This window comes from Gossypium arboreum, chromosome 8, assembly GCF_025698485.1.
Source record: "Gossypium arboreum isolate Shixiya-1 chromosome 8, ASM2569848v2, whole genome shotgun sequence".
In the NCBI taxonomy this organism is placed as follows: domain Eukaryota; kingdom Viridiplantae; phylum Streptophyta; class Magnoliopsida; order Malvales; family Malvaceae; genus Gossypium; species Gossypium arboreum.
Window position 1 is genome coordinate 128,668,997 of NC_069077.1, and position 72,089 is coordinate 128,741,085.

Sequence of the window (72,089 nt, forward strand, 5' to 3'; positions counted from 1 at the left end):
CCACCATGAATTCCTCAACCACTAGGCTTAAGACCCATCCCCCTCGACGAATCAAGAATTTTTTTCCTACTTAATGTTTTGGTTAGTGGATCAGTTAGGTTCCTTTTCGACCACACGTATTCCATAGAAAGTATTTCATTTTTATTAAATGTCTCACAGATTCATATCTTATACGAATATGCCTCTTTTTACTATTGTAAGCTTGGCTTCTAGCAATGCATATTGCGGCTTGTAAGTCATATAATAGAGATATGGGAGGTGTCAATTTTTCCCATAAAAGAATATCTATAATTAGATTCCTAAGCCATTCTGCCTCTTGCATAGCTAAGTCAAGGGCTACAAACTCTGACTCCATCATGGAGCGAGTAATACAAGTTTGTTTACCATGCTTCCAAGAAATAGCTACTTCTCTTAAAGTAAAAACATACCCACTTGTAGAGCTCACTTCATCATTATAGGCTACCCATTTTTCATCAAAATAGCCCTCTAGGGATGCAGGGTATCCGATAAAATCCAACTCCCAAGTTATTATACGTTTAAGGTACATAAGCAATCGCTTTCGAGCATTCAAATGTTTATTTCTAGGATTATGAGCATATTTACTTAGTTTACTGGTTGCATAAGCAATATCATACTTGGTGTAGCTAATTAAAAACATAAAACTCCCAATAATTTTTGTAACACCCCAAACCTGGCCTAGACATTATGGCCGAATCTGGAAGTGTCACAAGGTACGGGTTTTGAAAGCGGAGTTGTCTCATCAGAACATTCACATTTTTAATCGAAACACCATTTAATTAGTTAATTTGCCAAAAACATATTACAGCGGAAGCCTTAAAATAGTTATATTTTGAAAATGCAGTCGTGTTTTAGAAAAATCTTTTTTTGCATATCAATTGTCATTTTAAAATTAAAGCATTTTCCTGAAGCATGAAATTATCAAACATATAAAACCAAAACCAACAGTTATAAACATAAAGTCCAGAGAGTCCCAGAATGACAAACTCTCAAATGTAAACAAAAATCATAAATAAACCATAAATAATTAAGTTTAAATGGTTTACGGACGTGTAGTCACCATTGAGTCTCTACCGCACCGATTTGCCTAAGTCTATGGATTACCTGACAAAACACACATCAGATGTGAGTTTACGAAAATTCAGTGTGTAACCCATCAGAATTAAGCATGCAAACATACAAAATTATATACCCAGTCAGAAACAGATACCATTTCAGATTCAGGTTCAAATCCAGATTCAAATTCAAATTATAGAAGCAAATATGCATAAATCCTACCCTATCCTCTACGCACCATCTCTGACCATTCCGTCACACCATGTAGGGTTAAAAACACCCACCCATCCCTACAGACCATATTTTCCATTAAGACACATATCAGAAAATATGCAGCCAAGCTGGCAGAATATAGGCGATTAACGCCGAACAGAATACTTCCTCCTCATATACATATCCTACCCCAATTACAGATGCAGAAATCAGATACAGATATAACAGATTTAACATGCTCAATATGCATAAATACAGATATCAAATATACGTATAGCAATTCAGTCAGGCATACATTCAGTATCCTACTTAGATCAGTCTATCAAAACATCATAGCATACAAATTAGGGTTTAATTAACCCTTATCGACCCTACAGTAGGCCTATAGTCAGTCGGAGTGACCAGTTTAACCCTAGGGAAAATTTCAAAATTATGGGCCCACATGCTCTTGTGGCCTACCCGTATAGGCCCACACGCCCAAATTGGCCTTAGCCGTGTGGCACACATGCCCAAATTGGCCTTGGCCATGTGGTCCACACAGCCTGGCCCAAAATTCACACGCCCGTGTGGCCCAGACGCCCAACTTGACCTAGCCCGTGTGGCTCACACAGCCTTGAATCGGACAGCACACTACCGTATCCTGTGAACGGTCAAGCCTTCGTTGATCACACGGCTATGTCTTGCACACGGCCATCCACACGATCGGCCATACGCCCGTGTGGCATCAACAGTGCAGTTTTTCAGCTTTTGCCAACACCTTGTTTCTGTATTTTGGTTACACACCTGGTATCGTTTTGACGTGAAAACACCCCTGAACCACTCAGCACCTAAGATTGACCAACAAAACACTCAGCACCTAAGATTGACTGACAAAATACTGAATTAACACCTTAAATTGATATTAAACTGAACTTCATTGAAACAAACAAAGGAAATTTTTGAGTATTCAACGCTTACCCGACTCCTCGAACGCCTCTAACTACGATTCCACGAGAGGTAAGTCCCATTCTTCACGATTCGCTGCTGTCAAAAACCCAATTTTAAAACCAACGAACAGATTCGAGAATACAAAACACGGATTTAAAGAACAACTCCCTACTCGAGAAAAACATATTAACCCTTACTTACCAACGTACAACCACCTTGATTCGAACACCAAAAATAAGAGATAATTCTGCTCAAAAATGAGAGAAAAAAAAAAACAAGAAGAAAACCACAGAGAGAGGTAGAAAGAAACATCAATTTTTTTTTGGAAACAAAAAATATTGGGAAAACAAATTTTACCCAAATCTCACTACATCCACAATCATAACCACATACTACTAGGAATTCTAATATAATCGAAACTCTATCACAAAGCCAAGCAAAAATAATTCCTACGCCCGTGCAGGGATTCGAACATAGGACCTTTAACATACCAGCTCCCTTACCACTCGAACCAGTAGGCTCATTCTGATATGAATTAACATACAATTTAATATAAGCCTACTGAAAAAAGATAGGGCTTAGATCCAAAAATAACAAAATTTAACAGAAGTAGGATTTGAACCCAAGACCTCTCTAACACACCCAGAACACTTAATCACTGAAGCAGATACACACTTGTGTCAAATATTCACAGAAGAAAAAATTAATTATTTAAGGCGTTACAATTTTAGCATAATCTAATTAAGAAACACTATTTCCTTTATTTTTTAACAGTTGTATGCTAGAATCATAAAGAGTTCTCACAAGGATTACATCAAAGCTATTAAACTTTTTACACTTTCTCTATATAGTTGGATTGGTTTAAAGTAAATCTCTTTTATGACTTAGTAACCTTAACATCTAAGAGTACATCTACCTGTTCCAAATCAGTCATTTCAAATTTGGTAGATAAGAAATTTTTTATTTTATTAATGGCTTCTATATTGGAACTGAAAATTAACATGTCATCTATATACATATTTATGATGGCACAATCAGAGCCAAACATCTTAAAATACATAGATGCATCTGCACCATTAACAATAAAACCAAAATTGAGAATAGTCTTGTGAAATTTCTTATACCATTATTTTGGAGCTTGTTTGAAACCATCAAAGATTTTTTAGTCTGCAAATTTTATCTTCCATACCAGTGCCATAAACCATAGAGGTTTTTCACATAGATCTGAAAGTTGTCTCCTTATCCAAATTCCAATTCAAGAAAGTTGTCTTCACATACATCTGATGTACTAGTAAATTGTGAATGGACGCTAAGGCAAACAAAACACTAATGGTTGAGATCTTAGTCATAGGAGAATATGTATCAAAACAATCTATTCCAACTTTTTGAGTGAATCCTTTAACAACTAATCTTGTCTTATACTTTTAAATTGACTCATCTGGTCTAAGTTTCTTTCTAGAGACCCATTTGTTACTAATAGGTGTAAAACCTTTAGCTCATTATTAATAACATCTATTCAAAAGCTCACATCTATTGATTTTATGGTTTCATTATAGGTTTTTCGATCTTCATCTATAAAAAAATACATGAGCAATAGAATCACTTATTAAGTCTAAATCACTCATCTCAATTATAAAAGAAGTAAGAAAATTAGGTTCAAAACTAGTGGCAGCCATTTGTCTTTTACTTCTCCTAGGTTCTATTGGAAAAATGAGTTTGGAAAACGCAACTGAAAATAAATTCAGAGAAAAACCAGGGTTTTAAAATTTTTTCCAAAACAAGATCTTGGTTGTGATATCTAAAATAATAAACATCTAACCAAAATTGTACCTTTTTGATTCGTCTAGGATGAGCGCCTCGACCAAGTAGTCTTCTCTGCTATCCTCAAGCTTACGTCTGCCGAGTGTAGGCTCACTTCGAATAAAAAAAATTCACAAAAAATTACTAGTGAGTAATTTTCAAAAAAAAAATTTTGGAATAATCTCTTCAGAGAATTTTCTCTCTACAACTTTCTCTTGAATTCAAGTGTATGTAAATAATGACCAAAGACTCTCTTTATGTAAGGAGAGTTTAGAGAGTTCAACTATAATTGAATTTAAACATTTTAATATTAAATTAATATAATATTTATTAAGATAAATAATAGATTAAATTTAATATTAAGTCTTATTAAAACAATAGAATGTTTATCTACAAGATAAACATTAAATTAAATTTCATATTAAGATGATCACTTTAATATTAAATTAATAAAATACTATTAAGATAAGTATTAAATTAAATTAAATATTAAAACTATTAAAATAATATTATTCTAGGAATAACTGATCTGAAATCAAATTCTCTGGTAGAGTCCCAGTAGGAATGTAACCCTTCCCCTGCTCAACCACCGATGACCAACTGCCGTCGACCACCGGGATGCCGCCACTAACAGCATCGTGTCCAATGATGCAGGTGCGACACCCTTATGACACCCCAAGCCGGTTCAGCTGCTGCCAGTTTGGTCTGGGTCAATAACGACCCGACCAGTCTGATGTAACCACCGGTTGGACCATTAGCCTGGTTTCACATATTAAGCTCGATTCAATCAGTTTTTGGGTCTTGGTACCGATTTTGGGCTCCCGAGCCCAACTTACAATCTCGGGTCCAATTTTCAAGTTTAATTATCCATTTGGCCAATTGCCTGACTTGAAAATTAATTTCCAAAGATATCATATTAATTTTAATTAATTTGATTAATTTAATTTTACTTGATCAAAATTAATTTTGCTGAAAATCACTTAGATTTTCCAAATTAATTTTTCAAGAAAATTCTTTAATCAAATTCTTTAGTTGAACAATTCTTATGACTACCTAATTTAACTCCACATCGAATAAATCGACTCAATTAAATTATTGCCAAAGTCATAGAATTTTCTTTTGATTCAAATACAATTTGATTAAAATTTTGTTGAGTTAGCGGAGGGACCAATCAGACATATACAATTAGGCTCTAGTGATTATAATTATGTCCAGAAGCATCATTTCGATAATTCACAATTACTTAATCATGGGTCAATCCACAAGAAGTACCATAATTGAAAACTCCTTATTGTATACTCTTTACGAAAGCAATTCATCCAACTGATTTGTCTAATGACCTCGTCATGTGTGTGTTACCCTCATATAATATCCTTGATTCCTTTGAGTTAAATCCGTTCACTCAATACAATCTTATTTTATCTCATTGTTAGCATTGTGTCTTCTTAATGATTAATATGACCAATGTTAATAAATGACTGTGATAAATTGCTTGTTCGAGAAAGACCAACTCGTGGCCACGGCATAAGCAATCTACTAGGGATGTGATGACACAAAACCCCTATGTCGCGACATTGCTGCAATTTTCTGCAGGGTCAACCTGATCCAATTGTGCAACCCACCATTTTAACCCTTCATTTACCCTATTTTTAACACTTAAAACCTTTGTTTTAAACCTAAAAACACATCAACCTCATACACTAAACCCTTTTAAACCATTAACTTTTTTTATAAACCTCAAAACCCCATTTCCATCTTTAACCTTAAAACACACCAACATTTCATTATAATTTTTAAAGATTTATTTGGATTCTTCATGAAGTCTTTGGAGGAGTAACGAAAGTATTTGGCAAGAAGTTGAGGTTAAGTAATCCCTTTTTCATATTACTGTTATATTATTCACAATTTTGTTAGAAATTATATTATAAAATGCCTTCTAGAAAGAACAAGAGAACTATGGTTCAAGAAACATCGAGGGTTCTAGAATCATCTCAATTTCATAATGTTCATATGGAAAAATATTTTCTTAAGTTGCAAGGAGTCCATTAATCTAGGAAAGAGGGTTCAAACCCTCCATGGTCCATTGTAAAGAAATTTGGAATTTGGTTTGTTACCATTAATGGGAGCAGTTCTATGTTACTCCCAAGAATAATGCAATCATACCTGTGGTTCAAGAATTTTATGCCTCCTTTAAGGATCAAGTGATTAAACGAGGCCATAATACAGTGATAACCGATGTTGAAGTAAGGGGGGAAGACATTCCAATCTCCCTTAATGAATTTGTGAATTTTATAACATCTCATTTTATGAAAAAGATTTTATTGATAGTATTAATTTAGACAAATTACAAAATATTAACTTAGAAGATGTTATAAAATATTTAACACAAGGTAGGGGTAGTGAGAACTAGAGGCTAGACACATAGCTTCCAACAAATTTCAATCAGCCCATTATGTTTCCTGTTCCTAAGATGTGGATGCAATTCATTGGCGCTAGAATTGCACCTACTTTGAATTTTTCTAACATTAACTCCTTTTGAGCTATTTTGTTATATGATATTCTAAAGCATAAATAGATCTGTGTAGGGTGTTGGACCTTTCAAGAGATGAAACAGTGTGAACAGAGCCAAAAAGCTAGACTATTCCTCCCCCATTTTATAACAACACTATGTCGTCAGCCAGAAGTGCCAATGAGTGAAAACAAACAGTTTGTGAAGCCAACAAGAAGCATCATTAGAAACACACTATATACCTAGTACGTTGAGCTTCAGCGAAAGCAAATTACAGAATGGAATCAAAGGAGAAAGGAAAAAATAGACGTGTTGGTATCACTCAAACAGAAAGATCAATCAAGGGGTAGGAAGGGAGCCCACTGAAACATATAAGCAAAACTGGAAGAAATGATAAGATGGATATAGGAAACAGGCCTGGTACTCCAAGAATTTGAAAAAACGAATGGGTTATGCACTCCAAGTTATCTCCCGGACATGTTTAGGCCGACTCCGACTCATTAGGATGAGGGGGCTAATCTTGAAGAGAAAGGTGTTGCTCAGTAGCACCTTAGAATAGAGAATGAATATGAGGCAGCATTTCAGCAATTTTCTACACCAAAAGGGCCTATCTTACGAACCCCAACTCGCCATGCGCCTTCAATAGGCAGGAGCTCTTACCAAACACATGGCAAAGGAAAGGGAAAAGCTTCAATAGAAATGAGGCGGGCACCACAGTTGGATGATAAGGAGGAGGATGGAACATTTTTATTTTTGTTTCTAAAAGATTTGTATTAATTTTTGGATAATTTTGATTCAGACAATGTAGAAGTAGGATTCATAGTAAATTTTTAGTTATGTTTTGTTTAGGTTTTCTATGTAGGAACCCAATATGAAGGAGACACAAACAATTCGAGCTTAACATGATCAAAGGAGGAAGCACTCACCATTATCCGTTGAAGCGACCACAATCAATTGAGTAACATATTTCCTTATATTTATGGGCTACACATTAAGGACAATGTGTCAACTAAAGTGTGGGGGGTAACATAGAAAACTTGTTTATTTGTTTCTACAATTTTTTTTTTTATTTCTCTTGTCTTTTGTGTGCTTGAACTTGTAGAAATACAAGTGATTGGTTAAGAGCATGTACATAAGTTTCTTAAATTTACAAATAAATTTGGCATGATGGTAGGTGATTTTAAATTTTTTATTATTAGACTACTAAGTTCTATATGTTACATTGTAAATAGGTATTAAGCAATCAATTGTACCAAATGATATAGAAAATACAAGGGATTGAGCATACTAGTATGAATGATAAATGGTTGTATTTGAGTTTGTTTTGTTGATTAAATTTGTGCAGATTGAGATATTCAGGGATGACTTAAGGCATTGTTTGAAACACATTCAGAGCCAAAAAGCTGACCTATTTGTATTACACCTTTAGTATCAATTTTTGAGCCTATTGACACTTCTTAAAGAACCTTATTACAAACCCCAAGCCTAAAAATGTTAATTTGTATTTGCCCTTTTTCTTTGGTCCTGCGCTACATGACTATAGATGTTTAGCCATACATATTGAGGGTTAAGTAGATACATCACTACAAAGTTTGTAAAAATAGAGTGAAATAGGAAAGATTGGTGTGATATATGAACTATCCTAATGTCTGAAACCAAAAGAAAAATCTAAAAGAAAATTAGTACGAGTAGAAAAAGTATTAAACCAACAAAAAAACATTCATGAGTGAGATGCATTGGAAAACAGAAGAGTGACAAAGTTACAAAAAAAAGAAAAACTCGTTCATTAATGCACAAAAACTCGTAAGGCTAGTACTATGTCATGCTATGACTTCCTATATTTGGAGAGAAAATGAAGGTGAGAGAAGGAGAAATAAGGCGATGAACGGGTAAAGGTCACTAAGGGGGAAGAATAGGGATCAATATGATGTGCCAACCTATTTTTATGTTTGTAACCCTCTTGATGCTGACTATTTTAAATTTCATACATGTCCTAAGCCTCAGAACGTTACAAGCCGAAAAATCCTATGTGACCTAAATATCCTTATACATGAATGGACATTATACTAAACATACGCATAAACTACTATTTTTATTTTGCTCAGATAATTAAAGTACTTGTATAATTTATTGATAGATTCCTACAGGTGTGACCCTTAATACTTGTATATTTTATAATATACTGAACTTAGATGTTTGTGATCAAAAGTGGTAAGTCAATTACACATCATGTTAAGGTTGTTAGTAAGCATGAATTGCCTAAGTCATATGATTCAAAGTCAATAATTGTATGATATCTTCTAATGGGTAGTCATTTTTTTTTTTGTTTATGTTTATGTTGCTTGAGGACAAGCAATGACTTAAGTGTGGAGGAGTTTGATCTATGGTAATTCGGTGTAGCGGATTAAACTAGTTTTTACACTTAAAGAGCTTTAATACAAGCATTTTCATTATGTTCTAGTTAAGTTTTCTTAGTTTTATTTATATTCAATAAAATGTGCAAATTACATATTTTATTGACCTTAGAGGCCGAATAAGGCCTAAAGGTAAGCTAACGCACTTTGTGAGTGTGCAAGAGACATTTAGAAGGTATATTAAACTAATACTGGTCGCTAGTCATAGCAAGGGATAAATGATGTCGCAACATAGGGAGCAGAATGGAGAAACCTCAAGACTGCCTTCAATGTTGCGACACAACCTTAAGGTGTCACGACATACACCTGAAGATTTCTCAAGAGGAGTATATTGACTGCTTTGTCTCGACATAGATCCTGGTGTGTCACGATATCGACTCTATGACGAAAACTAAACACGAAGCAGGGGTGCTTTTGGTCTGTACAATCAAACTTAAAGCTCGGGAACGTCAGCTAACCTAGGGTTAAGGACGACGACCACCTAAAGGCTATAAATAGGCTCATTTGTTACTTGTTATGGACACCATTCCGTTAGCCTAAATTCTCTTTGTAAAATTTAGTTTAGTTTTCTTTCATTATTAGGTTTTAGATTTCTTTCAGTTACTCTTGTTGATTTTAAGAGATCTGAATTGTGGAAGCATTCAAACTTTGTGGATTCACAATTAATCTTAATACAACTAGGCTCTTTCATTTATCTTATTTGTCAATTTAATTAGCATGCTTTCTCTTTATATCGATTTCATATTCTTTATGAAAGCCATGAGGAACTAATCCCTTTATGGGGGATTAGTGAGTGGAGGTATGATCTATTAACTGTTTTATAGGGTTACTCAGGGGATCAACTATTTGAGAAAGGAAGAATGTAAAACAAACCCTAGGTCTGACAACTCTAGGAAGTCATCAATGTGAGAATTAACCTAAAATTGGTATTGCCCATTCGTGAACACCTTCAGCTCAAGCCAGTCTGGACTATGAGGTTGGAAGATAAGTAGTTCTTGTTGACTTGTTATGTTAGTGAAAGATCGAAAGATCTTGGTAAGGTAGCGACTAATTGATTAACGAGGAACCCGAAATGACAATTGATGGGGATTACCAAAGCGAGCTAATCATGCATAATCGATATTTTATTTATTCTACTCTTCTGCCTGAATTTTATTTCTTTTATGTTATTTTATTATTATAAAAACCTTAAGAAACTCCTTTTATGCTCTCATACTATAATTTATTTAAAGTACTAATTAGATCTTTTAGTGTTTAGGTTAGAATTGATATAGCACTCGCTTCTCTTGGATACAATCCTCGGAGTACTCACCTACTTCGTTATAAAACTATATTACAACTCAACCCATATACTTGCAGATACTGTATTGCCTTTCTATATTTTATTGCGTATTCACGATTTGGACATTAGTACATCCAAAGGCGGTCACCTGCTTAAAACCCAAACTTACAAAATATCTCTAATGCAATTTAAGAAAAATTCTAAAGTTTTAAAAAGAATGAGAAAGAGTAGAAATAGCTTTGTTTTTTAGTTGTGTATTAAATGAACAAAAAATGCCTCCTATTTATAACTAGAGGTGTTCATGGGCCGGGCTCAACTAAAAACTCATGCCCATTTATTGGGCCCGAACCGAGTCGGGCCTAAAATTTTGCCCAAGCCCGACTCGAATAAAAATACTAAAATCAGGTCCCGCCGCTACTACCAGATTAATTTTTATATTATTTTTAAATATATATAATACATCAAAATACTAAAAATATCAAAATAAATATTTCCCAACAAATTGAAAATAAATTTTAAAAAATATGTAGACTTAAATAACACTAAGATGCAACTTAACAAGTAAATGCCTCTAAAATGATAAAAAAATTAACAAATGCCTTTAAAATAATATCAAAATTAATAAGAAAATAAGTTTTATACAATATCCAAGCAATAACAACAAAATAGTAGTAACATAATAGTAAAATGGTAGCAAAATAGAGAGAAAACAACAAGAAAATAACATTCAAAAATAAAAAAAAAATGCAGTTTTTTTTGTCCTTTAGTGAATTCTGGCCGGGCCGAACCTGGGCTAAAAATACATTATCCAAGGCTCGGCCTATTTTTTAAACGGGTCTTATTTTTTTGTCCTAGCTCATTTTTCAGGTCTATATTTTTGCCCAAACCCTCCCATATTTTGGGCAAGCTTTTGGGTCGGATTGGGTAGCCCGACCCATGAACACCTCTATTTATAACGTAATTTAACGAGGGTAAAATGGTAATATTTTTATGTAACGGTCAGAAAAATATTTATTATTTTTATAAGTGTAAAAAATGGTTTGTAACTATTGGAAATAATAGTTTGTAATTGGTGAAATAAATTTACATTAGTAACCAAATTTTACAAGCAAAAGAGCATAGCTCGTACAAGTAAGTAAAGTGAGATAGTTCTAGGGATAGCAATGAGGCGAAACGGATTCTTGCTAGTCGTGACCTCGACTCTACAATTCATGTTCATAAATAAAAGAAGTTTGTGCACAATGCTGCGTTTCTAACTTCATGCATCTCGATGGAGTAGTTTATTTGCGTTTAGTCGTCATCCGTATTGTAGCTTTGTGAAGCTAAGGTGCCTGGATTTAATTTATAGTTTCTTCCCAGTCAACAGAACAGGTTGATTGCTGGTTTATGGTTCAGTCAAAGAACATGATTCCAAGCCGTTATATGATATGATGGATCAAAAACTATTTTTTTAGGTTTATTGTTTATTCCATGCCCATATGGCCATGTCATTTACAACATCCAACTCTTTCAAGTCTATAAAGTCATGTTGAACATGTTGTATAAACTAAACTTGATTTAAGAAGAAAAAAGATGTGAAATTTTTATATAATAAATGTACAATAGGCTATTTTCATTTTCTCAGTTCTAAGGGCTAGTTTGGCAATATTTTTGAAAAGTGTTTTTTAAAAGTGCTGTGAAAAAGTACTTTTGATAAGTGTTTTTAAAAAGTTTGGTTTAAAACTTGAGTATTTAGCATTGTTGTTAAAAAGTATTTTTGAGAAATAAAATGTCAATTTTAAACATGTTATTATAAAGTAACAAATATATATTTAAATAATATTTAAATTAGTTAATATTATTATATTTTAGTAAGAATATAAAAAATTATTATAATTTCTTGTTAATATTTTAATATATAAAATATAAATTTTAAATATTTTAAGCAATAAATATTAATTATTTATAAAATTTAATTAGAATATATAAACTATATTTTAAATATTAAAATATAACTATTAAATATTTGTAATTAGTATTTTAAAAATATTTTTTATTTTTAATTAATGATTTTAACACATTTGTAATTAAGTACCAAGAAAAAAAAAGAGAAAGTAATATGTTATTGGAGGGTGAAAAGTAATTAAGCATTAAAAGTCTTTTGGAGAGGAAAAATTAAAATTTTAGCTCCTTTTCGAAGATTTTCAAAAGCACTTCTAAAAATCTAAAAATTTCAGCCAAAAATAACTTGTTCTGTACAGCTTTTCTTTCAGAAGTACTTTTAGAGCTAGAAGTGCTTTTGAAAAGCAACGCAGAACTAACCCTAAGAACCTTGCTTCAAATACCCTCTCCTGTGGAACTTGGGAGCTTTAGCTGATTTTACTCATAAAACAGGAATAGAATATTTAATTTGGTATATATCTTTTTTATGGACATAGCTGAATTTGACCTGAAGTCTACTATAATGATTAAAAAATTAAAGGGGAAATTTATTAAAAAAATGAATGGCAAATTGAGGTGTTCTTGTTTAAATTGGCTTTGGCTTTTGACTTTTTACTCCTGCAGTACCATCATCTATCTGCATTCAACTCCAAAGTTTGAAATACTTGTGTTTTCTCAAACTCAAATCTTAGTCTGAACAACATGGCCAAAACACCCATCAAATACTATCTGGCAATATCTCTGTCTCTTTTCTTTGGTTGTTTATTTCGGTGCTACCGCTCAACTCAGTCTTATCCCGAAAGAATGAGTGGGATAAGTCATAAGCAGGTTGGAATGTTTTCTTGAACAGGTTGATGCATTCAGCGACTCAGCCTTCAAGGGAAACCCAGCAGCGGTTTGTTTGTTGGAGGAAGAAAGAGATGAGAAATGGATGCAAGCAGTGGCTGCTGAGTTTAATATCTCCCAGACTTGTTACTTGACTCGGATCCCCAATTCCACCTCTCCAAACACCAGGTTTCGTCTTAGATGGTTTACCCCTGTTACCGAGGTCACTTCTCTTATTTCCAACACCCCTCACTAATAGATTGAATGTTTGATATGCTCAATTATTCTTGATTGAACCTTAAAACTCGACTCAAATGTGAAAGTAATATAGCAATTGCGACCTCGATATTAATAGTCTACCTCTTTGGCAGGTTAAGCTATGTGGTCATGCAACCTTAGCATCTGCTCATACTCTCTTTACAACTGGCTTGGTAAATTCAAACATTATCGAATTTGATACATTATCTGGAATCCTAACTGCTACAAGAGTTCCAGATGTTAGTCCAACCAATATCTCCGAGGTTCAGAACGGTGGAGTGAGCGACTGCTTTCTGATCGAATTGAATTTTCCTTCCGTTCCAGCTACTGACTTCAATTCTGCTGAGGCTTCACTTGTATCGAAAGCCTTGAACGATGCTCCATTTATTGATGTTAAGAGAACGACTCCCGCAGATGATATCTTCGTAATTCCTCGATAACGCTAGTAATCATTTTCTTTCTTGATTTTCTCTTTTCGCATGCTTGATCAGGATCATTAACATTTCTGGTATAAGTATCAGCCTTGTCTGGTTATTAGTTAAAACACTACGTGCTTCTGGGTACATCGATATTCATTTTTGCGAGAGATTAAACTTACCTTTGAAATAGAAGTACGATTAAAAATGCGGATTTTATTTGCATAAGCAAAGCCTGAGTGCTTCTATTGCTTTCAATTATGATTAGCAAGCTATATGCATATATGGTGTTACTGGTTCTCCAAGTGACTGAAAACGGGATAGTGTGCTTTTGTTGACACATTTGGTACAGTTTGTTAATGATAGTGTAGTGATAGGGGATTTCTTTTTTCTGCGTACTTTGATACTTGCAGGTTGTGCTCCCATCTGGAAAATCTGTTATCGAAATGGAGCCACGGTTCGATGACATACTGAAATGTCCTGGACGAGGCTTAATTGTTTCAGGAGCTGCCCCTCCAGATTCTGAATTTGATTTTATTAGTCGGTTCTTCTGTCCTAAGTATGGTATTAAAGAGGTGAGCCACAGTATCCAACATTTCTTATTTCATCTAAGCAGACAGTTTTTATGTCCCTGGAATGAACATTTGACATTAACTATCAAGTTTGTCTGTTGTCTGGAAAAAGTAGTGAAGATGATTACTTGCAAAAATAAGTAAAAACTGAGATACATGCATATATGTGCTCAATGCATATAGCTTTGCCTGGAACATGATTCTCTTTGGCTCGACACTGTTGGATCATTATATAGACATGCTAATCTCTCTTTCTAATGTCTTATCAGGATCCGGTTTGCGGAAGTGCACACTGTGCCTTGGCACCCTATTGGAGCCAAAAGCTGGGAAAGTTAGATTTTGTTGCGCATGCGGTATTCTTTCCTTACTTTTCCCTTGAACCATCCAACGAAACCGTTGTTGTTATGACATTGATTGTGTTGGTTGCTTTCCGCAGGCATCACCTAGAGGAGGAATAGTGAAGATCCATTTCGATGAGCAAAACCAGAGAGTGCTTCTGCGAGGAAAAGCTGTCATGGTGATGGAAGGCTCTATTTTGGTGTAGATGTGGAGTTCCAATTTCCCTACCCTGGTCCTGGATGGATTGCAAGTTCTAATGATAGTTACTGCCTCCAACATTTCCCTGCAACTTTAATTATTATGGACTAATGAAGTTCTGGTTTAATGAGAGTGTTTGAGATAATCTTATTTAATTCATGAATTGGTTAAGCCCCAATGCTTTAAAAGTAATCATAAAGCATAATAATACCTAGCAATAAGCATAATAATAATAATCAAGTATTTATATTTAAGCTAATTTCTAATTTAATTAAAATTAAAATTATAAGGCATTGTTTTTTATTAAATTTCTTACCTGTGCAATTTGGTGTCTTTGTTTGGGCTGGTTTAATCGAGGTCTTAATTAACAATAGGCCGCTGTTTTCATTTTCTCTAAAAACCCACTCCAATAACATTTGGGAGCTCTAGTAGATTTTACTTATAAAACAGGTGTGGTTTATTTTTTCATGGATAGGACCGTAATGATTGAAAATTTGAAAGGGGACATTGGTTAAAAAATGAAATTGAGGTGGTCTTGTTTAAATTGGCATTTGTTTTTGAGTTTTTACTTTTTCAGTACCATCTCTATCTGCATTCAACTCCAAAGTTGAAAAAACTCCTGTTTTCTCAAACTCAAATCTTAGCCTGAACATGGCCAAAACGCCCATCAAATACTATGTGGTAATATCTCTGTTTCTTTATCTTAGCTTGTTTATTTATGTGCTACTGCTCAACTCAGTCTTATCCTGAAAGAATGAGTGGGGTTAAGTCTGACTCTTGAACAGTTTCACGCATTCACCGACTCAGCCTTCAAGGGAAACCCAGCTGCGGTTTGTTTGTTGGAGGAATAAAGAGATGAAAAATGGCTGCAAGCACGGCTGCTGAGTTAAGTTCTCCGAGACTTGTTACTTGACTCGGATCCCCAACTCCACCTCTCCAAACCCCAAGTTTTGTCTTAGATGGTTTACCCCTGTTACTGAGGTCACTTCTTTTATTTCCAACACCCTTTACTAATAGTTTGAATGTTTGATATGCTATACGCCATGGGTCAATAGCTCAATTATTCTTGATTGAACCTTAACAATTGCGACTTGGATATTAATAGTCTTCCCTCTTTGGCAGGTTAAGCTATGTGGTCATGTAACCTTAGCATCTGCTCATACTCTTTTTACAACTGCTTTGGTAAATTCAAACATTATTGAATTTGATACACTATCTTGAATCCTAACGGCTGAAAGATTACCAGATATTAGTCCAACCAATGTCTCCGAGATTCAGAACGGAGGAGTGAACGGCTGCTTTCTGATCGAACTGAATTTTCCTACTGTTCCCGTCACCAACTTCAATTCTGCTGAGGCTTCACTTATATCAAAAGCCTGGAATGGTGCTCCTCTTATTGATGTTAAGAGAACGACTACCGATGATGATATCTTCGTTATTCCTCAAGAACACTAGTAGTCTTTTTATTTCATGATTTTCATTTTTTGTCTGTTTGATCAGGATCATTAGCATCCGTCCTGCGCTTGCCTGGTTATTAGTATCGGTATTAGTTTGGATTATTTTCGAGAAAAGTAATATTGAAAAATACTTTTCAAAAATATTTGTAAAAATTTTGTTTAACATTTAAGTTTTTAGTATTATTGTTAAAAAATATTTTTAAAAATAAAATATTCATTTTAGACATATATTAAGAAGTAATAAATATGTATTTAGATAATGTTCAAATTAGTTAATATATGATATTTTAGTAAAAATATAAAAAATAATTTATTATAACTTGTTATTAATATTTTAATATATGAAATATAAATTTTAAATATTTTAAGCAATTAATATTAATTATTTATAAAATTTATTTAGAATATATAAACTATATTTTAAATATTTAAATATAACCATTAAATATATGTAGATATTAACACAACATAATTTAAATATATAACCCATATTAGATATTAACGTAACATAGAAAATATAATATTTGGATTAAAGTTTCAAAAGGGTAATATTTATATACCAAATATAAATATAAAAATATTTACATTAGCATTTGTAATTTAGAGTGAATTTATTAAACAAAAAACTATAATATCTCTTATTAATTCCATTTCAAAACCACTTGAATTGTTTGGCTCGCCATTATCATCATCATCATTATCACTTTTTCCATCATGCACATCTTTGAAGAAGAAAGACAAGTCATCTTCCAATTTGCACTAGTTACAATGAACATAAATATAATAATTGTTACATAATATAACACAATTAATAAAAATAAAGATATTCTCACTAAAGAAGTGCATATTAAACATGGCAACATGCAATAATTTAACGGAATAAACTCAGGGTAGCATTATCTGAAATCAAATTAAACAAGTTACAATTTTCTTCTTCTTACTTGAACTTCAAAGAATATCTTATGTAAGAAAGTGCAACACGATATAGATATATGAATGTAACCATCCATTTTATTAAAAGTTCATATTAGTTATTAGCAAAGGATGTCACATGTAGGCCAAAGAAAGGTGTTTATGAGATTTTCTTATTGAGCCTAGTGAAACTTGAGGATATTGAGTTGTATAGTTTTAAAATTTGAAAGAACATTCTATCATCACAATGTCCAGTATATTAGATATAAAGTTTATCCACAGCAATAATTTACCAAATAACAATCCTATAAATAATCACATACATAAAGAGAACATCAAAGCTAACAAAACAGAAAGTTAACTTGAAAAATAAAGATCAATAGAAAAAGAACTGTTTTTCTAGTACATATACGGAGATATATAAAGTACAAAGTTAATTGAGAAAAAAGGATTTCAACTTTAGATTTCCTTTGAAGGAAAGGTGTTTCTGCCAATTAAGTTATGATTCATCCACAACATACAAACATGAGATTTGAGGATATGCTAATTAAGTTGAAAAAAGAACAATTTTTTTATGAACTAGTGTGAAGCTTTCAAGACTGATCTTCCAAGTTCCAGCATCTAAATTTAGCTAAAACAAGCTTGAAAATTTTAAACATACCCACAAATTAGAATAGTAGGAAAAGAAAAGAAAAAGCAGTTGAAATCAAATGAACCTGTTAAGCATTGGCCTGCAATGCAACATATGGCCAGCAAGTCAGCAAGCAGACCAGCTGTGGAGCAGAACCGAATGCAGCAACTAGCTTAGGACTAATTTTGTTCTTTTTGTTCCAATGTAACCAACTTTAGTTTGTTTGTAATTTGTAATCTAAGTTAGTAGGATTTTTGATGTAATGGATGTAATGACTGATACATCAGCTTGCTTTGGTTTAAAATTTAACTTGTATTAGTTGATTATTAGTGGGAGTAGGTGAATCATTAGGTAATGGTCATTTGACTTGTTAACTTTGTATTTATTTTTTCATTATCAATCAATAAAGATTGCTGCTGATTTTGATCCATGTTTTGTGCTTGTGCTCAAGTTCTTTTCATTTTTGCTCTCGGTTTCATTTAGTTCTTAAGCAAATAACTTGTTGCTGCTGACTTTGTTCTAACAGAACCAAGCAAAATCAGATATTCTTCCTAACCAAATACACCTGAAAATATATCAATGTTTCCATTAGCATGAAATCCCAAGCTATAAATATTTCCCAACATCCCCTTTTACCATGAAAAAAAGAAAAAGAAAAAGTTCATGTCTTGGAATAGCTTAACGCCATTTCAAGCCAACAACCTTAATCGAGCTTTAATCACAGCTATTAATGAAACAAAAAAAAGAAAGAAAGAAGAAAACCAAAAAGACAACCACGGAATTGAACTTTCAAAGAACACAAAGAAAAGTTCATTCTTTTCCAAGAGAAAAAAAGGGACATACTTGGAACCAGAACGATGATTTTCAATCTGGATTTTCCTTGAAAGAGAGAGATCGTGAAAGTTTTTGAACCTTGAAGCCAAACAAATTTGGCAGCCAAAAACCAATCAGGAGCAAGAAAAGAATTGGTCCCAAGGATAATAGCTACCTTTTTTCTTTTCAATCTTTAAAAACGTAGTATGGTAATTGATGAAGGCTTCGTTGTTAAAAACCCTGTCAAGTTTTGTTATCTTTTATTTCTTAATAAATTCTTTCTGCTCACATAAATAATGTTGTAGGGAATTCCCATTTTTCACTGTTTCTCTTTGATTAGGGGTTAATTGTTCCGTGTGTTTGCCATTATTAGGACTCTTTTAAGTCTTAAGAAAATCAAACTCAGCAAAAGAATCAAACTCAGCAACCAAATAGAAAACTTGAGAAAATCAAAGGTGAAACGAGAAAGTTAACCTGAAATGGAGAGCAACCAAACTCAGCAGTAATTAGAAAGAGTTTAACCTTAAATGGGGAAAAACGAGAAAGTTAAATAGGGAGTTAAAATGCAAAGATGAGATTAGGGGAGTAGAAGAAAGAGAGGGAGAGAGCAGCAAAAACCTTGGAGAAAATGGAAGAAAAAAAGAAAATGAAAGAGAAGGGATAACCGGAGAAGGGAAAGTACCGTGTGTTGGAGCGGTGAAAAAATAATCAAGCTTTTGGGAGAAGTTCCATTTCATCAAAAGTGTTTTTAAAAAGTCAACAATTTCAACCAAAACTTGCTTGTTTAGCATTCATTTTGCTCTAAAAATGTTTTGCATATCAAAAGTACTTTTAAAAAGTATTGTGATAGTACTAGAAAGAATTAGAAGAGTTGAATCGGTTAATCGACCCGAAAGAATATTAACTAAATTAATTAATTTTTTAAAATTTTTAACCGTTAACCGAATTGAAATTTTTTCAAAAAATTAACCGAACCGAAATTTTTTCGGTTAATTCGGTCTGTTAACCGAATTAACCACAAATTATATTTTTTTTAATTTTTGGTTAAAATAAGTATAAAATTAACCGAATTAATCGAATTAATCGAATTACCCGAATTATCCAAATTAACCTAATTATTTGTATAAAATTATATTTTTTATTTTTATTTTTAGTTTTAGTTTTAGATTTTTATTTTTATTTATTAAATTATTTATAATTTTTATGATTGGGTTGGTTAATTGGGTTAGGTTGGATACTTGAGTTAATATATATTAGATTGAGTATTTGGGTTTATGTTGGATTGGGTTTGAGTGAACAGTGGGTTATTTATATATTATAATTTTATTTATTAATTTTTTCGGTTAAACCAAAAAAATTCGATTAACCGATCGGTTTCGAACAAAATTAACCATTAACCGAAAACTCAAAAAATTATTAACCGACCCCCGACCAAATTAATTCGGTTAACCGACCGATTAACCGAATTTGGTCAATCAACCAAATTTTTTCGGTTTTACCCGAATTTTGCACACCCCTAGAAAGAACATATGTTTTCTCCTTACTTAATGGTTAATTTGTTCCTATCTAGTTATCCTTAGCACATATTTTAGCATTTTCAGTTTAGTAAATTGCATTTTATAACTCAGTGGATCCTAGCCTATTTTATCCTTAACTTTGTCATATTTTGGTACTAATGTCGCTGCATGAGTAATTCCATATTGCGTCCAGAATTGTCGCCGCATCTAACAGCTGTTCGAATAATAACAAAAATGTGTGAGCTGTCCAGTCTGGTATAACCAACCTGTACGTATAAGGACAACATGATTTTAAGGAAAGGACACCTGTGTTGTTTGGAAGGGCATAAATATTAACATGAAAAGAAAAAAAGAGGAGAGCTTTCTCTTGACCATCATCTTCATTAACCTATCTTGGGGGGAACCTTGTGGCTATGGTGGTTTAAGTCTCCCCAGGGTGAGCTAATGTGAAAATGATGCAAACCAGTTCCTGACAAGGAGTCCTGAGTGTAACATCCCAAAATAGGGCCTAAATGGAATAGCGGTTGCAAAACCACGAATCCAAGATAGAAAAGTCTATTCTGATTAATTTTTATAATTTACCGAGTGATTAGATGCATGTGTTAGAGTATCGAAGGAAAATTTTATAGATAACATGCTTAATTTACCTACTAGTGCTTAATTGCAAAAGTTGATAAATATGAGTTTTAGATGCTAAAGGATTAAATTGAAGAATATAATTAAAGTAAAGGTCCTTAAATGGAATTAGACCATTAGGTTTTCATGGAAAAAAATGGACATACATAGATAAAAATAACTAAAGTTTTAATGAAGGGTATTTTAATCCTTTGGTAATTAAAAGATTAAAAAAGGGAAAAAGATGGCAAAATGTGCCCATCTTCTTCATTAGGCCGAAATTTCAAGGGTTCTTCATAGCTAGGGTTTTTTCAAGCTTCCAAGCTTCATAGTAAGTGATTCCAAGCCCCGTTTTTAATGTTCTTTACGTTTTTGAAGTCCCGGTAACTTGATTTAGCTTATTCTAGCAATAATTTAACCTAGGGTTCATATTTGGAAAAATTCCCATAGGTGAAATGTGTTTATTTTGATGTTTTATGGTAGAATGTAAAGTTTGAAATTATGTTAAACGACTTGAGCTAAGCGATTTTAAGCGAAAACGAGTAAAACAACATAATCGGTAAAAATACCTAATGGTCATAAGTACATGTTAGAGTGGGAATTTGATGTTGCATAGGTAAACAAATGATCAGCATGTCATAAAACGATAAAGTTTCATTTCTGAGCCTTGAGGCAAAAGTGTAAATATGCAAAAGTTTAAGGGCAAAATCGTAATTTTTCCAAAGTTAGAGTTAAGGACTGTTTTGATAAATGTGAAAATTAAATAAGTTAAATTTGCTATTATAGATCAAGAAGAACAAAATCCGGGGTTAGACTGAGGAAAGAAAAAGGTTGAAGACTAAATCAAAATATTTGATCGTATTTTGTATCGAGGTAAGTTTGCAGTAAATAAATGCAATGTTTTATTATTTATAATTAATGATGTTATTTTTTAGCATCTATATATTTATTTTGTAAATTTATTTCTTGATGATTCAAGTAAGAATTGACGGAGAAATGATACTTAAAAGTCCCGGTTGAACCTTAAGAATGTGTAGGATACAAATGTCATGACATTAGGGTATGGCAATGCCTCGAGCCCAGTCCCGGCCTCGGACTCGGGTAAGGGGTGTTACAGGTAATGTTGCAAAACTTGTCTGAAGATGCCACTCAATTAGGTGTTCCTAGAATTAGGGGTGTTCAAACAGTCGGTTCAGTTAATAACCGAATCGAATTAGTGATAATTGAATTAACCAAACTATATAATCCTTTAACCGTTAATCGAATTAAATTTTTTCAAAAAATAAAATTAACCGAACCAAAATATTTTGGTTACTTCAATTGGTTAAACGAATTAACCAAAATTTATATGTTTTTGTCTTTTCGTTAAAACAAGTATAAAACATATAAAAAAATACTTTGATAATGTTCATTTTTCTTGAAAGTTAACCGAATTAACCGAAATTTTAAGTCTTGAAACACTATATAATTATTAAGTTCCGTTAATTCGGTTAAATACTCAATTTAAAACCAAATTAATATTGATAATTGAAATTCCAAAAAAACCATTAACTGACATTCGACCGAATTAAGTACGGTCACTGACTGATTAACCGAATTAGATCGATTCAATCGATTAATTCATTTTTAATCGAAGTTTGAACATCCCTACCTAGAATAGTTGTTCTCTTCTTTACTAAAAAAACATAATAACAAAATATTAATTTTTTTTTTTTGCTTTAACCTACAACCTACTATCGTATGCCACATAACATTTGTTTCTTTTGTCTATTATATTGGGCTTATAAATATAATATATTTCATTATATATTATTATTTTTAGTTATTCAATTAATTTGGTTAATTAATTATGTTAATTTAATTAACTGATAATTAACATTTAAAAATATGTTTAATTGATTCTAGGCTGGATTATAATCCAATTCAAACTGATCTATTAATTCAGTTTTAATCCAACTATGCACAAACTTATCTTAAAAGCTTGAACTTCTCTTAATTCTTTAGGGAAACTTTGAAAGTTGATCCCTCAACCCCCGTCTTTTTCATAATAAATTCTTATTCCTTCACTTTTATTCTCTTATCACCGAAGTTGATTTTCAAGTAGATAAATTGTTGGCCATAAAATGTGTTCCATTATCATGGGAGGAGATCAAACCCCCGACTTCATGATTAAAGGATGAGGTGAGTAATCACCACACTACACCTCATGGTTTTGTGTATTGTAACATTCGAAACTGGGCCTAGGTGTCTAGACCAAGTCTAAAGAGTCACATTAACATTATTAAGAAAAACCAACTTTTATAAGCACAGTTAAAATCATTTGATGGAACATAACAACCATAGAATCCAACTGATAGTTCAACAATCTTAGAAAAATCATAGTAGTAAGAAATATTGGAACTATGATAATAAAGAAAGTAGATTGACTGAGCTCCCACTACGCCAACCCGATCAAGCCTGTGAGTTACTTGAAATTCAGCCAATAACAAAATGAGTAGAGAATTCAGTGTATAACCAATATAGATTCAATTAAAAACACAATTGTAATAATGAATTCTCGAATCTCGAGTTCCAATCAGAATAAAAAAAATCCAATACAGATTTAACGTATTAGATATATGGTATAACAATTCCAGTTCAGGTACAGAATAGATCAAAAGCATATATAGTTATTCCTATCCCCATATGTTACACACCATCTCTAACCATCCTAACACACCGTTAAGGGCATTTGATACCCATCCAGCCCTACACACCATATAGTGTCAATCCGACACGTTCAATGAGATATAGACTAGCTGCTAAATCAAATTGGGATTAACGCCTGATTCTCATATAAATCATGGCTTAGCTATTGAATCAAAACAGATTACTTCCTTCTTTACATAATTCCCATCCTAAATCACAAACAATGAGTAACACGGCCTGGACACACGCTTGTGTCTCTAGCTCATGTGGTATCTAAAAACAACAGTGTAACACCCCTAACCCGTATTCGTAGCTGGAATAGGGTTACAAGGCATTATCGATCAATCACAACATAATTCATATATATACACATTCATAGTCAAAAATACATTCAAATCATTCACATTGTCCTTTATAAGGCTCTACGAGACCTTAAAACATGCTTAGAAGTGGTTCGGGACTAAACCGATAACATTTGCAAACTTTGAGAAACTTATAAAATTTTCACAAATTCAGGGGTCACACGCCCGTGTGAACAGGTCGTGTGCCTCACACGGCCACTAGACACGCTCGTGTCACAGACCGTGTGAAAACAGGGCATACATACTAACTTGCAGCACACGGTCGAAGACACACCCGTGTGCCATGGCCGTGGGAAAATTAGGGAGGTTACTGACTTGGCCATACTCCCATATGCCAGCCCATGTGCCACACACGGCAAATAGACACGCCCGTGTGTCTAAGCCATGCCAAACCTGAAAGGTGTACTACCTTAATTCGAAAGGGTACCCTAGGAGACACACGGGCATACAGCATGACCGTGTGTCACACACGGGCATACAGCATGACCGTGTGTCACACACGGTTGAGACTCACGCCCGTGTCTCTACCCATGTAGACAAAAATAGGCCATTTGTAAAGCCAATTTGCCACCCTTTTTCTTATGCACATAAAGCAACCAAAATATACCATTTCAATGCATATATAAGCAGACAAAACATGCCAATTCATATACATATTATGTCATCTATCATCAACCATTTCAACTACTCAATTCCATTTTCAAACATATCAAATCATTATGTCAAAATCACCAACCTCACATAACTTCTAAATGTATTTTCATCACCTTACCATCAAATAAATCATGCCTCTCAAACATATCAATTTATCATATATAAATCATACAATACATGCCATTTCTTAAACCATATTATTACCACATTTGCATTCCAAGCCAAAACACATATACATAACATAGGCCAAATACACATTTTATGCCAACCATGTCAAAACATAAGGCCACCTTATAACCATCAACCAAAATCATTAATAAGCCATTTCAAATGACCATATACATTTCTAACAACTATATCAAAAAGACCATAGCCTATACATGCCATAAAACCAAAACACAAGGTGTAAAAATACCAAAAATCAATAGCCGAATAGTGTGATGCGATCTTCGATGACTTCTAACCCGAGCGAACTTCCGAATCACTATAAAGCATAGAAAAATAACACAAAGTAAGCTATAAAGCTTAGTAAGCTCGTATGGTAATAAACACATATTATTAAATAACTGAATTTAAAACCATTATTCAAAATCTGATATAATTCATAAGTTTGCACCATTTTATCCCGAATGCATGCACATATTTAATCAAGATTTTCATAAGTTTATTCATTCAAAACACATATGGTTTGAATACTTCTTATCAATTCATTCACATATCCATATGCATAAGCAATTATATATATAAACTTTATTCAATTCAATTTCCATCACCTTTTCTTTTGCCAAGTGAATTATATGAAATATCATCGAATAACGGTATTTCACACCTTTTGTGTCATATATATATTTAGTTAAAACAACTATAATTCATATCTCATATATCATTCAATTCATACTTCATCATAGCCAAATAAACATATTTTGGCACGAAACATATTTATACATAAATCTTTCTCATTTCATAGACATGATACACCAAGAAATTACCAAATTATCTTCATTTGATTCTCATATAAGTTTTGTACGAACCTATATCACTTAATTTGATTGTACTTTCATTCTCTTCTTGACTATGCCTGTTGAACCGTTCGGAATCATTAAGGATACTCGGTAATCACATATAGCTCGTACAAATCCATATCACAGATATGGTCTTATATGTTATCACATATCGATGCCACTGTCCCAGACAAGGTCTTACACGAAATCGATTAACGATGCAAATGTCCTAGACAGGGTCTTACACGTAATCACAATACAATGCCAATGTCCCAGACATGATCTTACATGTAATCACATCTCGGTAACCTAATGTCATGACATTCGTATCCTATACTATTCCTAAGGTTCGTACGAGACTTTCGAATGTCGTAACTCTGTCTATTATTGCTCGTAGTTGCTCATTTGACATTCATGACAGTTCAATGACAGATAAACATATATAATTCAATTCAATTAAATAATAAATAAGCATTTATAACACAACTTAAATGCGTTTATTAGCATACGAACTTACCTCAATCGCTGTAACGACGAATTAGGTCAACTAATCCGATACTTTGTTTTCCCCCGTTCTAGATCCAAATCTCATTTTTCTCAATCTATATAATAAAAAAATTTACTTATTTAATCATTAATTCATTCAATTTAACACAATTTACACATTTTGGTAAAATTACACATTTGCCCCTATTATTTCACATTTTGGCAATTTAGTCCTTAACATATAAAATATAAAATTCATGAAATTCAAACAATTCCATGCTTAGCTGAATATTTCCCAATTATATATCAGTCCATATTTTTACTTTATTCGTACTTTTAACCACATAATTTCATAATTTCACAAATTAGTCCATAATTTGCATTTTTACTCAAAATCACTTTGTAAAATATGTAAAACTATCATCTAACTTCCATATTTCATCAAAAATCATCAAAAAACATGAATATTCATCAATGGTATCTCATAAAATCTTTAACAGTTTCTCAAATTAGTCCCTGGGCTTGCTAGACTAAGCTGCAACGATCTCAAAAACGTAGAAATTATTAAAAACGGAGCTAAAATCGTACCTATTTGAGCAAAAACACCATGGAAAAATATCAAGCTCATCCATGGATGTTATAAACCCTATATTCGATTGCAAATGGATGAAAGATAATGATGTTTGGTTTTTATTATTATTAATATTAACCTTTATTAGCTATTTACTTAATTAACCTTTAAAAACATTAGTAATTACATGAATTGCCACTCTACTATCATCCACTATTACATAAATGGGATATTTTACACATAAGGACCTCTATATTTAATTTCTATAGCTATTTGACACCTTTAGCTTATAAAATAAAACTTTTACACTTTACGCGATTTAGTCCTTTTTACCGAATTAACCACTCAAACGGTAAAATTTCTTTACGAAATTTTCACACGAACATTCTATCATATTTTAAAACTTATTAAAATAATGAAATAAATATTTTGACTTCGGATTGTGGTCCCAAAACCACTGTTCTGATTAATCCTTAAAAACGGGTTGTTACAAACAGTGAGTCATACAGCCTGGACACACGGCTATGTCCCTTACCCATGTGATCCTTATCTTGTACTCAATGAGTTATACAGCCTAAACACACACCCATACCCTTAACTCGTGTGAACCCTGCACTATCCTAACAACACACGGCCTGGACACATGCCTGTGTGGCTCGTATTTGGTAGACAGTGTGTTACACAGCCTATGTAACAGCCTGATTTTAGGGCTAGTCAGAATAGTGGTCTCAAGACCACAAATCCGAAGTTATAGAAATTATTTTATTACTAACATAGAGTCATAGCCTATTTATATTAGTGTATGAAAAATTTGGTGAGCTAATTTTAACGTTTGTGAGCCCAATTACGAAAAATGACTAAATCGCATAAAGTGAAAAAGTCCTAATTTGATAGCTAAAGGTGTTATTTTATTAGAGAATCAAATTTGGGGGATTTAAAAGGGCAATTAGACCCTTTTATAGGAGCATAGTAGGCCATAGAGTCAAAGAGGTGACAAAATTTTAAAATTTGGTGGGTTAGGTGGCTTATTTTGACTAAAATAAAAATAGATAAAAGAAGGATGATATCATCCCTTTTCATCTTCTTCCTCCACCAAAATTTTCATCCAAAAATTCGATTTTAAGAGCTTGAAATTTTAGCAACTTTAAGCCTTCACAAGTAAGTGATCCTAATGGTTTTTCTTAAATATTTTTGTACTTTTGAGGCCCTTGAAACATGAGCTTTCAAATAAGGGTACTATTTTGTAAACTGATTAAGAGTCTAGGGTTTTGCCATGAAAGGATTTAGGATGTTTGATGAGTTTTTATGGAAGAAAATGAGTCTTGGGTATCTTAACAACTTTTGTGAAAGGTGTTAGTATGAAAACACCTAAAAGGACTAATGTGCATAAGTTGTAAAATAGATAATAAATGTGTGAAATGGTGAGAATTTGGAGTTGCTATAAGATCCAAAGAGGTTCGATTAGTCTTTAGAAATAAAGAAATTCGATAAAAATCGATTTTCGAGCCTAAGGGTAAAATGGTCATTTTGTCAAGGTCTAGAGGCAAAATGGTCATTTTACCAAAGAAGTGAATTTTCGATTGCCTAATTTTATTTAGTGATTAAATAAGTGTATTTTTCTATTATAGATTAAGAAATACCGAATTTGAACTTAGACCGAAGGAAAGTCAAGCAAATCGACTAAATCAACTAGTCGCCACATTTTGTGATTCGAGGTAAGTTGTATGTAAATAATACAACTACTTTGATAATATATGTGTCTGAATTGTATCGAAATTATTATAGCATAAATTTCTTAACTTGTGGCAATGAGAAAATGTGATGAAAATAGAGATAGTAAAATTCCTATTAGAACCCTAGGGAAATAAATCGGATATTCATGCCATAACGATGGGGTCATTTGTGAGAGCTAGTGTAAGACCATGTCTGGGACATGGCATCGCCATTAAGACGAAGGCTAGTGTAAGACATGTCAGGGACATGTATCAGCCTCGAGACGTAAGCCAGTGTAAGACATGTTTGGGACATGTATCGGCTACGAGATGATAGTCAATGTAAGACCATGCCTAGGACATGGCATCTACTTGAGATATGAACCAGTGTAAGACCGTGTCTAGGACATGGCATCTGTACCTTACCCTATGCTTGAGGCTTATGTAATATCCGGTAGTATTCCGAATGGTTCAACGGTGAAAGTTATGTTCTTAAGCTAGTGAGGAAAGTATAACAGTGTTGTGAGTGGTACAGGTACCTAATTGGTACGTATGAGAGATGAGCTCAATATATATATGTGACTTGTATAGATGGTATTGAGTAAGTTATGCTTATGCCTACCTTGGTGTTGTGAGCAAATTGATTATTGATAAATGGTAATTGTATACTTACTTATATGCAACTTACTAAGCTATTATGCTTACTCCCTTCACTTTTCATTTCCTTACAGTGCTGCCTAACTAACTCAAGGATCATCGGAAGTCAGAGATATCGATCACACTATCAACCGACGCATTTGGTATAGTTGGATTTATATTTTTGAATATGGCATGTTAGGACTTAGACTTTATTATTGTGTCATTGAGGTTTGGCCATATGTATTGGATTGGGTTGGAAACGCTTCAATTTGTATTAAGCCTTGAATAATGATTAACATTATTTTGAATTTATAAAAGATGCATTATCATGGTTGAATGAATGTCTATTATGGCTGATTTGGTTATAGGAATTATGCTTGTTTTGCTATTGGTTGGTATTTGTATAGAACTACATATGTAAGGGTGGCAATGGGGCTTGGTAAATAGCCTATTATTTTCCAATAAGGTAGTCACACGGGTGTGTCTAGGCCGTGTGTGACACACGGTCTACCCCATAGACGTGTGGTTCGGGCATGTGTCCCCTGCACGTAAAAATTTCAAGTCAGTATGCATGATAGTAAACACACGGGTAGAGACATAGCCGTGTGTCTCAGCCGTATGATCGGCACGGCCTAGCACACATACGTGTGCTTTGGCCATGTGACCCTTATGAAATGCTGACGTCAGAAATAGAATGTCCAGGTTTTTGCACACGGGCTAGGACACGGGCATGTCATGGCCGTTTTAAGGACATGGGTCAGGGACAGTGCCATGTGAAAACCCTTGTAGGTGTACATTTAGGATTAATTCCACATATGTGAAGGATACGGGCGTGTCCCTGTTTTGCTTAGGCCGTGTGAGACATATGGGCCATTAGCACGGCCATGTTGGAATGGTCACACGGGCGTGTTGCCCTTTCCACATGAGCATGTGCCCCTGTGTCAAGTGACATTTTCCTATAGTTGTCAAAAAGACCTGGATTGGTCCCGAATGATTTTCGATGTGTGTTTTGGGCCTCGTAAGCCCATATTAAGAATATATTGATAAGTTTAAGAAAGTTTTAAATTTTCCAAGAAATGAAGACTCGGAATTGGTTGTAAATATGAGTTTAAGTTAGGTAACGCCTTATATTCCGCCCTAGCGTAGGATACGGGTATGGGGTGTTACAGCCTAACACACAGTTTGTCATACAACCTACCACATGACTTAGCACACATCCTTGTGGTGTCGAACACATAAACAAAGAAGGACCGAAGTTTACAAAAGCTCAAATTTTTTAATCGAACACATTAATAGAACAGGACCGTTGTCCTTGAGACCTCTTCCTGAAGACATTAATTGAACACATAAACAAAGAATTCAATAATTTGAGCAATAACTAATTTCTTGGTCAAAATATCAACAACCAACAATTTTAGAAATTGAACAGCCGAACTCACGAAGTTAACAGAAACAAACTTACCTGACAACAGTAACAGATAAAGAGCACGGATCTAAGCGAACGATAAAAGAAAAGAAAGGAACAACCAGTAAACGACAAAACGAAAGGAAAATAAAAGAAAAGATAAAAAGAAAGAAATAGAAAAGAAGAAGATGTTAAATTAAATGCTTAAACCACCAGTCAGAAATTCGACAATTAGCAAAAATATTTCTTAACGCATGTATCTAGCAACCAATTTCTATTCAAACTCCCTTTACTTATAGGAGTACATATTGGATTTGTCGATTATGTTATGGTCGGAGCCCCACTCATTCTGACCTGGTTGAATTGGAAGAAGCTGTAGGTATTATTGCGAGAAAATCCATTGGAGAACCGGGAACGCAACTAACATCAAGAACTTTTCATACCGGCAGAGTATTTACAGGGGGTACTGCAGAACATGTACAAGCCCCTTTTAATGGAAAAATCAAATTCAATAAGGATTTGGTTCATCCTACACGCACAAGTCACGGGCATCCTGCTTTTTTATGTTATCTGGACTTGTATGTAATTATTGAGAGTGAAGATATTATACATAAGGTGACTATTCCACCAAAAAGTTTTCTTTTAGTTCAAAATGATAACGCATATATCTAGACTCAAACACAAGACCAGATAAGATATAGAAGCTTAACCATCAAACCAGTAGGAACACAGGTTTATATAGAATTAGACTTAAATATGTAATTCAAGGATAAAGGTTATCTTAAAATAAAATAGAAAAACTTCTAAGACACGACTTAAACTCTTAACCTCAAACACATAAGCAAAGTACAGAACCACAGATATAGAAATTTAATTATGACAAAATCCAACAGTCCAACTTTAAATTTTTGGGGGCGTTACATGCTTATATACTTACTATATAAATAGTTTGAATCTAATATGTTAAAGAAAAATCTTGTCACTAAAATTTAACAAGGTTATATCTTCTTCTTTTTATAAATTTATAAAATTCAAGCTATATGTGCAAAAGGTACAAAGGTATTTAAAGTTTAATCTACATGTTTGAAGCACATTTCATGTCAAATCTGAGCTAACATTCAATACAACTCAACAATTAAACTAACGGAAAGATCTAATTGATACAATGTTAACTAGATTTTATCACACTCACGATGTGGGTAAACGAAAATATTTTATATTATAAAAATATACCAACAAATAATTATTAATGGAGTAACAAGGGATATGAATTTATTAATCTTGTGTTGAATTCACAAATAATGTTTTTTAGTTGTTTTATTTAAAGATTATATAAAATATGACAAGATGAAAATATTCTTATAATAATATTAATTACCTTTTCATAATTAAATTGTTATTCTAAATCAACTCGACACTAACTCAATCAACAAGTATAGATATTTTAAATACACAATTAAATTTTTTAACTAATTTATAGAATTTGTACAGTTTTTGGGAGCTCTAATGGAAGTAGCTCTTACTTTTATATGTTTAAACTTTTAAATTTTATAATATTTTTAAAAGATTACATTAATCATCTAAACATATTCCATTATTGTTGACACGGATGTCAATATGATGCAAGTTTTAGTTGGCGTCACTTTTTTTTATCCCACAGCCCACAGACAATTCGCAAAGATGTTTGTAAAATTTCAATAATAATAGAAGGAAAATGATAAATATAAAGCACCTTTAATATATGTATGGAAAATTATTTTATTAGAGCATAATAAAAATAAAAATTAATTGTATAAATAAATATCATATTTATATATTTAATTCATTTGTGGAGTCTAAAAAATTCTAATAATGGTGTATGAAATAATAATTCTATATATTCAAAATTGAAATATATTGAAACAAAATTATGGATTAATTGTTATTTTATTTCATTATATAATAGAAAAAGAAAAACAGAAAAATTATGGACTTGATTTAGATGATAAATCAAAAGTGAAACATTATTTGTTTTCCTTTTAAATTACAGAAATATTTTTCCAAAAAAATATTAAGTCTGTTTGTCATTATCTTAATCAATTATTACATATCCATAATAATAAACAATGCCGTTTTCAAATTAGAAATATATTCCCCCACAAATTCGAGACAATTCCCCATTAAAGGCAACAGATTTCCATCGCTATTGCATCATCATACGTGTCGTTACATTACAAATGAATATGAGAAAAATAATTTATTTGTTAAAAAGAATTCAAGTTTGAAAAACAAAAGTAGAGATTGTTCCTTCCACGAAATAAATTAAGAAACAAAAAAATATTAAGTTAATATATGATAAAATTATATTTTGATCTTTTAAAATTTTATAATTTAATTTTAATATTTTAATTTTAAGGGTGTGATTGAATAAGTGGAAAAATGAAGGGATAGGAAAAGGGAGTAAAAAGTAAAAATAAAATAAATTTTGAATGTGTTTAGTTGAGAAGAAAAGTGAGAGAAAAAAAACAAAAAGGATAACCATTTTTCATCCTGATGCATAAAAATCAATCTTTCTAAATTGAAAAAATAAAAAAAAAAGAGACAAATGTGTATATTAGTTAAGAACTATGCATTTTTCAAATGTTTTATTTTCTTTCCTTCCACAAAGAAAATTTTCTTTTCATTTTTCCATTTCTCTTGCCAAGCGCTTCTATGAAAAGAATATATATATATTTTCAATCCTTCTAGTTTTCTACCCTTCAATTTTTCATTTTTCTAATTTTCTTTCACCCTACCATGCAAAGCTTAAAAGAATTTTGGAATTCGCCCCTACTCCTAATGAGAGGACTCGGGGTCAAACATTAGAAATAACATTGTTTAGAGACATAACCACAAATCTTGAAAGAATTACTCTTTATGAACCGTAAAATGAACATTAACGATACCTTGATTATACAAAAAATAAAAAGGATAATTGTTTAGTATATAAACGAAAAATTTAATCCATAAATAAGATTAAATTTTATTATATATTTTATCTATTTTTTTATTTTTAATTTAAATAAAATACCCATACTAAAATTTCGAAATTAAAAGAATGAAGTACTAGTGAATAATTACCTAATAAATAAAACATGTCATGATAACATTTTTGTAATTCAAATATAATAAAAAATATTTATTAATAGACAAGTGAAAATGTTATAATTTCCATATATCAAATACCAATTCTCATCCTCACATTAATGCACAGATTTGATTAGAGATAATGGATTAGTATAGTGTGGTCAAAGTCAAAAGTCCTCTTCCATGCAAACACATCCAGAGCAGCTGGCTGCCTAGCTGCCTTTGCTTCTAGTAGCCTGTTTTGACCTTTAGCGCATGCTCTCGGCCCCTCGCGTCGGCGGCTTGTCGCAAGCGTTGATCAACGCGAGTATAAATCAGCTTTCACTTCTGCTTTTGCCTCTCACCACCTATTTCCCTTTCATCTTTCAGCATGGCTTCTCTTCAATATCTTCTCTTCACTTCATTCTTACTTTTTTTTGTTGCTCCTGGTTTAGCCCAACAGTCGTTCCGCCCAAGGCCCTGGTGGTTCCAGTCTCTAAAGACACCTCCACACTTCAATACCTCACCATTTTTAACCAAAGGACACCATTTGTTCCTGTACGCGTTGTGGTTGATCTCGGTGGACGATACTTGTGGGTTGATTGTGAACGGGATTATGTTTCATCGACTTAGCCAGGTGCGGTTCAGCCCAATGCTCGCTGGCTGGAGCCAATGAGTGCGGAGATTGTTTCGATGGACCAAGGCCAAGGTGCAACAACAATACATGTGTTGTCGAACCCGGCAACACCTTCACTAACACCGCCGGTCCTGGTGAGGTTGCACAAGATGTTGTCTCTCTGCAATCAACTAATGGGAGGAATCCTGGCAGAGTGGTAACCGTGCCTAGATTCCTTTTCGCTTGTGCACCAACTTCCCTGCTTCAAGGCCTTGCTAACGGTGTTGTGGGAATGGCTGGTTTCGGTAGACATAGAATTGGGCTTCCTTCGCAATTCTCTGCTGCTTTTAGTTTCCGAAGGAAATTCTCCATTTGTCTCTCATCTGCCAATGGTGTTATTTTCTTCGGTGATGGTCCCTATGTGTTCCTCCCTGGAGTTGATGCATTAGAATCGCTTACTTTCACACCACTCTTCATTAACCCTATAAGCACAGCCCCTTCTTTCCCTCTCGGTGAACCTTCCGCTGAGTATTTCATCGGCGTTAAGTCCATCAAAGTGAACGAAAAACCCGTCTCACTAAATACAACGTTACTGTCTATTAACAGCGAAGGTGTTGGGGGCACAAAGATCAGCATCGTGAATCCCTACACTACCCTAGAGGCTTCCATCTTCAAAGCTGTGACTGAGGCCTTCATTAATAAAGCTGCTGCTAGGAACATCACCAGGGTGGCTGGTGTGGCCCCATTTGAGGTATGTTTCAGCTCAAGAAACATTGTAGGGACACGTTTAGGAGCAGCGGTGCCATCAATAGACCTCGTGTTGCAGAACGAGAATACTTTTTGGAGGATTTTTGGAGCAAACTCGATGGTCAAGGTTAGCAGGGAAGTGACGTGTCTTGGGTTCGTGAATGGTGGCTCGAACCCACAAACTTCCATTGTTATTGGAGGGTACCAATTGGAGGACACTTTTCTTCAGTTTGATTTGGCAACTTCAAGGCTGGGGTTCAGCTCTACCCTTTTGGGTAGGCAAACTACTTGCGCCAATTTCAACTTCACATCTAACGCTTAGATGGCATACGGCAGAAATAAATTTTACAAATTATAATGTTGTGAGAAATTAATGGCCATAAGAGATAATAATCTGCATCCTACCTCTATTTACTTTCTATTCAAATTCCAAACAAAAGTTGAAGTTTATAGCTTTCAATTATTTTGAATGATTTTTATATTCAATATGTTTAGATGTTTTCGTTTGAGTACCATGATCTGATGAAATTGGCTCGACTCTTATTTCAGTTAAATTTGAGAAATAATTTTTTAGTTAAACTTTATTTATTTGTTTTAATCAAACACTGATTAGTTTAGATTATTTTTGTAACACCCCAAACTCGGCCTAAACGTTATACCCGAATCTGGCGTGTCACATTGAAGTATTTTTTGGAAACCTTGTTTTCATTTAAAACCCTTCTTTAAAATAAAAACCTTGAGTAAAATCCTAACTTGTATTTGTTGCTTTCAAAGCGAGGTGTATTTTAAAAAAACTATTCCTTCTTGTATGATAATAATTACTTTGTAAAATCTTTTTTCAGTTGCGGAAGCTTTATTAAAACAGGTGATCTATGAAAACTTGTCATTTAAAAAAATGAGTTGCGGAAACGTAGTATTTAAAAAAATAGTTATGGTTTAGGAAAAACCATGTTCTACTTCTAACAAATATAAGGCATAAAAATAATAATAATCCTAATTTGAAATAATAACCAGAGGAAAGGCCTTGTTACACCCCAAATCACAAAAAAAAAAAATCAAAATATTAAAAATTACATAAAAGACTAAGTCTAAACTTTTTGCTAGTTGGACACCTCCGAGTCCCTCCATCCGTCGAACCGCCTACTGAGGATCACCTGAAAAATTTAAAAGGAGGTAGGTGAGTTTCGAAAACTCAGTGTGTACAACCCTCAATGAGTATAAAGCAATCATTAGTCATTTTGGGCCTGAGCCCAATTCAATAACGATGGCCTTTGGGCCTTAGCCCATATTAGCCTCAGTTGGGCCGAAGCCCACATCGCAATAATATCACAATAATATCATACATGCAATGTTGTGCAACCCACCCCAATAATCCAACCACTACACACCAACTCTGTCCCCCGGTACACATCATGTGGGGATATAAATATCAACCCACCCATCCGATACACATCAATGGTAGCCCGATTGCGGTACTACCTTCATTACAGCAAGCTGCTAATCAAATATTGGGCTTAATAGCCATCGGTGGATCTACGGTCGTCAAGCAACCATGCGGTCCTCGTATACTTCTTCCGTTCCATAATTCTCAACCCATATACAACTTAAATAGAATATCATATGAATGCAGCAGGTTTACATAGAACATCTATAAATCTTACATTCAACACATAGGGGTATTTTAGTTATTTTTCGCCCTTAGGGGCATTTCGGTAATTTCTCTTTACTATGGGTTTATTACCTAAATCGGCTCGTTAACAAGTCTCCGTTGGCTAAAGTGAACAGATACTATGAGCCAGGTAGGATTCCAGCAAAGAGGAGGTGAGTCATTAAGACCGCTTAAGTACCAAGCTCTCCCTAGATCCAATCCTAGACATGCATATAGCCATTGCCACACTTTAACCTTACGACTTGTCCATTGTCACGATTAAATAATTAATTAAGTTTTATGTATGTTTAAGCAGTTATCAGATACTAGGTCCAAAACCCCTTACAAAGCCTAAACAAGTCTACATACATGCATATGGCCCACTAGGCCCAATCTCATTATATGACCCATTAGGCCCAAATCACATTCATATGGCCCATATGGCCCGAATCAATTCCAAGCCATGTAACCAACATGACTAGTTCATCACTTATTATAAAATCAACAAATTCGTTTATTTTGGGCCCACGGCCTATCGGGCCCATTTAGCCCATTCTGGCCCAGATGGCCTAAGTACGGCCCAGATCCATGAGATCGCTTACGGGGCCTCTGTCAACGTATCAGTTTCCCCCTTATGAGTGTTCGCGCACTCGCAAGACTATCGTAGCCAGACTTTCAACTTTTCGGCATTTCGGGATTTGCCGATCTAACGTGTGTGCAGTGTATGTACACACCTTCGGCTTTATATCAAGCTATCATAGGGTAGAAGTACACACCTTATCACTTGGAGTACTAAGTATTCATAATCGCCCGAACCTATATTCAACATTGTACTCCATTAGTCACATCCCATTAATTCAAAATAAATCTACTACTTACCGAAGAACAACCTATACTTGCCTTGACTAGATTGATCGACTGCGATCTGCCTACGCAACTCGAAATCTGACATAGTCCCCGTTCCGCAACCAGGCGAAAAGTCCTTAACGGCTGACACCTTATGTCACTTAAACTTAGGAGCCCCAATCCCAACCTTTCTGCTAGAACCCCCATTTTCCATCAACTACTACTTAGCCAGCGATCACACTCTAGAATGAGAGGGAGAAAGAGAAATAAATGGAGAAGCCATAGGTTAACGAAAGTAATGGTATTGGAAAGGATAAAGAAAAATCTGCTTTTAAGAGTGTAGAAACAAAAGCTCTGCTAGAACCTCCATTTTCCATCAACTACTACTTAGCCAGCGATCACACTCTTGAATGAGAGGGAGAAAGAGAAATAAACGGAGAAACCATAGGTTAACGAAAGTAATGGTGTTGGAAAGGATAAAGAAAAATCGGCTTTTAAGAGTGGAGAAATGAAAGAACTTAGAAATATTTAACAAAAGCCAAAGAAGATCTAATTCACTTACCGATCGCGAGATCGCTTGCCAACAAGAAATCAACCCCCAAAGTGTATGAATTGGCTCTTAAATGAAAAAGAAGCAACCGGTTAAGTTAAAGAGGGAAGAGGTTGATTTGATTAAAATAGGGAAGAAAAGATCAAGAGTTTGGCTTAAAGAAAAGAGGAGATGAAGGGTTTGAGATCACTCAGGTATTTGCAAAAAAAAAAAAACAAAAGAGTCAAGAGGTTGAAAGAAATTCCCTCCAAGAATATACGACTGAAGCACACAAAAACAAAAAATGCCCTTACTTGCCCATACGACACATGTATATATATATATGACAATCCTTCCTTGCGTTGCACAGCAAAATTAAATTCCCTTTTGCACATGAAACCACTCGAACTCCAGCCTTCTAACTTCCCAACACACTGCCAGCCACTGCACCGCCACCTATCTTGTGTTACCATTCGATCACAATTAACTATAAGGCTTATACACCTAAGTCTCAGTTTCCTTAAAGAATAAAAATTTAAAACTTTGCCAGGCCTGGGATTCGAACCTGTAACCTCTCAAATCCATAGCATACTTCTCGCCACTACCCCCCAGGCACTTTTGTGCCATATTTCCACCAAACATATTTATAAGGCCTAAACGCTAGCTTCCCTACTAATCATATGCGCAATAAAAATTTTAACCAAGGCCAGGACTTGAACCTTGGACTTTCTACTTGCTACCAACGCCTTTTGCCACTAGGCCAAGTGTTTCGTTGTGTCAAATTTTACTAGGCCTTATTAATAAGCCTTCTACCTAATGCTCAGGGTCTTTTAGAAAAAAAGAATGCAAAATTTTGCTAAAGCCCTAGATCAAACCCAGGACTTTTTCCACACTACCAACCCTTCTTAAATCACTTAACAATTAAACTAAACATGCAATTATAAAATATTTGAACACATTTAAGTTATTTAAGCCGCCTTCTAACCAATCCCAAACTCAAGGCCCCTTACTTCTAGGCCCAAAATTTAGGATATTACAATTTTATTATTTGACCTATGAATTTAGCCTATAAATAGGCTCTTTTACAACCTTAGAAAATACACCCATTAGAGATTAGAATTCATAACACATTTAGAGAATTTTGTGTTTACGTTTTGAGGGTCTTTGTTTTCGAGTTTTTGGGGTTTAGTTTTTATCTCCATCTTTTGTACTCTTTGTTCTTTTGCCATTATAGTAAAATTATCTTTACCCGTGGTTTTTTATCCTCTTTAGAGGGATTTTTCCACGTTAAATTTTTGTGTTCAATTTCTTAATTTATTGCGCTATTTCTTTTTCTACTTATTGCTTAATCGAGTCGATCCCAACAGACTCAATTTTTTTATACTAGCACCAAATTTAATATACCATCAGTTATTATATATGTATATATTTATACTTATTTGATATCTAAACTTAAAAATTATAAATTAATTTAATATTCTTTTCGATATCAAATTAACATTGTTAAAATATGATATGACATTTTGACCAATAGTATGTTAAAGCATGTCATCATATTTTGCTCCATTGTGCCTATCAACATATTCTAACAATGTTAGTCAAGTACTTAAAAAGTATCAAGTTAATTTACTATTTTCAAATTTAGATATCAATTAAGTCAAAAAATATTTTAAATATCAAGTAGATATAAATTATCAAATTCAGATATTTCATCATATATTAAACCTATCCACAAAAATATCCGGTTGGCTGTAGAGCCTATGGTAATCTATGTGGAAGGAATATTTGGTTTATGTATTTTATAAGAAGTCTAAAATTTCTGCTATGGTCAGTTTGCACCGAATAATAAGTTGAAGCGATTAATAAAAATAATATACAGTTCGATAAGATTATGCTTTCGTCCTAAATATTAGCTTTCATTTATACTAAAGTATGTAGATATTTCTACATGATTAATCAAGCTCGTTTTAAGTTTATATTTATTTTACAAACATTTATATTTTTAATTATTTTTATTAAATTTTAAATATAAATAACTTAATATACTATTAATATTTACATTATAAATTTATATACTATTATAAATTTAAATTTTATTTGATACAAGTTCTATAATATATAAAATAAAATAAAATTAGATCGGATTTGGATTTAGATCTTGAATATTGAAATTTAAATTTGACTTATATTTTAAACGGAATTAATTTTTTGTTCAAGCCTATCATTTAGGCTTAGTATTTTTATTCAAAACCCCTAAAATTTTAAGTTTCAACAAGAGTAATTTGACTTTTAAAAAGGTTTAAATGATAACTAGTTTAAAAGTCCAAACCCATTATTAACCTTTTTTTAACATATGATTTTCGTGATATTCAATGTCATTTAAATGTATAAATAAGTCTTTTGTACACATATGAAACACATGCAGTTTAGAAGTAGTTACAAGTTAGGTTTTCTGTTAATTAGGTATTGAAAATTGCATTGTGCAGTTTCAGTTAGAGAATTAGCTAGGTTCTGTTGGTGTTAACTATCTCTAATTGATTCTACCAGTCTCTTTGTATTAATATGAGTTGGTCTTATTTGAGATATTATAGCTAAAATCAAGAAAATAAGTAGCCTATTTTTCTCTATTTTCCTCTGTTATTTTTCTACCTCTTAAAGGCCATTCATGATGTGTTTCTTTTCTTAGGTTTATTATTGTCTTCTTAGACATTATTATGAAGCTTTATAGTGCTTGATCAAAACTTAAACATGGCATCAGAGCCTGTGCTTAACAACATCAACTCTAATCCTTTGGTTCAATTGCTTCGCTTTATGATTTGAAAAATGTTCATGAAGGCTGCAAGTTTTTTGGTTAGTTTTTCTTTGATTCAAACCTAGAGCTTGCAACCATGGTTTGATCAAAAGAATAACTTCCCTCAACATGAAATGTGTTTATAAGAGGAAGAATTATTGTAATGCTGATCCAGATAATGGATATTTGAGGGGGTCTATCACATCCTCTCATCCATAGCAGATAGTAATTTTAACCTCTAAATTCGAATATTATCCGAATCCGTAAAATTCCAGTTGAATATCTGCGAATAATCGAATCTGCAATCTGTATTGCCATCATTATGCTTGGTGATGTGTCATGAAACTAACTAAAAATATGACAAAGGTAAGTGCACTTATCGATAAATAGTATAGCTATGGTGAGTAGAGATATTATATCCACGAGGACTAAAAGTACTAGTAATTACCGTTTTCTTATTATTTAGTCGATAAATTGGAATGATTGTCTTAAACTAAGATTAACTAAATTAATTTAACTAAGAACTCAATAAAAAAATCAGGAAAATAACTAAAAGATAACCTATGAGAGAGACAATACCTAGGAAAGAATCCTTCTAGACTTCATCTATTCTTATGAATCTGAATTAAATGATTTATTCACTAGGTATCTTGATCCGTAGAAATCCCTAAAGTATGCTAATATCTCTTTCGAGAGTAAGAGCAACTGACTCTAGATTGATTAATTGAAATTTCTTTCTAATTAAAACCCCTATTATCGCATTAACTCGATTTATGGATTCCCCTATTAGATTTGACTCTAATTCGGTAGATTTATGTTGTTCTATTTCTAGGATTGCATGCAACTCCACTCAATTATGCTAGATCTACTCTTAAACATGGACTTTTCCTCTTCTGATTTAAGCACACTAAACTTGAATTAATATCCTGAAAATATTAAAACAAGAGATAAACACACATAATTGAGAACAAAAATCAAGTATTTTTCGCGTAAAACAGAAATCAAATAATAGAATTCATCACAAGTTTCATCTTCCTTAGGTATCTAGGGAATTAGTTCATAATTGTGAAAAGAAACATCTCAAAGTCAGAATAACCATAAGAAATAAAGAAACTCATAAAAACTTCAAAAGAAATTAAAAGGAGGTCTTCGATCTTGATAGAAATCTACTTCAGAGTTGACTCCAATGGTGTTCTTCGAGTTGTTTTCTTCAATATTCTTTGAATATATCTCTTCTTCTCTTCTTCTATTTGGTATTTATAGACTTGAGAATGCCTAGAAAGCCTAAAATTTACGTTTTTCTACGTGTTTGGGAAGCAAGTTATGAAATCGACACGATCTAGTACATGGCCGTGTGTCCAGCCCGTGTAGGAAGGTCCAACCTATGTGGCTCCTGCAATCTACTCTTTTTGTCCGATTTTCGCTCGTTTTTCGCTCTTTTTGCTCCCAAATGCTCGTCTAAGTATAGAAACATGAATTGAAAGCATTAGGAGCATAAAATCCACCAATTTGAATAAATAATCATCCAAAAATACATTAAGAACGAGATTAGAATATGTTACTTTTATCACTTACCACTTAGTAGATTTGAAAATTGAAAGGAAAAAAATAGAACATTTGAAAAACCTATAATTTGAACTAATATACACTTGTTTCCAATTTTCTCTCCTCCCATCATCCCAATTTGGAAAGATTGTTTTTTTATACATTATAATGGAAAATAATCAACCATCCTATTTTTTTCCTCTCACTTTTCTCACCCAAGCACACTCCAAATTTATTTTCTTTTCACTTTTTCGCTCCCTCTTTTCATCTATCATCTTTTTCACCCAAATAGACTCCATAAATAACAAAAAAAAACCTTTTAAAAATGAAAATTTTAAATTAACATAATGATAAATTTATGCTTTAACCTTCAAAAATTTATAATTTAATTTTGATATTTTAAAAATAAAAGTTTTATAATTATAAAATTGAAATTAATATAATAATAAAACTATATTTTAATCTATTCAAAATTTATAATTTAATTCTTGTCTAAAAAGAATTTGAATGTCGCTTATTACATTTCGTTTTACTAATCTATGCCATATTGTGTTCGTATGCTTACCAATAAATTTTAGATATAATTGTAAGTCATATTACACATTAAAAGAAAATATAAACTCCAACCTTAAAAAAAATTATTGAAAAGATCAATTATAAACCTCTAAAATGTACATGTAACATAAAAATTTATGTTGGTATACCTAACCATGCATTGTTTTTGTTTCGTCATGATAAAAGATAAGTAAAGAAGAAAAACAAAAATAATTGTTTTTAATAGTAATATCTACGTGGATCCATAAACCTTAGCTTTCATGGGTCAATTGAAAATTAGTACTACTAAATATGTCTTCAAAACGTATGACTTAGTAATCCACCCTTCCATCTCTATGATATTGGACTTTCCTCTTATATTTTATTTTCTACCCATTATTTTCATTGAAATTTAAAATTACAAAATCTTAGAAATTTATTATAGAGTTCTATTTACATCACTGTAAAATTAAAGTAATTTTATTTTTTTATATTTTTATAATTAATATTTTAATGATGCAACCGTAAATTTATTGATATAACTGTACTTATTTTACATGTAAATTTTTTTAACTAATCCGATATCTCTATTATATTAATATAAAATATTATATATATTAATATTTATTAAATGATTCAATTTTTTACAAAAATAAAGAGTTAGAAATTTTAAATTTTCGCCAAATTTAATATACATGATTTATATGAATGAAATACGAAATATAATTAGGTCATTAAAATATTAATTGTATAAAAACATATGAAAGGATGTAAAACTAAAGTAATTTTACACGTGTAAATGGATCTTAACCATATCATATCTATAACATAAAAGAAAGTACGAGAGCATATATGGAAACGTTGAGTTCGGTTAGTTCTTTTCCAAAATGTTTCCATTTTTAGTTATATTTAAAGCGGGTCTCGTTTTTATAATTAAGTTTTAAATATGATTTTCTTATCATTTTTAATTAGAATTTATTTACAATTTTAATGATGATGTATAATTACATTAATGATACATTTAAATATATCAATTTTAAACTTAAAATTATATTTGCTTTATTGATAATGTATTAACACATCAAACGACATATCAATTGATAATGATAATTACATTTTCTTTATTTATAATATATGAAATTCATATATTAACATTATAATTACTTTTTTAAAATGTTCTCATTAATCAATATAGCTATTAAACATCATATGATAATCACGATGTATAAATGACTCAAAATTGCAACTAATACAATATATCATTATCGATTAGTTATTACCAAATTTATATTTCTTAAACTATCAATCAAATATAATTTTACATACATCACTGAAAATATGACTAGAAATTGTTGGCTGCTTGAGGATTCATCACTAGTATTAAACATCATATGATAATCACGATGTATCACGATCTCAAAATTGCAATTTATACAATATATCATTATTGATTAATTATTACTAATTTTATATTTCTTAATTTATCAATTAAATATAATTACAACATCTTTTTAAAATATAATCATACATATATTATAAAAAAGGAACGAAACGTAAGCAAAAATGAAAACTTTGACTTTTAAAATACTTCCTTTTAAATTATATTTAAAATGAGTCTCATCTTAAAATTAAGTTTTAAATATAAATTTTTTGTTAATAATAATAATAATAAGGTTTTCAATAATAAACAACTTTAACCAAGTAAATTCCATTTTTTTGGTTGAATCCAGGGTGTCACCACCGTAGCAGACCATTTTAATTTCTAATACTATACTTTTATGAAATTACATAATTGTTTTAAAAAATTAAAAATTTTAAAACGATTTAACATGCATATTTTAAAATAAATTGTTTAAGTTTTCAATTTTTATAAAAGTTGACATAAATATTTAAAAATAGGTAAAATATGGTAAAACATGTTATGATTTGTTAATTAAACATGTATACAAATTAAATATAATTTTATTGTACTTTAATTAAATAAAAATCATTTAAAACCTCATTCAAGTGAAAATTTGATTTTTTGGATTTTTATTCATTTAAAATTTAAAATTATTAAATATATTTTAATTTATAAGGAAATAAATTGCATTAGGATCATCCTAAAAGACATAGTTTTTAGGCACTAATAAAATAGTGCCATGTCATTAAATTTTAAAGATAGTAAAGTATTATTATACACTCATCTATATCTAATATCTTCTCCAACTTAAGTCAACTTTAATTAAATTACTTAAAATAATTAATTTTTAAATTATAAACAAACATCTTTTATTCTTTTACAAATTTTAATCATTTTATTTTTTCTCCATAAGTTAATATTTTTTTATTTTTGTGCAACGAATTTTTTTTAAAAAAATAGTAATTTTTGTGCAATTTTTTCATGTCATTGACATATAATTTTGGTAATTATTTTACCCAGAACCTCAAACCTTAAACTCGAACAATAAACCTTAAACCTTAAATCCCAAACCTCTAGGTTTAAGGTTTGGATTTGGGATTTAAGGTTTAGGATTCGGGTTTGGGTTTTGTCTTCGGGGTTTAAGGGTTCAAGGTTACGGGTTTAGAGTTCAGGGTTGATAAGTGCTAAAAGTAAAATATTTTAACCACATTCTTAACGCATTTTTGGGTGATTTATTCGATGTTAATTGTGAATTTTCTATTCCTAATCATTTAAATTCATGTTTTAATGGTTAGTAGAGCACTTGGGAGTAAAATTAGTGAAAAACAAGTGAAAACTTGAGCGTTGGAGCAATCTACAAGAGCCACACGAGCTGAACCATCCACACGGTTGTGTGATCCACACGGGCGTGTGGTAGGCCATGTTGATTTTCGAGAGTGCGCACCAAACTGCGAAAAATCACGATTTTTAGGTTTTTCGGGCATTCTCAGGCATATATATGGCAAAAATAAGAAGATAGGAGTGAGCTGCCATAGAATATTTAAGAAAACAACTCCTTTGAAGCAGATTTTCGTCAAGATTGAAGATTCCCAGTTGATTTCTTAAGAATATATCATGAGTTTCTTTATTTCTTTCGGTTATATTGTCTCTTAGATGTCTTTATTTTCAAGTATGAACTAATTTTCTGAATACCTAAATGGATTCTGTCATTTAATTTTTATTTTATGCAATAAATACTTAGTTTCTTGTTCTCAATCATGTGTGCTTAATTCTTGGTTTGATATTTCTAGATTATTAATCCATCTTTGATGTGTTTAAATCGGAGGTTGTATAAACCCTATTTAAGAGTAGATATTGCGTAATTGATTGGAATTGCATGCAATTCTAAAAATAAGATGACATAAATCTACTAGATTAGAGTCAAATCTAATAGGGAAATCCATAGCACGAGTTAATGTGATAATAATGGTTTTAATTAGAAAGAAATTTCAATTAATCAATCTAGAATCAGTTGCTTTTGTGCTCGAAAGAGATATTAGCATAATTTAGGGATTTCTATGGACCAATGTGCTAAGTAAAGAAATTGCATAAATTAGATTGATAGTGACAGATGAAATTTAGGCAGATTCTTTCTTAGGTATTGTTTCGCTTCTTGGTTGTTATTCAATTATTTTCGTGATTTGTTTTTTACTGTGTTCGTTAGTTAATTAATTTAGTTAATTTTAGTTTTTAATCAATCGTTCTAATTAGTTGATTAAATAATAGAAAGACAATAATTACTAGTACTTTTAGTCTTGGTGGGAACGATATGTTTGCTCACCGTAACTATATTATTAATTGATAGGTCACTTGCCTTAGTCAAAATTTTAGTTAGTTTCGTGACACATCAATGGGTTTAGGGTTCAGATTTAAGGTTCTAGGGTTTGGGGTTTAATGTTTAAGGGTTTAAGGATACGAGTTATGAGTTCAAGATTTATGATTTTGGTTTAAGGTTATGGGTTACGGTTTGGGTTCATGGTTTGGGGCTCTAACTATTAGATTTAGGGTTTGGGATTCTAGATTTAGTGTTTGGGGTTTTAGGTTTTGGGTTTATATTTCAAGATTTTAGATTTAAGGTTTGGGCTTAGAGTAAAAAAATTACAAAAATTATATGTCAATGACATGAAAAAAATTATAAAAATGTCATTAAATAATTTAAAAGGGACTGTGAATAATGTGATAAGAATGATTCATAAAATAATTTCTCTATCGATAAGTATATAATAATTATTTCATGTCTTTAAAATTTAATGATGAGGCAAAATTTTATTAATGCCTAAAAACTTTAGTTTTTTGAATAATCCTAATGCAAGTTATTCACAATTTATAAACATAAAATCAATTCTGCATTGCATTAGATAAAAAATTAATATATATCAATATTAAAATCTATATACTTGATCCACTCAACAACAAGTAGAATGATTAGAAAAAATGTATTAAGCCTTTGGTTAATATATTTTTTTCTAATTTGATTTTTGAATCCTACCTTTATCCAATAAAAAAGTTACATGCCTGAGCCGGCTGATATATAGTTGTAATTGATGTCTCCATCTCTTCCATTTCCCTTTCGAAATAGATTCAATTTTCGTTTAGTTAGATTTGGTATATTCTTGACAAGATTCCCAATTGCTTACACTTTCTTTCCATTTCTTTATTTATACGTGTCTTTCCATTCTACGTAATGATAATGAACCCCAGAATTAAGACATTGGCTTGAAATGGACTGACCAATTAACAATTAGAAAACGAAAAAGATTTTCCTTTTAATTATAGGAATTAATCACCGTTCTTCCCCCAACAAAAACAATGAATGGGATTGAAATGATATTAGAATTCTTTTTCAAAAAGAAAATTAAGGGGAGGAAAGTTGAAATTATCCACGGTAAAATTATTACAAAAAATATATATTAGATTAAAAAATAAATCGATTATTTTATTAAAAATGAATGAAATTTTTAATAAAGTAATTAATTTACTTTTTAATCTAACACATATATATTAACTAATCAATTTTTAAAGTAAAATAAACAAAATAAATTGTTACTCCTAATACAATAAGTTCCCTATAAAACGAACTCACAGGTACTCAGCCGAGAAAAAGAACCCAAAGAAAGCGACTTGTAAATTGGATCATAGCTTTCCAATAATGCTATAAGTCTGGCTTCACGACTGGCCAATTAATGCCTAGCTTTTCCTGCCGAATACACACTCATGGGAGGCATCGACTAGCTTGAAACGACAATATCTTGAAAGGACAGTTTTAACCTTGTCTTTTTTTCTTATAAAAATGTTGGAATGAGTCGCATTGACAAAGCCCACTTGCTTTATATATACATCCACATTCATAGCAATTTTCATTAGTTGAACTCGAGAGACACACAAGAGACCATGCTAGGTGTTTTCAGCATTGAAATTGTAACGCCACCGGAGGAACTGGTGGCTGCCGGAGACCGGAGTCCATCCCCGAGGACCACGGCCTTGGCTTTGATGAAACGTTACATCAACTCTAACCCATCTTCCGTTTCCATACAAATTGGTGATCAAGTTCACTTGGCTTATTCTCGTCACAACGAGTCTCTTCTTCAACCAAGGTAAGATACGACATCAACACCCACATACTATTTCTATGAATCATGAATATTGACTCCCTCATTATTAGAGGTCCTGGCTCCGGATTTAATCTGTATCTAATGTGATTATTGCATAAAATTCTCGGATTTCATCGTAGAGCAGGTCTTTCATTTTGGGACCAGGCCGGTCCACTGTCTGTGAGAGCATGAAATAATCAACGTCTGATTATATTTGCATGTCTGCCTCGTGTCAAAATGATCAGGACTCAAAGCTTTGGCAGTTGGCTCCCGCTTGTTTATATCGATATGTTTGTGTTTTTCCTTTGGTTTCATTTTTTTTTTACCTGGAAATGGATGATGGGTGCAGATCATTTGGTGTCAAAGATGATATATTCTGCTTGTTTGAAGGCATGCTCGATAACTTAGGTAGCCTCAGGCAACAATATGGTCTAGCCAAGTGTGCGGATGAGGTGATGCTGGTGATTGAAGCATACAAAGCGTTGCGTGACCGAGCTCCTTACCCTCCCAGCCATGTTGTCGGTCATCTCGCTGGCAATTTTGCGTTTCTAGTATTCGATAAGTCCACATCCACATTGTTCGTGGCTTCTGTAAGTTAATTTTGGTTGTCTGGTGAAACAGCTAGCGCTGTTGCTTGCATTTACTGACTCACAATCTCTCCGTTTTAACGTGGCTAATACAAAACCCAGGATCAGTCAGGCAGGGTTCCTCTTTACTGGGGGATTACAGCTGATGGATTTGTGGCATTTTCAGATGATGCAGAGATGCTTAAAAGTGCATGTGGCAAATCAATTGCTTCTTTCCCTCAGGGTATCTTCATCTTTAATTTTGCCACTAATTTTGATTTACTTACTAACATTGGAAGAGATTAGAGTTTTTTATTTAAATTGTTTCCAATGGTTTACAGGGTGCTTCTTTTCAACCACAGTAGGCGAGATACGAAGCTATGAAAATCCCAAGAACAAGATCATTGCCATTCCTGCACCAGATGAAGAGATTTGGGGTGCAACATTCAAGGTTAAGAAAATAAAAGAACTTGGCATTTGACTTGCTTTAAATACCCTGTCTACACAGTTCAACCTGAAGCTATAATGATGCAAATGACTAACAGGTGGAAGGACCAGCGGTTGTTTTAGCCAGAGAGTAAACAAAGAGAGGTGACAGTGTTTGAGCTGAGGTCTTCAACCATGAGAAATTGCTAAGTTCAGAATCGTCTAAATATCATGTAAATGGCTTGAGTAAGAACAGATCAAATCCTAAATAATTATAGTTCCTTTTATGGTAATCAGCATATAGTTATGTCTTTTTATGTATGAACAATGCAATATCCGTGGTACAAATTATCATAATTAGTGCTGTAATTTACCGAAGTTAATATATCACCACCTCCAAAAGATGCCATAGCCATTAGCACTGAATTACAGCCACATAATGAAGCTTCTCATGGCTTATTCATCCATAAACTGCACTGTTTTCTGAAAGGTTACTATATTTTCCTTCTTGTTATTAAGAACATGTGGAGATAAATTAAAAAATGAGGCATTTATTATATTTTGAGTTTTTGAAATCTATGAGTGTTGGGTAGGAGAATATTAATGTTTTATTACGTCAAATTAGGGTGTTAATTTAATTTACAATTTGATATTAAAATTTTGATTTGGTATAATTATGAATATAAAATTTTATTTTTATTTAATTATCCGTATGAAACTTTAATTTTAAATTTTTTCTAGTGGGTACTATAGTTATTTGGGTTAAAAGGTCAACTTGGTAAAAATTAAAAAAATTAATTAAATCTTTATGAAAATGTGAACTCAATTGATCCTTCAGTCAAAATAAATCAATTGTCTCGTTCCATTAGCGAAATCATTATTGATCGGTTTGACCGTTAGTGGTCATTGTGTAAATGAAAGTCATGAGAAACTAACATATGACATTCCACATGAATAAATACGCTAACATGATATCCATACCAATAAAAAATTAAAAATAAAAATTCTATATATAATTAAAAAGACAAAATCATAATGAATTTAGACATATAAACGTCCACGTTTATATGAATTTGAAGACTCATTTGTCCAGATTTTTGGATAGATATAAAACTAAAAATTATAATTATTGAGAAAAAATAATATATAACTACAGAGAAGAATATGGCTTTAATATTTGCATATAAAACAATAGGTGATGATATATAATATGTATATATATATATATATATATATCTATCTGGTGAAATATGGTGAAAAAACTTTTACCATATATATAGTTGAAAACTTTTATCTTCTTTGACTTATAATTGCGAGTATATTTATTTTATAATGATTGAGATATAATAAATAAGCTAAAAAATTGGGAAAGAGTTTTGCCCATATATGTACATGCACAAATATGGTGGAAAAACCTTCTTCCCATGTAAACAATTATTTACGACTATATTTAATTTATTATGATCGGGATATAACAAATGTTAAGCTAAATGCTAAAAATTATTAAAGTTTTTCCTCCATATTTTAGCCCTTTATATATATTATCACCTATAGGTTATACGAGGTTTAAGATTTAGAGTTTGAGTTTGAGTTTAAAATTTAGACTTTAATATTTATATTAACTTTTGAATTTTGAGTTTATATTTAAATAAATTAATTAGTATTTAATTATAAGTCCTTTATTATTTTTGGTTTCACCAGTGATGAAGTGTCATATTGTTGTTAACCGATAGTGTATGAGACTCATACACTATGTGTTGGATCTGATGCCCTAAGTATAATATTTTCGTCTATGTACACCTATAATTTTTTCGAACAGATTGATTAATAAAATCACCCTTTATATACTGTCATAATGTGGTTTTTGCATGTAAAGAAAAATAGAAGCAAATATTGGCTCACGGGTTGTCTAATGTTTAACTAATACTAAACGGTATTACGTGGTCGGATAGTAATACGGAAAGACAACTTATATTAGTATACGAACCTAAATACGTCTTTAGTCTAATCGGAAATAAGTGAGCCAATTGAAAGACTAATATGTCATCTATCAAGTCTAATTGAGGAGATGTCTTGTCTTGGGCATCGGAGTACATGACCCCCAGAAGATAGAATCATAAATGTAACTGGCTGGGTTGAGAGTACATCAGATTGGACCCAAGAAGAATAGATCCTGAATCTATTTATAAATTTATTCGCTTGTGACCTTCAAAGTGCGGCATACCTTAATCTTGAGTGGATGATGGACTATGTATGTGTGACTCGTATACTAACCCAAATACGTTTATGCGTAGGAAAACAAATAATTTTATAAAGCAATTTAAATGTGTGGTTTAACTGCAAGCGAACAATGTTAGTTGTAATATTTAAAGTTCTGATGGAACATGAAGTATTCCAAAGGGTCGAACTTCAAGGATTGCCAAGTGGGTAAATGTGTTTATCAAGTTAATTACAAGTTAAGCAATTACTAATCTAATCGAGTCGAAAATTATTAGTGCAAATCCAAATAAAATTGTTTATAAACTAAAATTAAACTATTAATTAAGCTAACTAAGCTAAACATTGCTTCTAATGTTTTAGATAATGTAAATGATTAAATGATGGTCAATTGATTAGTTGAGTGCTAATTAAACTAAATAATTAAACTGATTATATTGGTTGCCACTCTTTGTTAGGAATCTCCTCTTAGTCTCATCCTAGTCTAAAAGATATCACCTAAGTTACCTTTCGGTCTCACCTAGGCATATAGATTACCTCTCAGTCTCACTATTCGGTACGACTATAACAAACTATATAAGGATAAACTCTCCTCTCAGTCTCGTTTATCTAGGTTTTCCTCCAAAGACGTCAATTCTAAAGTATTAAGTATTCCGATATAATCTTACAACCAATCAATAAAAAATAGACATTAACTTAAGCTAACAAACAACCAATCATCCAATCATCCAACAATTTAGCACATAATAAAACTTAACATCCAAACAGAAATTTCATTGAATAGTTAATAAGCACAATAAAGAGATAAGGATAAGAAATGCTCATTTAGATGTGAAACCAATGGCATCCAAAAGTTTCATCTATCTTTAGTTGCAAAGTCTGTTACAAGAAAGAAAAAGGAAAACTATAAGAATAAAATCTAATCTAAAAAGAAAAGAGAAAACCTAAATTAAAAATGAAAAGGAAAAGGAAAGGAAAATAAAGGAAAAGAGAAAGAAAATCTAACCGAGAAACTACAAACCCTAAAGAAACTATTCAGCCACCAAATATCTTAAATGAAAATATTATAAAGTTGTATTTATAGCCTACTAACATTTAACCTAGCATTGATCATTTTGCCCTTAAGTAAAAAGAAGATATAAGCTTGTTTAGACACAAAATTGCCTCTGCAATTTTTTTACTTGTTGGGCTTGGGCATCACAATACCCACAATAATCTTGAGATTGGGAGTCTTGGGGGTCTCGCAATGGCGATACACATGGTCTGGTATCGCATTACCATTGCAGATGACCTCTATTATCCTCATTTCAGCACTGTCAAGAGTATCACGGCTTTCATGGTTCGGTATTGCAATACTCCTCTTCCAGGTGATGTTTTCTTCACGTTCGAGCCACCATCGACTCCTTACAACACTCAATCAATTTGTTAAGTTCCCCGTGGCATGATTGGCCAATTTGGGTCTAAAAAAAGACTTAAAACTAATAAAACAATTTATTAACAACAAAGCTAAAAATTGAAAAAAAAAATATAAAAGACATTTAAATTGCTTGAGAATAAGCTCTTTAAGTGTAATAAAAAGCCTAATTTGACGCATCAAATTACAATAGATCATATGCTTTGATGTAAGTAAAAGCTTGAGTTCAAATAGATAAGGAACCGAAAACTAGTGTGTTAGATATACAACTTCTGTAGTATGTAGCATCATTCAGAATAGTGGAATACATAGCCCAAGACACGAGTAAATGATATCCTCTCATTAACATTACATGATAGATGAAAAGTAAATGTAGCTGCGAGTTGTTCGTCTTTGTAATGAATGACGTAATTACTATTTGATAGTAATTGACTTTTCATAAAGAAAGATGCAATGGTTACCATGAGATAAAATAGGATTGTAACACCCCTAACCCGTATTTGTCATCGAAACAGGGTTACAGAGTGTTACCGGACAAACAAAATAATAAACCATTCAAATCATACATTAATGCAAACATAATCCAGATTCATTCAAATACATTCATCATGTCCAATAATCGAGCTCTCGAGGCCCTAAAAACACTATAGAAACAGTTTGGGACTAAATCAAAAACATTTAGAAATTTTAGGAAAAAGTTAAAAAATTTAGACTGCAGGGGTCATACGGCTGTGTGATTCACACGACTAAGACACACACCCATGTCTCAAGCCATGTAGACAATCGAAATAGGGACACATGACCGTGTCCCAGCCCGTGTCCATGCTTGTGTAACTCACAGACTTGGGTCACACTGCCAAACTACGCGCCCGTGTGCCAAGCTGTGTGCTAGGCTGTGTAACTACCTAACTTGCATGCCTTAAACCTACAGGGGACACACAGCCGTGTCGCATGGCCGTGTGTCACACACAGCTGAGATACACGCTCGTGTCTCAAGCCGTGTGGACCTAAAATGTACCTTAATGAACAAGTTTACCATTTCAAGCTTATTTGGTACCTAAACAAACCATTTACCAATCAAAATACCTATCCAAATTGACTTTAACCAAGCCAAAAACATATCAAAATCAACCTAATTCAGTGTCTAACCAATGTACCCTCATTTGTAACAGCCTAAAATTTCAGTGGTATCGGAATAGTGATTCAAGATCACTAAATTCGACGAATAAGATAATAAAATTAAATAAAAATAATATTTTGAAGTGAGTGAGATATTAAAAATATTTTTAAATAGGTGAAATTAAAATTTAAGGAGAAATTATTAAATAAATTGAGTCAAAAACAGGGTATCGAGACCTCGATTTCGTAAAACTGAGTCAAAAATATTTTTATAAATACATTAAAATTTCATTAGAAAATTTTAACGTTTGGGTGGTCAATTAAATAAAAAGGACTAGATTGAAAAAGGTGTAAAAGCTGCTAGAATTAAAAAAGGTGTAAAAGTTGCTAGAAGGATTAAATAGCTCAGTTGTCAAATAAGGAAGGACCTAAAGTGTAAATAAGCCCAAAAGAGATATTTTGGGCGGCACAAGCAAACAAAAAATAGAAAAATTGAAGAAATAAGGGTAAAATTGGAAAATTACAAAATTAACTAAATAAAGATAGGACTAAAGTGGAAATATCTAGATTTCTCTTTATTTTCTTCATTCTCATCAGCCAAAAATGCCATAGGAGGGTTTTCTAAGCTGGTTTTTCATAATTTTTCCATTAAGTGAGTAAATTCTTGCTTTTTTCTTGTAATTTTTGTGTTTTTAAGACTTTTACAACTAGGTCCTACTATCTAATTCATTAGTTTTTGATTCTATGGATGATTTTAGAAGTTTCTATGGATGAGTGCTGAAATTTTATGATGAATTAGCATGAAATTGAAGCTTTAATTTGGTTGTGAGATGATTTTATTAAGTAATTTCAATAGAAATTGATGTTTAGGACCTAATTGTGAAAAATGTTGAAATTAGGGTTTGATGCTAAAATTTTGATTTCCAAAGGTTATGAAGTAGTTTAAAGTGATAGAATAAAGTGTTAATTGAGAAAAATCAGCTCAATTGAGAGGTTAATTAAGCATGGACTAAATTGTAAAAACTATAAAATTTGAGGTAAAAGTGTAATTTCAAAAATTGAAGGGCATAAAGCATGAATTGAATTTGAATTGAAATAGATTCTAATGAGTAAATAATTTTATATTTTAGATGAAGAATCTGAAGATAAACAAGGAAAAGGAAAAGTTACTGATTAGTCCCTAAAATAGTACAACATTTACAAATTGGCCCACGTAAGTTCATATGGTTGAACTTGTATAATTGTTTGTTAATTTGAGAATGATATAGTGTGTTATTTCATATATGGCTATTGAATTATTAATATTGGGAAATAATGTGAAAATTTGAGTTAAAAGTCAAATTAAGAAAGACGCAGGATTGAGTATGTTCGTGTTGTGACAAGTGATGAATTGACAGATAAGACCATGGTTGATCCATGTAAAAGTGTGAAACATAGGTGTGGTATTTTAATAAAGAAAACTATACTGAGTTGTGAAACGTAGGTATGACATTTCCCATATTGAGTTGTGAAACGTAGGTATGGTATGTCCATATTGAGTTGTGAATTGTGACATTGAGCAAATGACGTACTCAAACTCGTAAGACATCTCTTAATTTGACAAGTGTTGGTAAGTGATAGTTGAAGTTAAGTGCTGAAATATGATAGTATATTTGATATTGAGCTTAATTGTATGGACTCATCATTTGAGATTGTATTTGGCAGGAATTGATTGTATAATATTGTTTAATGAATTGTTTGTGAATTTTTGGTAAGGCTGTAATTAAGAGCCTATGAACTTACTAAGCTTTCACAAGCTTACTTTGTGTGTTAATTGCTTCTGTAGATTTACATGATATCGGTGGATCTGATCAACAGATTGGGAAGCATTATCTAGAGTTCCACTAGTAGATTTTGGATACAACTTTTGATTTATATGGAATGTATAGGACAGGGTTGAAAGATGTAGTTTTGAAATATTGATATTTGGTTGTTTGAATATCTATGTTTTGAAGTTACCTTAGTAAGGTAATGAATGAAACCATTTTGACAAATTAGGATAAAGTAGTACTATGGTATGTTGGTAGATGAAAAACTTGTGTTTTGGTTGATTTGGTTGATTGGGTTGATTAGATTGGACATATTTGTGTATTTGAAGGTTGTGTGCAGGTAGATTATAAAAAAAGTAAGAAACGTGGTCTTAAAATGACCTATTTTGGTCTACACGGGTAGACACACGGGTGTGTGTCTACGTCATGTGTGGCACACGATATGTTCGATGGGCGTGTGAACCGGTCGTGTGTCCCCTGTATCTTAATTTAGCAAAAAAAATGTCAAAAATTGGCCACATGGGCTGAGACACGGCTGTGTGTCTCGGCTGTGTGAGTGACACGGCCTTGGAACATGGGTGTGTGCCCTGGCCGTGTGAAGTCTGCATCTGATTATGAAAAATAATGAAAATAAAATCAACCACACGGCCTCGCACACGGGTATGTGACTTGGTCGTGTAGCTACTATTTGATGTTGATGTTATTAACTGAATGCACCCTAAAATTGACACGGCTTTAGCACACAGGCGTGTCCATTGTCCTACACGAGTGTATGTCCCTAAAACTTTAAAATTTTTCTAAGTTTCATAAAATTTTCCCAAGATCTCGGTTTAGTCCCAAACCGTTCCTAATGTATGTTTTAGGCCTTGTAGGCTCAATTAAGAGACAATATGAATATTATGAAAAAGTCTTAATTTAGATGCAAGTTTTTTCTTACTCGAAAATGTATGTATATTATGATATAAATTCGTTAATACCTTGTACCCTATTTCGGCATTGAATATCGGTAGAGGTGTTACATTTAGTAGTATCAGAGCCTCGCTTTAGCCGATTCTCGGAACAATTGTAATGAGTAAAATGTCTAGAAATACATACCATATAAATCTGTGATAGTGTGATGTGTATGATTCGATCTAATTCTTATTATTTTTATAGATTATAAAAATGTCAGATAGACCTGAACGTGCTGAACAGGAAGAAGCTAACAGTAGAGTGCAGACTTAGAAACAAGGAACGAGTACTGATGTTCCAATTTCTTTGATGCGAGAATGAGAACTTAAAAACATGATTTATGGAGTTATGAATCAGTGGTATAAGGAGACGATACAAGAAAGAAGTCAGGCTCAACCACCTCATCCCCTTACTGCACCACCTGTGGTACCCCTGGTTGCTCCTCCACCTCTTCTGATAACTGAATCTAGTAAACATTCTCTAATTGAAAAGCTTAGGAATTTTGGAGCTAAGGAATTTCGAGGTAGATCAGATGATGATCTTGTAAAAGCTGAGTATTGGTTACAAAGTCTAGTAAGAATTTTTAAACAAATGGCTTGTTCTCCAGATGATTATCTGAGATGTGTTGTTTCTTTGTTAAAAGAAGAAGCTTATAATTAGTGGGAAACTGTGGAAGCGTTAATACCTGAAGAGAAGCTTACTTGAGAATTTTTTCAGAGTGAGTTCAAAAAGAAATATGTCGGTAAAAGATATTCGGACAAGAAGAAAAGGGAATTTCTTAACCTGCAATAGGAAAATCGAATGGTGGTTGAATATGAAAGAGAATTTGTATACCTTAGTAAATATGCTCAAGATATTGTGCTGACTGAGGAAGAGATGTGTATTAGATTTGAAGAAAGACTAAATGATGAGATAAGAATGATGATTGGAGGTGTAGAAATTCGGGAATTTGTTACTCCATCGGATAGAGCACAGAAATTGGAAGCAGTATATAACAAAAGAGATAGAAGAAACAGGGAATCATACAAGAGGGGTTTTTCTAAAACGATTCCGGCTGCTCCAGCTAAAAGTTTAGAGATATTCTAGCCAACCTATTTCAACTCCGGAAAGATCGGGTAAAAGTAAAACAACTCAACGAAATGTTGGAGTAACTGTTAAATCTGCAGCTAGTGCTGGCAGTGTACAGAATTCTCCTAAACCTAGATGAAAATATTGTGAAAGGTTTCATGTTGGTGAATGTTGAGGAAAAACAGGAGCTTGTTATAGGTGTGAGAGTATTGATCATTTTATTTAAGACTGCCCCAAATTGTCAAAAAAAGAAGAAGAACAAAATGAAAAATAAACGGATACCTCTCAGAACGGTAAACATTTGGGTCAAATTAGTGCAACTGGAATTGCTCACTCGGGAATGAGAGATTTTTCTGTTTGATCAGAAGCTAGAGCACCTGCACGTACGTATGCTATTTGAGCAAGAGAAGAGGCTGCAGCTCCAGATGTGATAGCTGGTATTTTCTATCTTTTTAATGATTCTGTGTATACATTAACTGATCCTAGATCTACACATTCTTATATTTGCACTGCATTGGCATCGGAAAAGAAATTGTTTGTTGAATCTACTAATTATGATGTGCAAGTTACAAATAGTGTGTTAGTTAATTTAATATGTTGAAATTAATTTAATATGTTGAAATTGTCCACTGAAAACACAAGGCTGTGAAGTCCCTGCTGAATTGATGTTGTTTCCTTTTCGGGAACTTGATGTTATTTTGGGAATAGATTGGTTAACAAAACATGATGTTGTAGTGAACTGTCGAGAAAAACGGATTGATTTGAAAAATCAGGCAGGAGAAGTGATTTCGAATGAGTTTGGAAATATAAAAGATAATGTCAGAATTATTCCAGCCTTTTCAGCTCAGAAATTGGTACGGAAAGGTAATGAAGCATATTTAGCTTATATTCTTGATACCCGGGATTTTGGATCAAAGTTAGAACAGTTGCCAGCTGTCAATGAATTTGCTAATGTGTTTCTTGAGGAATTGCCGTGTTTACCGCCAGATCGTGAAGTTGAGTTTGTGATTGATGTGATCTTAGGAACAGCTCCAATATCTATAACACCATACAGAATGGCACCGAAGAAATTAAAAGAGTTGAAGACTCAATTGCAAGAATTATTAAACAAGGGGTTTATTAGACCAAGTACGTCTTCTTGGGGTGCACTTGTATTGTTTGTGAAGAAGAAAGATGGCTCATTAAGACCATGTATAGATTACAGACAGTTAAACAAAGTTACAACTAAGAATAAGTATCTTTTTCCCCATATTGACGACTTGTTTAATCAATTGATGGGTGTAGTGATATTTTTAAAAATAGATCTCAGATCCGGATATTATCAACTAAAAGTTAAAGAGTGTGATGTACTAAAAACTGCTTTCAGAACCCGGTATGGTCATTATGAATTTTTAGTTATGCCATTTGGATTGAAAAATGCCCCTGTAGCTTTTATGGATTTGATGAATCGTATTTTTCAACCTTATTTGGATAGATTCGTGGTTATATTTATTGATGATATACTAGTCTATTTAAAAACAAAGCCCGATCATGCACAACACTTGAAAATTGTGTTACAGACCTTGAAAGAGAAACAGTTGTATGCAAAGTTCAGCAAGTGTGAATTTTGGCTACATGAGGTTGGATTTTTGGGTCATATTGTTTCAGCTGAAAGAATTTGAGTAGACCCAAGTAAAGTATCAGCAGTGGTAAATTGGAAAACTCCAAAAAATGTAACTAAAGTGCGAAGTTTCCTGGGATTAGCAGGACATTATCGCCGTTTTGTTAAGAATTTCTCGATGATTGCTTCGCCAATAACTTCACTACTACAGAAGAATGTAGAGTTTAGTTGGTCTGATGAGTGTCAGCAAAGTTTTGACCAGTTGAAGAAGATGTTAACAGAAGCTCCAGTGCTGACTCAACCAGAATCAAGTAAACTGTATGTTATGTACAGTGATACATCTCTGAATGGTTTGGGTTGTGTTTTAATGCAGTCAGGGAAAGTAGTCGCATATGCTTCTCGGTAATTAAAACCGCAGGAGAAGAATTATCCTACACATGACCTGGAATTGGCTGCAATTATATTTGCTTTGAAAATTTGGAGACACTATTTATACGGTGAGAAATGCTATGTGTATGCAGATCATAAAAGTCTGAAGTATTTGATGACCCAGAAAGAGCTGGATTTAAGACAGAGACGGTAGTTAGAGTTACTTAAAGATTATGATCTTGTTATTGATTATCACCTGGGAAAAGTTAATGTAGTTGCTGATGCACTTAGCCAGAAGTCGCCTTTATTTACGCTTCGGGCAATGAATGCTCATTTTTCTGTTAATGAAAATGGTTCTATATTAGCAGAATTCAAAGCCAAGTCTGTTTTTCTTCAACGAATTCGGGAGTTACAAGATAATAACCTGAAGCTGGTGTTAAAGAAACAAATAGTTCGAGACAAGTTAAGTTCAGAATATAGTATTGATGAAAATGGTATGTTATATTATCGTAATAGAACCTGTATTCTACATAACTCAAACTTGAAAAATGATATTCTTTCTAAAGCTCACAGTAGTAGGTATTCTATTCATCCCAGTAGTACAAAAATGTATTGTAATCTAAAATGGATGTATTGGTGGCTTGGTATGAAAAGAGAAATATGTGAATTTGTGGCAAAATGTCTAGTATGTCAACAGGTAAAAGTGGAACATCAGGTACCGATGGGATTGCTATAACCTGTTATGATTCCAGAATAGAAATATGAACATGTTACAATTGATTTTGTCTCTGGCTTGCTTGTGACTTCGAAAAAGAAAGATTCAGTCTAGGTTATCGTTGATTGATTGACAAAGTCAGCACATTTTATTCCAGTCAGAACAGATTTTCCATTAGAAAGGTTAGCAGAATTGTATATCTTCGAGATTGTGAGATTACATGGAGTTCTAGTATCTATTATTTTGGATCGGGATCCGAGATTTACGTCGAGATTTTGGAGTAAACTACAAGAAGCTTTGGGCACCAAGTTAAATTTCAGTACTGCTTTCCATCCTCAGACTGATGGACAATCAGAGGGAGTGATTCAGATCTTAGAAGATATGTTAAGGTCTTGTATACTTGAATTTGGTGGTAGTTGGGAAAGGTATCTACCTTTACCCGAATTTGTTTATAATAATAGCTACCAATCCAGCATAAAGATGGCACCATTTGAAGCTTTGTATGGAAGAAAATGTAAAACTCCATTGTATTGGTCTGAATTGTGTGAATCCAAGTTAGTTGGGGTTGATTTGATCCAAGAAATTGAAGAAAAAGTTCGAATCATCCGAGACAATTTAAAAGTTACGTCAGACCGTCAGAAATCATATGCCGATTTGAAAAGAAGAGATATAGAATTTGTAGTTGGTGATCAAGTGTTTTTAAAAGTTTCACCATGGAAGAAAGTGTTACGATTTGGGAGAAAAAGAAAACTGAGTCCAAGATTCATTGGACCATATGAGGTTGTACAAAGAATAGGTCCAGTGGCCTATCGGTTAGCTTTGCCTCTAGAACTTGAGAAAATACATAATGTGTTTCATGTGTCTATGTTGAGAAGATACAGATCAGATCCTTCACATATGATTCCTCAAATTGAAATTGAGCTTCAACCCGATATGACATATTTGAAAGAACAAGTAAAGATTTAGGCCCGAGGAGTTAAAGAAATAAGGAATAAACGAGTACCGTTAGTGAAAGTGTTGTGGCATCGACATGGTGTAGAGGAGGCAACCTGGGAAACTGAAGAGTCAATGAGATCACAGTATCCAAACCTATTCTTAGGTAGCAAATTTCGAGGGCGAAATTTCCTAAAGAGGGAGAGTTGTAACAGCTAAAATTTTAGTGGTGTCGGAGCAGTTATTCCAGATCACTAAATCCGATGAATAAGATTAGAAAATTAAATAAAAAAATATTTAGAAGTGAGTGAGATATTAGAAATATTTTTAAGAAGAACTTAAAATTTAAGGAGAAATTGTAATAAGCCAATTTTGGCCTGGGTCAGATTACAAAACCCAAACCAAATAAATAAAAAGAGTCTAAAATTAATGGTCCATTTACAAACCAAGTAACCTAAACTAAGACCAAAGCCCAAGCAGATGACCCAAACTAAAACCCAAACCAAACTAAACCAGCCCAAAGTTAAAACCCAATTACAAACCCAATAACCTAGAAACCTTAGCCCACGACAAATCAGAAAAAAAAAAAAAAAGAAGAAAAACTATAGTCCCCTAAGAGCTTAATTCTGCTTCTCTCACATCATCATCACAGACGCCCGACTTTTCACGCCACGACACTGCAGAAAAAAATTAAATGCAATGGCAGAAAGGAACACGCGGGCAATAGTAGTAAATAGCAAAACAACAAAAATTAGAAACTAAAGAGTTATAAAATTTGGCTATAAAAACCCAAACTCCAACAGACAAGATTAAATACAAAAAAGATTGAATATCCATAAATCTTCTAAAGGTGATTTTTGTTTCATGTTTTGATATTTATTTTGCTCTAAGTTTTTTTGTTTTTTATTTCATATAAGAAAATATAAAAAGAGAAGGAAAAATTACCGGAGTCCGCGTCTTCTTCGTCGGGAGCTCCCCCTCTGGCATCAAAATCGGCCCAAAGAGAGGGTGGAGAGTCCCTTTCTCTTGATATTCTCGGACTAGGAAAGCTTCGCTTTCAGATCCGTTTTAAAAAGAGCCAAAAATTTGATTTTTGCATGGCTCCGACCACCATCCACGGTGGTGCTGCGACGAATGCCGAGAAACCCATCCGCCTGACCTAGACCGGGGGAGGGGAGAGTTAGAGAGAGTTGAGTTTTTTTTTTTTAGTTCTTTTTAAGAGAATGGATTAAAATAAATTTTTCAAAAAAAATTTGGGTTTAAATAATGCCTTGAAATGGCACCGTTTCAAGTTACCCCCAAGTGCCAAAACGGTGTCATTTTGGGGAGGGGGGACCCGTGACCCAACCCGATTTGTGGGGGATCCGCGTGTTTTTAAAGACCAAATAGGCTATTTACTATTTTAATCCTTCTGTTTTTCTTGTACATTTCAATCTGATCCCATGATAGTTTGATATTTTTTAAATTTACCCGCATAATTAATTTTTTATTGCATTTGGGTCCTGTATTGAAACACTATGCACAAAGGTTGGGGAATAATTACCCAGTTAACCCCTGTTCCTTCGCGCGTGTTCTATTTTAGGCCCTGTTTCTTTTTTTCTTTTTTTTTGATGTGGCCCATAATTTTAGCCTTTTCAATTCAATCCTTAACCCTTTAACATCAAATTGTTTTATATATTTTACTTATTATTTTATATATATAAATATTTTATTTTAAACAGTTTTACATATTATTTATTTTAAATATTTTTATATGTTATTTATTTTAAACTATTTTATATATATTATCTATTTTAAATTTTATATGTTATTCAGTCATACCGTTTTATATGTTAACGATTTAAATTCTTTTTATTATTTATTGTAAACCTTTTATTATTATTTATTTTAAGATTTCATATATTACTTATATTAAATCATTATATATATATATATATATATATATATATTATTTATTATTTATTTTAAATTTATTTTTCACATATTATTTATTTTGAACTTTTTATATGTTATTTTAAATTGTTTTATAAATTATTTATTTTAAGTTGCACTATATATTATTTTATTATTTTGTATATTAATGATTTTAAATTGTTTTACACTATTTACTTTAAATTGCTTTTTATAGTATCAATTTTAAACTTGTTTTTCTATATATTATTCATTTAAAATTGTCTTATTATTTATTTTAAATTTGTTTTACATATTATTTATTTGAAATTGTTTTATATTATTGATGTCGAAACCCTTTTTCATTTTTGAAAACAATGGGATCGACTTTTAAAAACAAAACGTGGAGTCGCCACCAACTTTTTGTTTAGGTGTGATTGGATCATCTAATAAAACATTTTAAAACAATTCTGGTTCACAAAAATTTAAAAATGGGTTCGGGAGTCGGTTACGCATGAGGAAGGGTTAGCACCCTCATTACGCCCAAAAATTGGTACCAAATTGATTTGATGCTGTCCTTATATCAAAAGTTTTAAAAGAAAAGATTTTCCGAAGTATGATTTTTTTAAATGTTTGAATAGCTCAAATTAGCGGTCAAAATTCTCTCGTTTTAAAGATATGCGGTATCATACCCAACACGATTGAATATGATCTTTTATACCTTTAAGAATACGATTGAATTTTGACTTTTGAAAACTGGTACACTAAATTATAAAGGGTTATCCAAATATTTAGTTCACCGAAAAAGTCATACCCAGTATGATTGAGCACGATTTTCCGAATTCCCCAAATATTAAATATTTCTTTATTTCAGAATTTTTGAATGGCAGAAAAATTGAGAAATTTGCTCAAAAATACGTTTATTTGTTTTAGAATAGATGAAATACCTAATGTATTGTAACAAAACATATACATATATATATATATATATATATATATATATAAAAGGGTTAATGAACATAGAATAATATACACAAAGTACAATAAACCTCACTTAAGACATTTTCAACATAACGATGAATTAGTAATCATATAATACGTATATAAGTTGACAAATTTGCATAAAAACTTAGGATACATGTTTATTGAAATAGTTATTATAAAATATAAAGTTCAAATCAAATTATATGTGAAATACTTAAAACACAAACTCATTTAAAATTGATAATTCACATGATAACTTAAATAATGTATTAAATATGAAGGAATCACAATACATGATATAAAATAATATACAAAATAAATTTATGAAACATGTATATACAAGTAAAATTGGGTATAATTATTTTAAAAAAATGAAATTAATAAGGTATGAAAGAAGCGAAGTTAATATATAAGTTATATGTAAAAAAATATAATACATAAGGATAAGATGAGAGTGTATACAATAAATAAATTATATGATTTAAAATAGGGTTCTTAAAAGAAATATATTATACACATAAATAACTTTAAAAGAAGATACATGCATAGAAAAATATTTACATAAAGTTATATGAAAATAATAACACGTACCATAGTAAAAATAATTTAATATGGATTATATACATGTGAAGGCATTTTAAAATAATTGAATATGAAAATAATATGGAATAAAAATATGAATTATAAAATTAAACTAAAACTAGCATAAATTATATATATAATTAATAAAAAAACTGCAATTATATACAAATTTACTAAAAATTATATGTATAAAAATAATATTGCTTTAATAATTTATGCAAATTAAATATAAGTGCTAAACATATGCTTAATGATAACTTAAAGAATGCATAAACTATGTAGGATATTTTAAATAATAAAGATATATAATAAAATATGTGAATTGATCTAAAAGAAATTATATATAAAATACTAGTATTTAGCAATGTACATAAAATAATATATATATATATATACCAATATTTTGTTGAATTTGAATATTGTATAAAACATGTGATTTTAAATAACAAATACATATAGAATCATAAATATGTGAATAAATTAAAAAGTTAAATGTATATAATATTTTAATATTAATAATATTCACAGAGCCAGTTTTATTATAAGGTATATATAGAATAATGCACAAAACGTTACACAAAATCGTATGCAACACGTGGAAATACAATTACCCAAATTACAACAAATAAATCAACCAATAATATAAATGATACAATTAATACAAACATTCCCAAATAATATACATGTTAAGCAAAAACAAAATGAATCTAAACAAATTATTTAATTGAAATCAAAGTAGCATAAAAAATTTACAAAATAAATAAACTACTAATAATAAAATATGACTCATATATAACACGCATGAATTCACAGGGACCAAAATTGAAATTATCCCTGATCCTGAAGCATTGCTTTGAGACGTGGGTTAAAATGCAAAGCCATACAAATTTTAGGAAAAAAATTAAAAAGAAAATAAAACAAATCAAGTGCAGAGGGGAGCGAATCATAACAGGATGAAAAGGGGAAGGGCCTGCTACCTAAATAAACCATTTTAGTCGCAAAAGCTTCCCCCCTTTTTGACACGGTATCATTTCTTTAGCAGGTCATTTAACCTTCCATTTCCTAAATCTATTTTCTAAACACAGCCCCCACTTCACCAAACTTCTCAGCCCTAAAAATCAAATTGTTTGGGCATATTCCAGCAGCCACCGAGTACACCATTTCATCAGGTGATCGATGGCACTCCAGCGACAATCGATGATGCCTTTGGACCCTTCCAACTTCGATTTTCAGCGAAGAGGGCAGAGATCCATGGCTGATTTGTAAGGTAAGACTTGCCTTTTTATTCTCTTTGTTTCAGAAAACCAAATGATGAAAAATACTTGCAGGAAAATTGATAGAAATAATAGAAAAATTAAAAGAATAAAGATCACTTTTCCAGAATTTTTTTTGAAATTTTCTAGATTTGATATATGTATATTGTATGTGTATGCGTACAGTATGCGTACAGTGGGAGTGAAAAAAATAGGGATGAAATCAATGGCTTTTTATAGCCGATTTACAGCATAAATAAAAAGAAAAAATAAAATTCTATTTTCTTGCTGTCATTTGCTGGCTTTTGTTATTGTTTATGTTATTTCTTCTTGCAGGTTCCATTGTGGCGATGGTCGTACGAAAGAAGAGGCCGTTCGTGGGCATGGAGGAGGCTCGAATGCTTCGGTACTGGTTTCATGCGAGACTGCTGCGCACTTGAGCTTGGTGGCTAGGGTTCCAAAAATCTGGTTGGGGTTTGAGTTTTGGGCCATTAGGTGTTGGGCTGTTTGGGGTTAATTGGGTTAGATCTGTTATCGGGCTTAAGGGATTTACTTGGGTTGTAAGTATAAATGGACTATGGACATTTATTGGATTTTTATTTTGTGATTTTTGTTTTTTAATTTTTTTTTTGGATCTTAACGGGCCCGGACGAGATGGGCTTATTACAGCTGCCCCTCTTTGTTCATTGTCGTGTAATGAAAATAGAGCAAAGACTTCAAATAAGGCCAATTTTTCCCAGTTTTACTGAATCTTGACTATAACTTTAGGGAAATAGGACTGGTGACTCAAAACTGCTTCATTGCTAATACATGAAGATAAGATTTGTCATCTTCAATCTGTTCTGTAACTGCTTTAGGGAAATAGATCTTCAATCTTCAGTTTACTTCTTTGCTACCTTAGGAAGATAAGACTACAATCGCCGACCTGCTCTCTTGCTACCTCAGAAAGACAAGGTTAGTGGTAAAAATCTGTTCCATCGTCAATACATGGAGATAAGATTCATTATCTACGAAGATCTACTCCTTTGCAACTTCAGGGAGATAAAATCTTCAATTCTTAGTCTGCTTCCTTGCTACCTCAGGAAGGTAAAACTCATTCTTCAACCTGCTCTCTTGCTACGTCAGAGAGATAAGGCTTGGTGGTAAAATTTGCTCCATTGCCGATACATGGAGATAAGATTCACCATTTTTAATCTGCTCCGTTACTGTTTAGGGAGATAAAATATTTAATTCTCAGTCTACTTCCTTGCTATCTCTGGAAGATAAGACTCATTTTTCAACCTGCTCTCTTGCTACCTCAGAGAGATGAGGCTTAAATCTGCTCCATTTTCGGTACATGGATATAAGATTCGCCTCTTCCAACCTTCAATCTTCAGTCTGCTTCCTTGCTACCTCAAGAAGATAAGACTTTAATCTTCAACCTGCTCTTAGGGCTTAAATCTGCTCCATTACCAATACATGGAGATAAGATTCATCATCTACGAAGATCTACTCCGCTGCAACTTTAGAGAGAGAAAACCTTCAATTCTTAGTCTACTTCCTTACTATCTCAGGAGGATAAGACTCATTCTTCAACCTGCTCTCTTGCTACATCAGAGAGATAAGGCTTGGTGGTAAAATCTGCTCCATTACCGATACATGGAGATAAGATTAACCATCTTCAATATGCTCTACTGCAACTGCTTCATTGCCGATACATAGAGATAAGATTCGCCATCCTCGATCTGCTCCGCTACTGCTTAGGGAGATAAGATCTTCAATCTTCAGTCTACTCCACTGCAACCTCAGGGAGATAAGACTTGTTATGATCTGCTTTACTGCAACTGACATTTCAACCTGCTCCACTGCAACTTCAGGGAGATAAGGTTTGCAATCTTCGATCTATTCCGCTGCAACTTCAGGGATATAAGATCTGACTTCACCGATGTTACTACACCGTCCTCTTGGACCTATCCTGTAGACTCGGTTTCATGTATCATGTTTATGCCAAATAATTAGGATGTTATGATCAAAATGAATCAAATACTCCTAACTAGATGTATTATGCTGATGTTAAATAATGAGGATGCTATGATCGAAATGAGTCAAATGCACCTAACTAGATGTGATACTTATGTCAAATAATTAGGATACTATGATCAAAAATAAATCAAATGCTCCTAACTAGATGTGTTATGAGTGCAAAAAATAAGAATGATCTTTTTAAAAGATCACCGCTTGTTGTTCACCAGGGTACTATCACTGATTTATTATGCTGCCATCTTGTTCGACTGGTATTCTTGACAGAAAACCTAAAGAAACAATCACATTTTGCTCAGCAAACCGCTGTAATTTCAGAGTCCCTTACATTGTAATTCCTGGGACATAAAGTTTGAACTTCCCACTGCAACCTCAGGGGAATAGACATTTGATTTCCTCTATCCATCCTGTGACAACTCAGAGGTATAGGATTTTCAATCAATTTGATCTGATGAACAGACGTATATGTCTGATATCTTCATGAATACAGAATATCATTTTCTTTCTTCAAGAACAATCCCACTGCTCATTCTTTGCCAGGATTATAACACCAATTAATTTCTTTGACAGAAAATCCAAGGAGATAATCTCAATTTAGGCTTAAATATTTCCAACCTTAAGCTTGGTGAGTTTTAAACAATAGTCCTATTTCAGGCTCCTGTATTATTTAGAAACTCCCCAAAGTAATACGCGAAACTTCCTTTATGAAAGTATTATTAGTCCAAAAATCGTTATTTCAATGCAAAATGCTTGAAAAAGATCATAACCATGGACAAGAAAGGAATTAATTTAGAACATAGCTTGAAACAAACAAGCAAATGCAACCAAGAAAGAAATCTTTTAGGACGTGACCTGAAAAGAACAATGTAATCAAAGATAACAAAAAAATGGGTAAAAATGGAAAGCTAGGTGTCTGAGATATCGCAGCTTGAACTTCTCTGTACTAACTTCTTGAGGACCATTCTGAGCTCAATCTGTGTTTATGGGATCTGGAGTACTTTGTCAATGCCCCAAGACGTAACATTCTTCTTTCATTGTTAATTCAGGCCTAGTAAGACTATTGTATGCCCCATTTTAATCCAAATCTGAGCCGCCCTTTTCGGGTTTTCAACTCAAATCCCCTTTAGTCTTAAAGTGCCCTTTGCGGGTTTTCACTTTGGCCTCTCCTTTTTCTTTCTTTTTCAATTTCTTTGATTGATTCTTTCTTTCTTTTTTTGATTTTTTTCTTTTTATTTCTCTTTTTTTTTTTTATTTTTTTAAGGTCTCAAGGCGCCCTTTGCGGGTTTTCACCTTGGCCTCTCCCATAGAACACCCTTTGACTGTATTTTGAATTCCCCGAACTGGGCAAATCCTTTCGATCAAAAACATGCCTTATTTACATAAGGTCCCTCTTAGTTTGGCATATTTCTTCCTTTGAAATCCTTTTGTATAGGAAGGATCTTCTTCAATATCAAACTCTCCTCATGTAATTCTCAAGGATAAACCTGCATCATCTGACTGTGACAAATATCTTTTAAATTTGACTGATTAGGATTGAACCCATTCTGATTCATCCAACTTTAATTCTGCCAAGACTCAAAGAAAAGGAATCTCGATTTCAAGAACTGTTTCAGTTCTATAAATCAATATGTTGCCCTGGTGAAAGTCTAGGCCCATGTTCGAAAAATATAGAGGGTAAATGATAACTTCTTTATGCCAATCCTTACAAAACTCAGTCATTTTTCACTATGACCCTTGTACTGTTGTTTGTTTTTCCTTTTTTTTTTTCTTTCTATTTTTGTACTTTTGTTTTTTCTTTTTGAATGCCTTTGCTGCACTGTGATATATTGTCTGATCTTTGAACAGACTGCAAACTTTTGACATTGCGTAGTTGTATTTGAAAGTAATCCTTTCTATCATTACTTGTCACATCCCTTTTTTTTTTCTTTTTCTCTTTTTTTTTTGAGGTTTGATGACTATCAGTCTTGTAATATTGACATATGAAGTGACCTTTACCCCCTTCGTGAAGTAATCAATGATTGCCAAGATGAATCGATGTATATTAGACGAGAATGGCCTGATAACATCCTTGTCCTATATAGAAAAAATCAGTGAAGAAATGAATGTGGCTTTAACCAATGCAATCCTCTTCCATGGTGGATCAACAATACCCAAACCTCATGATTAGCGTGGCTACCATGAAACCTTTAACATGTGTCCTTCTGGCACTGTGTAGGCATTTTGTATCATCCACAGATCTTAATATCTCAAATATATCTCGACATGATTATGTGAAAACATCTTTGAATTTCTTGAAGTAACTCAAAGACAATTTATTTTGTCCCTGTGGTGATTCAGGTTTCAATCTTTACCTCGTGTTCACAATATCCATTGACCCTTCATAAAGTAGGATCTGTTTTTTTATCTTGTTCTACCGTCCCTAACAAATCAGGAAATAGGTTACAATCTCTGTCATCTTTAAAGTCCTGGGATCCGATTAAACACCTATCTCACCCCAAAAAGGAGTCAGCTACAGTGTTGCTCATGTCATTGATATTTGGGGACCTATTGTAGATACAAAGGCAAATTCCAAAGAATAAATGATTCTGAGGATAATTATTTGTATGGTATGATCATCAATGAAGAATGAAAGCATATTTACAAAGAAAATAGTCCAAAGAACAAAAGAATATATAAAGAATGAAAGAATATTTATTTAAAAAGAATACATTTTATTGAAATAAAAATTTTTGGACACAAGCCTATTTCACAAAAAGATTCTTATTGCCCCTAGGCTAAAAGCAACAAGCGCGTTTTGAACATTACTCTAGATTAGCTCTAAAAATACAAGGATCTCTTCCACAGTCCCATTGCTTAAAACACCCCCAAGTACATAAGGGTTTGGAAACTTTTATTCCCTGGACCTCTCCTTGGATATGTCATTCAAATTCTCTTTGATAATTAGTGGTTATAACCCTCGGCTGGCCTATGTTGACCAATTTGGAAGGCATGCTCGCGATGTTCACTTCATTTTCCTTGTTTCCCGGAGTTGACCTTTTGGCACCTTCTCCCATATCTATTTTCCCATTTCTTATCGCATCTTCAATCATCTCACCAGACATTACTATATCTGAAAAGCTCAAAGTAGCACTTCCCAACATATAGTCAATGAACGGGGCTTCCAGAGTATTGACAAAAAGCATCGTGGTCTCTTTTTCCAGAAGAGGCGGTTGGACTTGTGTTGCTACCTCTCTCCATCTTTGGGCATATTGTCTGAAGCTCTCATTTGGCTTCTTTTCCATATTTTGCCGGGTAATTCTGTCAGGTGCCATGTCTGTTACATGGCTATACTGCTTCATAAAAGCCTGTGCTAAGTCCTTCCACGAATGGATTTTAACGCGACTCAATTGATTGTACCATTTAGTTGCTGACCCGATCAGACTGTCTTGGAAGCAATGGATTAACAATTGATCGTTATTAACATATCCTGTCATTCTTCGACAGAACATTGTGATGTGAGCTTCAGGACAACTAGTTCCATTGTACTTTTCAAACTTTGGAGTTTTAAATTTTGGCGGGAGTACTAGATCGGGAACCAAACTTAGATCCTTAGCATCAATCCCACAGCAGAAGTCAACATTCTCCATTGCCTTTAATTTTTCCTCCAACCATCTATACCGATCCTCAAGTTGTTTTGGCAATTCCCTCTCTGTTTTTTCCATTTTATCTAAATCAGGAACTTCAAGATTAGTGGGGTTGCCCCCTGGATTGGAACTTGAACCTATCGGATAATCTACCGGTGCCGAGTTACCAGCCTGATATTGTTGAGTTCTGATAATAGATACACCTTGCGGACCTGTCTGAACATTTGTCAAGGTGAAACCTGGAGGGTAGAGAGGCTCCTTATTGTCCCTCCCAGTATTGATCATGGAACTTTTCCTTTCTTCAAGCCCATTTGTCAGCAATTGAGACAACTGGTTCAACATATTCCTTTGAGACTCTAGCATCAAATCTCTCATATCTTGCCTAATCTTCGCTACTTGCTCTTGCATCTGTATTTGTAACTGGTCTTGCATCTCTCTTTGAAGTTGTTCAAGTTTTTCCAATCTTTGGT

General features: G+C 32.7%; 2 protein-coding genes, 2 long non-coding RNA genes and 2 pseudogenes across 5 annotated transcripts; 5 read left to right on the top strand and 1 right to left on the bottom strand.

Annotated features, from left to right (window-relative positions):
* Positions 1 to 12,696: 12,696 nt before the first annotated feature.
* LOC108468092 (uncharacterized) lies at positions 12,697 to 14,946 on the top strand. Its single transcript, XM_017768952.2, has 6 exons — positions 12,697 to 12,871; positions 12,990 to 13,187; positions 13,336 to 13,647; positions 14,052 to 14,213; positions 14,480 to 14,563; positions 14,647 to 14,946. Exons 1-6 carry the CDS (start codon positions 12,842 to 12,844, stop codon positions 14,752 to 14,754), a joined length of 894 nt encoding a protein of 297 aa, XP_017624441.1. The 5' UTR covers positions 12,697 to 12,841; the 3' UTR covers positions 14,755 to 14,946.
* Positions 14,947 to 15,074: 128 nt separating this feature from the next.
* LOC108468094 (uncharacterized) lies at positions 15,075 to 16,415 on the top strand (annotated as a pseudogene).
* Positions 16,416 to 16,814: 399 nt separating this feature from the next.
* On the bottom strand, positions 16,815 to 19,356 carry LOC128279427 (uncharacterized). 2 transcript variants are annotated; one of them, XR_008269575.1, is made up of 3 exons: positions 19,035 to 19,356; positions 17,833 to 18,312; positions 16,815 to 16,963 (listed from the first exon to the last, which is right to left on the bottom strand). It is a non-coding gene; the product is annotated as an uncharacterized LOC128279427 (long non-coding RNA). The 2 variants fall into 2 exon arrangements; XR_008269574.1 differs by having other exon boundaries at positions 17,833 to 19,356.
* A 14,090-nt stretch (positions 19,357 to 33,446) lies between these two features.
* On the top strand, positions 33,447 to 35,236 carry LOC108469317 (probable aspartic proteinase GIP2; annotated as a pseudogene).
* A 13,134-nt stretch (positions 35,237 to 48,370) lies between these two features.
* Positions 48,371 to 49,478, top strand: LOC108469106 (uncharacterized). The gene is made up of 4 exons (XM_017769992.2): positions 48,371 to 48,672; positions 48,772 to 48,892; positions 48,990 to 49,099; positions 49,194 to 49,478. Exons 1-4 carry the CDS (start codon positions 48,415 to 48,417, stop codon positions 49,227 to 49,229), a joined length of 525 nt encoding a protein of 174 aa, XP_017625481.2. The 5' UTR covers positions 48,371 to 48,414; the 3' UTR covers positions 49,230 to 49,478.
* A 16,263-nt stretch (positions 49,479 to 65,741) lies between these two features.
* On the top strand, positions 65,742 to 66,701 carry LOC108468972 (uncharacterized). Its single transcript, XR_001869019.2, has 2 exons — positions 65,742 to 65,991; positions 66,314 to 66,701. It is a non-coding gene; the product is annotated as an uncharacterized LOC108468972 (long non-coding RNA).
* Positions 66,702 to 72,089: the final 5,388 nt, after the last annotated feature.

Coding starts and splice junctions, on each gene's coding strand:
- LOC108468092 (XM_017768952.2), top strand. CDS start 12,842: ATGGCCAAAACACCCATCAAATACTATCTG. Junction 13,188..13,335: donor GGTTTACCCCTGTTACCGAG/GTCACTTCTCTT, acceptor CCTCTTTGGCAG/GTTAAGCTATGTGGTCATGC. Junction 13,648..14,051: donor CTCCCGCAGATGATATCTTC/GTAATTCCTCGA, acceptor TGATACTTGCAG/GTTGTGCTCCCATCTGGAAA.
- LOC108469106 (XM_017769992.2), top strand. CDS start 48,415: ATGGATGATGGGTGCAGATCATTTGGTGTCAAAGATGATATATTCTGC. Junction 48,673..48,771: donor CCACATTGTTCGTGGCTTCT/GTAAGTTAATTT, acceptor TACAAAACCCAG/GATCAGTCAGGCAGGGTTCC. Junction 48,893..48,989: donor AATTGCTTCTTTCCCTCAGG/GTATCTTCATCT, acceptor AATGGTTTACAG/GGTGCTTCTTTTCAACCACA.